This window comes from Orbicella faveolata, unplaced genomic scaffold (assembly GCF_042242905.1).
Source record: "Orbicella faveolata isolate gen_17 unplaced genomic scaffold, um_ofav_v1 contig_48, whole genome shotgun sequence".
NCBI lineage: Eukaryota > Metazoa > Cnidaria > Anthozoa > Scleractinia > Merulinidae > Orbicella > Orbicella faveolata.
In genome coordinates, this window is record NW_028301578.1 from 2,621,153 (window position 1) to 2,683,271 (window position 62,119).

The window sequence follows — 62,119 nt, forward strand, 5'->3', positions numbered from 1 at the left end:
CAATCGTTGACGTTTTCAAGCCTGCAGCTTACCTCGTCTCGACACTGTTTCTGGCACATTTGGCAATACCATCGCAACTTTTGCAATCCTTTGGCTTTAATCCTGTTTGCTATGGCTTTGGGAGTTAATGGACCAGCCTTTTCTTTCCCCATGTTGTAAATATGAAGCTACAATGTCTCAGTTCTTCAAAATACCTCTATCATTTGTCCGCCATGTTAACACCAGCATGCAATGCGTGCTATACCCAGTTCCAGTTTCTTCGCGTGATCCGACATTTTGCTTCTTTAGTGGCTGATGGGAAGGGTTGTGGCGGAAACGAAGACTTAAAGCCCTGGTTAGACGGACTCGCAAGTACATGTAGACCCAACTTGAAAACTTGGGTCTACTTGCGACTCCGTTTAGCCAAGCGTTGCGTGCACTTGCGTTGACTTGCGGTCTTGCGTTGACCTGCACTCTACGCAAGTTTTTCACCGTTTGGCCACCCAACCCAAGTCAACGCAAGTCGAGTGACGTCCATTAACCTATTATCAGCCAATGAAATACATGATATGCCTGTCTTGAAATGGGTGTTTTGAAACTTGCGTGTACGTGCGAGTCCGTTTGGCCATCCAACTCAAGTTTCTACGCAAGGTCAACCTGCAGGTCGCACTCGAAGACCCGAAATCAAAGACCCGAAAACGAAGACCCTTTTATTTTCTTTATTTTACATGATCTTATTATGTTTTTTTTTTTTTTGCCGGAAATATCCATTTCTGGTTTTAATCTTTCTAATAGCGACAGAGCATGCAATCAAACACCGGTTTTACATGTATTTCTTTAATTTCTCTCAATTGTTCCCATCGAACTACTATGCCAGTGAGAACCGTGGAAGAACTGTTGGATTCTTGTTCTTGTTGATTCTCAAACGGCCTTCATCTTTGAGTGTGGTACTATAATGGGAATTTTCCCAGCAGAACCAGTGTGAAATTAAAACTGGGAGCTACTAGAGGAAAAGACATCGCTAGCACGGCAGAGATCAAAGTAAAGATCGACTGAATTATGGCCTGGCTTCACTCCTGGTAAATATTGATCGACGGTGTTTGTGCAAAATTCCATACAAGCCTCAAAAGAGTTTAAACATAACTTTTTTTGTTTTTACGAAAACTAAGACGTGGCCCAAAATAATTAAAATAAAGGGGTCTGCGTTTTCTGGTCTTCGCTTTCGGGTCTTCGTTTTCGGATCTTCGGTCTTAGGTCTTAGGTCTTACTAGGGTCTTTGCTTTCGGGGGTCTTCGTTTTCGCGACAACTTCATGGGAAGTCTCACCAAACACAAGCGTATGCAATCTTAAAATTTTTGTTAATTCTCAAAATTTGACGGTTAACAGGAAAAAAAAAATAACATAAAAAGAAAAAAAATACACGCCAATGCCATTAATTAAAGATCACTGAAGAGGGATACAGTGAAACCCAGGCTCTCGCGCGTCCTTGACAATGTCTCGTTCACTACTGACCTCTCTATTCTCAGTCCCCAGTTCATTAAACCAGTAGAGTAAAATTTAGTTAGTTTTAGTTCACATTTTTCCTATTAACAGAGATTCAACCTTGTTTGTGAATCGTCAATTTAAGCTGCTTCATGATATTTCTTTTGCTCCAGTGTTGTAACAGTATTTTCTTTCTACATGTACAGTTACACTTATTGACCAATCACACGCGAGATTTTTTTGTTTTCAATTAAAAATTAAGCCAGCTATCACAACACAGCTTTGTCATGATAAATATTTGATAGAAAACAAACTTTCTTTTTATTTTCTTTATTAAAAAAACTTTCCTCGGCCATGTTAAAATTAAATCTAGCTTTTGCACTTCTTGACGAAAAGTTAGTTTCCAGTTTCTGCGGAAAAGCACCAGCGGTTAGGTACATAACTGAACGTCACCTTCGTGGCGTGTTAAGGTTATTTCGTGAGATCACGAATCACACGTAGCTTCTTTTTACGATGCTTCGCGAATAGTCTGTTGAAATTAATGGAACGCTAACACATTCCTGCCACGGAAAACGACTTGAGTTCTAATAATCACGAAATCAGCGCACGAGTCACGTAAAACGTTTAACGCATTGCGCAATCATTTTTCTGGGTCAGTGAATATCGCCAGAAAATACAAAAAAAAAAAAAATACAAATAAATAAAATACAAATAAAAGTGATCCTGGTTATTATCAAGTTAATTATATCCATGCAAAGATTTCATGAAGCTGATTGGCTGAGAGCACGTCAATTAATTCCAAACAGTGCAAAAAGTTGAAATTGCGGATTAAAGAAAGTTGATCAAATTACACGTATGCTATCTACAAGTAATCAAATAATTTTCTCGTGCAATGAGGAATAGACAAGGACTCGTAAATTTTTGAAAGACTACAAATTTCACTCGGCCTACGGGCTCATGCATTTTTTTTTTAAACTTTGAAAAATTTAATTTACTTGTGTTTACTTCTTGAAACTGCACAGGCTCTAAACAATTATTGGATGAGGTGTTTTTGATATCCAGACTAACCAAGGTCGAGGTAGGGTTTATCAGCCTCAGCCTTCGGCTTCGGCTGATAACCCTTACCGAGACCTTGATTACTCTGGATATCACAAAAACCGAATCTAATAATTGTTTTATTATACATTGAACGAAAAACAAAAACAAAAAAAAATGGAAGTCAAGTTTTTGCTTCTTCACTGACGGCAAGCAACACAAAGCGCGTGAACTTGACATGATAACCCCTAGAAATCATGCACCGCGGTCATACATGACATGATTACCAGTGACCTTGAGTGTCCTTGACATGATTATTGCATAATCTGCACCTAGATGACGTCACAGGCGCAGCGAATTTCGAAAATTCACTTTACACTTTCGGCTAATCAGAAAAGAGATAGTGAGTTCAATGTATAATATTTCACAGTATCTTGACCAACCTCGTTCTCAGAGTCTCTCTTTTTCCCGCGCGGGAAGAAGAAAGACCCTGGAAACAAGGTTGCATCTAGACGGTCTCCCTTTCTCGTTTTACATGTTATTATTCTTTTTCGATCCACTTGTCATTTACAGTATCTTGGCATTGACCCTTTTTCGATTGACATTTTATTTACAATATTTCGACAAACTCCCCTAATAAGGTATATTTCACAGGTTCACATTAAACCATTATGAATTTTTAAGCTGTTTGCAGTATCTACAGGAACAATTGGCATGTCATTTATATGATCTTAGCTCACTGCTCTGAAAATTTAGTGCTTTGTCCATCATTCACATGTTTCACTTAAAATATTTACATGGTGTTTAACCCTCGCACGTACAAGGGGGTGTGGATGTCAAACCCCCCCCCCCCCATACGGTTTTTTCAAATTTTTGAAAAGGCGATTTACTCTAAGAGGCTGAAACTTTCAGTAGCTATTCATTCATCTCACGCAGAAGTTTTGCAATGTCAATTGTGTGTCCTCATTTTTCGCGTTGCGAAAACGGTTGCCATAACCGTCAATTTCATGTAGGTTTAGCCAAAAATCAGGTTTTTTTGAGATAATTCTGTAGTTTTTTCCAGTTTTCATCAAATTGCAGAAACCCAGTTATTTGTACATTTTATAAGCATTCTGGCTTAATTTTGTATTAATTTCCGTTATTTCTCGACTTTTCAAGAAGATAGTAAAATCAAAGATAGCGGATCCAAGATGGCGGTTAAGTGACGTCATTTGACGTCAGATAACGGCATAACTAACAAAAATGGTATCAACTTGTAGAGCAAGCCCAGGGCTATCTAATCAATGTAAATTTATTACTCTGTGCCTTAACGGAGCGAAAACCCAAGAGGGGCGGGGGCTCCATCAACCGCCTGCCCCACTTGTACCACGGTGGGATTATGACCTAGCTTGTACTTCCGAGGGTTAAGATGGAAGTTCAAATACATGTTAAAGGGAAAAAAGACATTGACGTTATTCTTTAAAGCCTGTTTTTGATGACTTAAATATTAAATACATGTTGTCTAAATACTATCTAAATTTTGAATTATTCCAGATCCAGTATATAAAAATGCTCTCCTAAAGAAACAATATACATAAAGGACAAGACCCAAACTGTCTGTACTCATTACTGTCAACCGAATCCACTCAAGCGCAAACTGGGGGCGTCCGGGGGGCATGCTCCCCCGGAAAAGTTTTGAATTTTGGGTCTTCAAAAATGGCGTTTCCGTGATTCTGAGCACAAATTTCAAATAATTTCAGCGCCAAACGTAGCTAGCATTTCTAAGAGGAGATTGTAAATCTCGCTTCGTTTAACATATTACATACTCAGTCATCAAATGCTGCAGACTTGTGATTTACCGTTTACTCAGCTAGGATATCAGAAAGAAGGAGGCGCCGTGGATGCTTCTATGCAAAAATGTCGATTGTTGCACGATGTAAATTTGCCTACCATAATGGATGTTCATTAGCGCAAGTCCAGACTCTCGCTCACTGGTCATGGTCGCCCTCAGATAAGTTTTCAGTCGCCGCAATGCGCTGAACAATCGCTCACTTTCTGCAGAAGTAATTGGCAACGTACATAAGATACGCAGCAACTTATGTACGATTGGAAAGAATTCATGGTTGCATTCTTCTGACGCCTGAACTGCACTGCTGGGTAGGTCTTGATCCACGTTTAGCCACTTGCCCAGCCAACGGAAAAGTTCCACATCAAAAACCTGGAGTAATGGTAGGCCATCTGCCTAGTACTGCAAAGCGGCTAGTACAGGTTTTCCTTCTCGAGAAACTAGCAAGGCTGGAAGTAGGCAGGGAGGCTTGTATGATCCGTCCAATTCATGCAGCCTTATAATATTGTAACCTGCGATATAGCATGTGATGCCTTTTTAAATTGATTTTCTTTTGTTCTTATTCAAAAACGAAAATCTCGTCTCGCGGAATTTCGAAAGGGGGTTCCGATACTTTTTTCCTCTTGAAATAAAATCCATTTTCATAACCCAAAAGGGGGGTTCCAGAACCCCTGGAACCCTCCCCTGGCTACGCCCCTGATCTCTGTATTTTCTGTTCTATTGAACAAACTCTAAATGAACGGACTCTGTGCTCGTCATAACCAAAGTTTACGAAGCCATTTTTCACCGAATCCACTTTACTACACCCCAAAATCTAGGCTGATTTACAGCAGTTCAATTGTTTGATCGTATCCTTGGCTACTTGTCGTACACTTCTGATCTTCCAGCAGTAAAGAATCGGGTTTAGAGACGAATTCAGATAGACAGAAGTTACTGAAACGCGGCTAGCAATTTCAATTTGGCTTTTAGGTATTATGCCATACGCGTACGTCGTGAGCATTACCACAACTGCCAACGGAACATAACAAGCAAGTAATGCCACCTGCACCCATTTTGCGCTGGAAACTGAGTTCTTGTATCGTGCAATATTCAGTGGAAGTTCTCTGCCTTTAGGTTGTCCTTGTGTTAATGAACACATTTGAAGCTGATGTCGTCGAAGCTTGACATAAATCGCCGAGTAGCAGAAGGCAGAGGTTGTTACAGAACACGCTGTAAGCGAAATACCTGCAGTAATAGCAATACTAACACTCCAAAAGGTTATCGATTCAACTAAAATACCAATCAACCAAAAGCAAGCGATAACTGCACGAACTCGTTGTAATGTTACAACTTGTCTGTATCTCAGTCCAGATAACAGGGCTAGGAGCCTGTCTACGCTTATTGCACTGGATGTGTAAATCGATATTTGACCCAAAACAAAACCTGAAGCGTTAAATAACTTATCGATGTAGTAAATAACTTGCCTGCTCATTCCAGTTGTTAGCGAAGGGAAAAGGGTAACGGCGTAGAATGGTTGCGTAATAACTCCAACACAAAGATCAGTGATCGCCAGACATCGGAACAAAAGTTTGGTTGACGGATGAAGGGAAGTCACTTTATGAAGAGCAACAAGCGTCAAAGTATTGCCAAGTGATGCAGTGATGGACAGCAAAATATTCAAGGTTGAAAGAAATATGGCTATCCCTGCTGGTATTGACGATTTGCTTGCTTCGTTCAGCTGGATTGTGGTGTTTTCGTCGGTTACGGTGAAGTTCGCCATACTCGTTCACTGGCTCTTGCTTATTATAAGCGTGTTGATTCTCAAATAACTTTTATAATGTGTTGTACGCTAGCAGGTGACACATTTCCTATATACGGATATATTGATTCAGAGTTTTCGAGTGAACAACATTAAGATGACAGCCATGAACAAACAGTAGTCGGAAGAACTTTTGCCCTCAATTAAACCTATTTTTTCAAACCTCTTTTTTAAATCCGTGTTGTTGAATTGACTTTAAGCAGCACTACAGGATGCTTTCCTTCAAACTATGCAATATCACTTTATAAAGTTCAATTGCCATTGTAATATACTGATTCCTTTTGTATTCAGTCCGGAATGACTTAAGGAGCAATTCAGTCCGAGATTTTGTTAAAAGTTATGTTTTAGGCCTTCTCTTGGAAATTTTGAAAATATAAAATTTCAATACCGCCCAATGTGAGAGAAAATGGGTGAGACGTGTTTATAAGTTAGTATCTCTTTTTGCACTAAACTGGACCTTGAAATTTCCCTCGGTAAAAGCAGATTTTTGTCCATTTCACCACCTCAAGATGTTGTCAGAGTAAACAATGTGAGTACAAAGGCTACAGTAAGGGCACTTCAAGCGATGTACCAGTCAAACAAAATCGTTGTCCTTTTCTTGCCCTATATTTTGTAAAGGAAAAACCTTAAATGAAAACTTAATGAACAGGTGGAAAAGGGAAGGAAAAGAATTTTAATTTTTTCTTTTGCCTTACACGTGTCATCTAGACAGAATTATTTTCGTTTTCAAGCGTTCGAAAAAAAAAGAAAAAAGCGAGCTCTTACACTCACGTTCGAGTGAAAAATATTCTTTTTCTTATGATTAATGAATAAGCTTGCCCATACTGGGCGCTTTAAGGGTTGCCTAGTGAACAAGAAAGTGTTATCCGATTATGAATTACAATTATTTATTCATCCGCACGAGTCAACATCTGATCTTTTCTGGGATGCTTTCAGGTTCAAGATTATTGGAGAAGGTTAAAAACTACGAGTTAAGCATCTTTAAAACTTCAAATTATAAAAGACTTCATTTCATAACATGCATTGAAGAGATTAGTTTTTTTTTTTTAACTTATATTAAAAAGATCGATGGCTATACGTTAATTAAAGTTATAGCTTTATTTTTGACTCAAGTCATTAATTTTAGCTTGATTTGTACTCAGACGTATTTATAGAAAAACAAAACTGTGTCATTGTCCTTCAATATTGTCCTACTTCTATGAATATCGAATTGAGGAAACTAGAACTGCATCACTGAGCCCAGTATAATTTTAACCATCTAGACAACCATTTTTTTTAAATGATGTAAAGTCGCACATTTTCATTTTCTTACTCTGCCATCTTTAATCTGTATATTGTATTTTTCATGTTTTTATAGCTTTTTATAGCTTTTTCTCACCGCTTTTTACCCATTTTTTTGTATTGCAGGGCCTTTCTGGAAACCTCTGTTGTGATGAACGCACCCCGCTTAAAGATATATCATTAGTACATATTTCAAATGAAATACAGTGAGAGTAAACTAGTCTTAAAATTAAGTTTATTACATAATTTGCATATTCACAAAATAATTTTAATGCTTTAAGATGGAAACAAGATGGAATATCAACCACAGTTTGGAAAAGTCTAACAGACAGGAGTTATACGCGAGTAACTCTGTTTGTTGCCATAGTTCAAAGAGCGATGTATTTCCTTTTTGGTTTGTTTCCAAGCAGTTAATTTGAAGTAAAAGCTCTAAATATTGTCTACATTCTAATATATGCTCCACTAAAGAAAATCCCTGAGACACAGGAACTTTTGGTATGATTTGATCATAACTGCCGGTCAAAGTTATCGAAGCCTTGAATGAATGAATGACAACTTTATTTAAGTCTCAGTCTTAATAGCTGAGCACAAGTGCTCTACTAGTTGGGGAGACTGAAATATAAAGTAAAATGCATTCACCCAAGATTTAGTAAAATTAAGAAAATATTAATATATTAAAATTGAATAAAAAAAAAAAGAACTAATTTGTTGATAAATACTATCATAATATTATCACCTAATAGTTATTTGACAATTAACTACATAGATGAACAGTAAGAACAACGCATACATCCCTCGTCCAGCAGAGAGCTACGTCAAACTTTCTAATAGTGTTTTTAAAGTTGTTCAAAGTTTTTGCAGATCTAATATTTTTAGGCAGTTTTGCCCATATTTTGGTCCAAGGTAGCGCGGAGAATGTTGACCATATGTTACTGTATTATATCCAGGAATGCTGAAATCAGTTTGTCTTAAGGAATAAGAAGTGCTATGAGTATTAAAAATGTTGCTAATGTAGGCTGCACGTAATTTGTGTTTGACTTTAAACATAAGGGTGCATACATTACGTTTCCTCATCGGTAGTAACTAGACTGATTTACAGCAGTTCAATTGTTTGATCGTGTCCTTAGCTGTACTTCTAGCTGATCTTCCAGCAGTAGATAATGAGATTTAGAGACAAACGTAGGAAAAAAATAGTTGCTATAACGTACAAAGCTATTTCCAATTTGTTTATAGACATTCGGCCATATGTCCTGAACATGACCCGCGCAAAGATAAATGGGATAAAGCAGGTAACTTATGCCAACATAGTAGACGACAGAGGTTATTAGGGAAAATATTATGAAGGGGAAGGCTACAGTTAAGGCAATACTTACGAGAAGACAGAGGCTGCCACAGTAGTGCTATCTACTAATTAACGAAATACAGTCTGACTTAAAAACACTTTTTTATGTTTCTCATCTTAGAAGAAAGCCTACTAATAAAATGCAAATAAGAAGCTCTGATTTACGATTTTGAGCGATATTATCGATCCGTGTGACTAGACAATCGGTATTTTCCAATTGCATTGAGTGTGTGGATTCTTAATTCATGTTTGATCAGGTTTAGCTTAAAATACGTAGATTATATTACAACAAAACTTAACGAAAAATAGCCTGTAAAAATATCTAGTTGTTTTTACACCTCGTATCTAACTGACAAGTATAAATTGATTAAATTTTTGTTATTACATGTATTTTGAACCCAAGTTGTCAATTGTGGCTCGATCTCCACTCTGACTTGCCTACTGAGTAACAAAATTGTTTGATTGTGTCTTCCAATATTTAGCTCTTATTAGCCGTCAGTGAAGAAGCAAAAACATGACTTCCATATATTGTTTTTTTTCGTTCAATGTATAATAAAACAATTTTTAGATTCGGTTTTTGTGATATCTAGAATAATCAATTCGACCTCGGCTGATAACCCTTACCTCGACCTTGATTATTCTGGATATCACAAAAACCCCATCCAATAATTGTTAAAACAAATTAAGCCACAGCTGCGGACAGAAAGGTAAAAAAAATCTAAAAGCTTTAACGTGCAGAGTCTGAACCTTAACTAATCAGTGAACGCAGCTGTTAGCTTAGTTTCCCTTTTAGTGTATTCAGCTTTTGTCTCTTTTGACAACTACGTAAACAAAGCTCGCTGTAATCGCTGAAATATACCTTTAATTAACGTTTTACAATCATTGCCCCTTACTGCAACGTGTGCAAATTGACAAGCGCGCAGGTCAGCCTTGAGAGAATGACCAACCTAATTATCTTGATCCTCTCTTTAACTTGGCAGCAAACTTCTCTTACAAGAAGGTTAGAACTTGATGAATTTTTCATTCAGTTGTAAACTTGATTTATTTCCTCGGGAGCTGTAGGTGGGATGAGAGATTTAAATTTAGAATTTGATACCTTAACACATACTTATGTTTTGGTAGGCAAAGTGAAACCTTGATATTCATCAAAAAATCCTTCGACATACACACACACCAGGTTATTATTTCTCAACCTCGTGAAATTTTGTAAGCCCCCTGATCAAAAAACCTCTTCAGATTAAGCCGCTAAAATGACTCCCTTCCAGAATCAGCCTAAATGGCTTCATTCTTTGAGGGCCTGCCAGCAATTTGTTTGAACGAGCAAAACACTGAACCAAAGGAAGAAAATCATCAGGGAATCTTCTAGGTTTTGAAATTCGCCAAGGCCTGTAGGGAGGTCTAAATTTCACCGGGAAGGGGCGAAAAAAAAACTTCACTTAGGCTTCATAAAGTTTGTTACACGAGACGTTCAAACAGTAAATCAAATCTTAACAAATTTAACCCGTTTTTTTTCAACATTTTCCTTCGTAACAGTTTCGCCCTACTAATTTTCTCAATTGTAGGATTTATTTTTTATTTTTATCTCTTGTGTTTATCTACCTCAGTTACGTTTTTGCGTTCGTTTTACTTGAAATTCATTGCGCGGGTTCAAAAATTTCTTTCAACTAACGATTCGGTTTCCGGCAGTCATTTCCTTTTTCTCAACTACTCTCAACCTCCAGGAAAATCTTGGATATGCTTATAGCTAAGAGAGAAGTTTTTGAGTTGTCCTTTATTCTATTTTCCAGCGAGAAAGTTGCTCGAAGTGTTTCAGGATGGTACAGTCAATACCACGATCTTACTGGGGTAAACTTCTGAATACAGTCTTTATAATTGAACATTCAATTTCCAGCAGGAATCCGTTTGAAACCTCATTTGAGATCCTTCCAACTCGCACTGTAAGGCGACTTGTAGCATTTATTCTGAGCTTGCAGGACCGATAAAATTACAGAGCTTCAAAAAAGTATCATTTAAGCACTGTTCTTACATGTAAACTGTAGGTATCATGTATCATGTAAAGCGTCGTTTTTAGCTAATTTTATTTCAATTTCCCTCCCTTCTTGTAACATTTCAACTTGTTATGTAGCACTGAGATCGGGTTACTTTGTTTTCCTCAAACTCTGCCGAGATTCTCGAGAAACAAAATTAATCGTTATATATAGCTGGAGTTTTGTTCAATCTAACGTGCGCTTTTATTCATTGATTTATGGTAACGTAGTAATGGCTAAATCCTAATGTCGCCCAGCGGAAGCAATTGTTGCCTGCTCTCCCTCTAACCTGTGGTCATTTTGACCTCTTCTTGCTTTATTACTTTACACTAAACTTCAGCTATGTAGCAAAAAAAACAAACAAACAAACAAACAAACAAACAAAAAAAGAACACTTAATTACAACAAAACAACAACAACAAAAAAAACACTTAATTACAAGTCCCTTTGAAAAACAGTTAATTAGTTTTGTTTTCCCTCTGGGCCAGTGTACACTATTAAGTTAAGTGTTTAATGTGGACATGTTTTATTTTACCTGTTTCACAGATCATTCAAAAGCTAAATGAACTCAACAGCACATTCGACAACGCGTTTCTCTTTTCTATTGGAAAAACCAGCGAGGGCAGAGACATGATGGCATTAAAAGTAAGTTTTATAACTCTTCTTTTTTTTTAGTGTACTAGTATCAAGATAAATGCCGGTAAAGAACCCAATTGAAGACTCAAGTTTTTCCCAGCTTTTATTTTTCTCCAATTCTCCTGGCGTTGCTAAATGGATCATAAGCAATTAGGGACAGATCATGGAATATATCAGCTTCCTTTAGACCCTCGAGGTGAATTGTGTGTCTACATGCATTTAATAGTAAGATGATTCAGTAAAGGAAGCTCGTTAGAGACGAAGCGCCGTAAAACATTTAAATGGATACTTTTTTCACGGAGAAAAGTTGGTCCTAGATTGCCTCGACCATGCGCTTACATGTACCTTTTGAAAGACGTACTGACCAATCCCAGAGTACAAAAGAACTTTCATGTACGATTACTTTTGAATAACCAACTCGGAAGTATTACTAGTATAATTTCATTAATTTTATTTCGATCATAATGGATGGCGCAAATTCAAGGACAGGATCATTAAATATTGTTTCTCTTATATAAAAGAATGACATAATTTTTTATTCTCCAAGATAACAGGAGCGAAGAAAGTAAACAAGCCATTGTTTTACACCCAATGTTTAATTCACCCCAGAGAGTGGGTGTCAGGCTCGATGTGTCTTTACATGGCCGATGAAGTACGTAAGTTTAAAACTATGAAGCCAAATTTGAAATCGAAAAAAAGTTTTAAGATGCACTCCAGGGTCGGGTCCAGGATTTTCCTCAGATAGGAGGGGTGCGCCACTGTTTTACTTCATCACCAGTAAACCACATAGTTTTTTTTTTTTCGCAGAATACCAGTTATGTTAAAAAGCGCATGATATCTCAGGGAGGGGGTGCGCACCCCCTGCATCCTCCCCCTAGATCCGCCTCTGTACTCCACTATCAATATACATAGACAATTTTAGTATTCACGTAGGGTTTATAATACAGGCCCAGATGGGGAAGGGCTGAAGGTTGGAAATTGGGCAATATAAATATACCAAAACGTTTTAACAATGTTTGCATAAGTACAACATGTTTTCTGGTAAAAAAAAAGGCGACTTATACGACTTGACCAAACCTCAACAAGCCAAAGTCACAATGATGTTCCGATTGCAAGAAGTATTACATGTTCACAGTGTCGTTTTGTACTTTATAAGTAAGGAAGTACGTAAGCCGTACAAACAAATGTGAAAGTTATAATGAATTGTTTGTGTTTTCCGCAAACTTTTGTTTGTGCTTCTGCAACGATAAAAGGAGTCAAAAAAGCAACAAGGGTGGTTTGTCTTGTTATAAGGTAAATGTGGTATTTCATATTATTACATTTTACGTGCTTGCCACGTGCTAGACAAGTACTGGACACGTGCTTAGACACCTCATTTGCCGCGAGTAACGCTACAAATACAATGATCGAGCAGTAACTTATACCAAATACTTCTTTTATAGCTGACTAAAAACTATGGAGTGGATTATAAAATCACTGCCTTGCTTGATAAAATGGACTTCGTTATTCTGCCAGTCGCCAACCCTGATGGTTATGCTTATAGCTGGTATATGGGAGGCAAAAATGACGTAAGGTTTCTTTGAATAGTGTTATAGGAATGTAGGCTACAAGTAATAAATCAAGTTTGACCACGTTCAGACCTAAACACCGAGAAGAGAGTTGAAAATACGACGCGCAACGGAGTATTTTTGACAAACTTTAGCTAACTTTAATTCGAGGTGTTTGGAAATGTTGTAAAATACCGTCTTGAATGTATATCTTCTCAATCGAAAATAAAACTAAGGAGAAAACGGAGAAATAAAATCATAAAAAATCTGCGCTAATTAAGATCAGATATCCAAACACCATCACGGTCATGTTTTCCTTTGTTTGAACTTGATGAATTATTAATGAGTTTGAGAAAACAAGTTAAGGTGGCTCGATCGGATTTTTGAGTAACGATATCATTCAACTGTGAGCGACTAGGGCACCACCATAATCAATCTGACAGAAAATCAAACGTTACCGGTGTACTAAACAAAGATGAAAGTTTCAAATAGGGTACATTTCACCAGGATCTGAGTTAACATAGCAACGAAATGACGCCATACCTCGTTTTACATAACACCGAATAACTTGCCATCGGGAAAACTTTTCGATCTCGGACTTGACATAGTTATCTTAATGATGGCAACTTTTTAAAAAAAAAAATCTATAAGAGCGTTTTGGAGAAAATTGCGAGTGAAGTTTCAAGCTGTCAAAATACAATAGAAATGAAGTTGTTTTAAAATGTTATTGCACACTATGTCCACGAGGCTTGACTAAATGGTATTCTAGTCTTAAATGATTGATAATGGTGGTGCTCTAGTCGCTCAAAATTGAAAGGTATCGTTATTCAAAAATCCGGTCGAGCCACCTTAAGTATAGTAAACTGTTGTCATTACAGTGGCACGTAGCCGATAGAGCTGTTCCACTGCAGGTTCATTGTAGATCATCTTCTGTTGTATGTACTTTGATAAGTTTCTACTCACGAGGTTTTAAAATGGTGCCTAGATAAACAAGCCCCAGCCCAGAAACTGAACTTCCTTACAAAAATATAATGTATTTGTTCAATATTTCGGCCCAGATCATGGCTATTTTTTAAGGAAAAGAAAAATAATAAACACAACATTGCGAAAGTGGTCACATGACCTTGTGCCATACGTCAATATAGGTTGCCAGGTAACAATTTTATCGATAGGGATGTGTGTTCTTCCAGGTTAAAGTATCCGATCATCAAAAGCTGCAACTGACGAACGCGGAAACTTGCAAAGTCGCCAATTAGCACTCGGCCCTCGGCACTCGGAACTCTCACCTTAACTTATCTCTAGTAAATTTATAACAGGTAAAATGCTATTTTTTTTTGCAGTACACTCGTTTGTGGGTCAAAAATCGTCGTCGTGTGTCAAGGAGATGCCATGGTGTGGATCTAAATCGAAACTTTGGTTACGCATTTGGACGTAAGCAAATATCTTTAAAAAAAATCGTTGAGAAATTAAAACACCCTGCAAGATAGCGCGCTATAAGAAGCACTCCTCAGTTTAACAATAGACCTCACCACGGTTATTTGGAAGCCATCTTGACCGGTTGACAACAACGTTTGCAATTGCAGTGTTTATATCAAAATCAGATGGCAAATATATTCAAATGAATTCTGAACAATCTGTGAATAGTAAAGTAAAGATACTAGACAAGGTAAAGGTCGAGTCTGTACACGAGCCACGTGGCCCATCAGGCCGGAGCGTATCCCGGTTTTTGTAGCATGAGGCGACTAGAAGTACTTCTACTCCCCCCTGGATGGGATGCTAGTCCATCGCAGGGTTACCCTCAGCATTAAGTTCGCCGGCACCCATTTATACACCTGGGTGGAGAGAGGCACTGCAGGAGTGCGGGGTTCGAACCCGGACCACTCGATCCGGAGACGAGCGCACTAACCATGAGACAAGGGATTGCATTAATTAACCACATTTGAGTGATGTAGCTGTGAGTGATGTACATTTTTCTATGATCTTTTTTATCCGCGAAATGGTAAGCCCCGGCACTTCGCAAAAACAAAAATCAAATATCACTTCACAGAAATCTAGAGCAAACCACAGAACTAGCACGAGCTGTTGACGTAATGATATGACGCAAGCAAAAAAAAAAAAAACCAAACCAAAACAAAACAAAACCTTTTGGTTAATCAAAATGACCAAGTGACTGTACCTTGTTTTCTGGCGGTATCACCTGAAAGAAATACAGTACTCAGTCGTTCTCCCAGATGCCCACTCGTGTTTCTGTTAAAACAATTAGATAACGAGCTTTACATTTCCATGAAGTGATAGTTTATGTGGCCAAAAGAAACAGAGGAAATGCATTATAAATCTATCAGCGTTCAATCTGATCACGAATGCCGTTCTCTTATTGGTTACGCTACTCACTATCTATTTTGTTGTAAGTAGTGAGCAGTCTAGAAGTTAGCGGTTGTTAACAAAATGATGCACGGTTCATTTATGAAGTGTCTGTGAAGAGGATTTAAATAAAGTTTTGAGCGACTAGTAGATTTATACTAAAACAATTTGATTATTCGCTCGCGATTTCTATGCGTGGTAGTTGATTCGGGTTGCTGCCCCCTTGTCAACGATAGACCTCAAGCTTGCGAGACATAACTTATTTGTTAGATAGATATAAATTTTTCTTTGAATTGCATAAATAGACAAGATTGATGACGAATCAAGGAGGCACCCTTGCAGCAAAACATACATTGGTCCCTATCCTTTTTCCGAGCTAGAGACAAGGAACATCCGGGACTATCTGACGAGTCTTGGCGGGAACTTGAAGGGCTTCATCGACTTCCGCGCTAAAGGCCGCAGCTGGTACTACCCCTGGAAATATACATATGAAGATTCCGCAGATACGAAAGAACAGGTGTGAGATGTAAATATTTAGAGGAGCTCAGTCACGGTATTTTGAGTTATTTTGGCCACATACAAAATTACCTTTATATGGTAAGAAACCTGAAAATAACAGTTTAATAAGATAGAAGAACATCAAAGAGATAATGATAAACTATAAAGGAACAAGGATGGCTAAGGATGGAGAAGATTGACACGGATTACAAACGACGAATTTGAAAAATTGGGGCTAAACTTTTCAATATGCGCAAACCGCGACTGAGTTCCTTTAACAATTCTTGGGGAGGGAAAGGGGAGTTTTCTCCCTTACAAAAGCTAAATAGGTACGTGTGATGCTTACGAAAGGTTTTGGACAAGGACTCGGCTTAAAACAGAGGCCCAAGGTATCTCGGAAATGGCTTGTTCCATGGGAAGAAAGTAACACTTGGCAATGCTGCGTGACAAAACGTATTGCGTCACATAGGATACTGACTTTTCTATTTTTTTATTTCTGTAATATTTTTTGTATTTTTTTTTTGGTTTTGTAGGAGCGGGTTGCCGTGGCGGCGGTCAGAGCAATATATTTTAACGGTGGATACTACTCAAGTTATATGAGTCATTCAGCAGGCTTAGGGAGTACGGGAATTTTTATTATTTCTATAGTAAATGTAAAGAGAATAACCTGAGTAACGTAATAAAGAATATAACACAAACAGCGGTGATAAACGTTGTATTCCAACACATTTTAATGTAGAACTTGACGTTTCGTATGCTAGTCTACATACATTTTCAAAAGTGACCGTTACAATTTTTTGAAAACTATATATCGTAAATATTAGGGGTCTGCGCCTCAAGTGGGGAAACTAATCTAAAGCAGTACGTTAACTTGTCTAGAGATCATTAAGAGTAACAGCTAATAAAGCAACAACTTCTCACTACTGACATTGACATTAAGGGAAGGCTTTAGCTCTTTAATGAACAGTGTCTCTTTAATTTCGCAATGAAAGTCAGTTTTGCCGGGTGCTAGGATGCCAAAATGATCCCAGTTTATGCTGTGACCAGTGGTTTTCACATGATCAGCAATGGCTGATAAATGGTCAATTTTAGCGAGGGCCTTGAAATGCTCTGTTTGGGAGTTTTCGTTTTGCTTTGCCAGCGTAAAATTCCGTCCGTCTCCCGTCGGTCGACAAAAAATCTTCACTTGCAATTGTCGGCTAGTGTGTAGTGAATATAGATCAGTCTCCGACAAGATCGGAGCTTGTCGGGCGACATCTGACTGTGCTAGATCTCAAAACGTCTTGCCGGGCCTTGTCGCGCTCCTCAACCAATTAGGAAATGTCATGAAAGTCACGTCAGTGTAAAAGACGCCGTCTTGATTTTGGATGACTCGGCCCCAGGCCTCAACGCGGCTAGTCTCGACAAAAAATCGCCCAGTGTGCGGCAAGCTGATGGCTCGACAAATTTTAACCCAATTTGACCCGATAAAAAAAATCTGCAGTTCTACGACAAAAAAATCGGTTAGTGTGCGGCAGCCTTAATTTCCCGATCGGTCGTGTCAAAATTGTCTTGCCATTTATTTTCTGACCGAAATCTCCGTAATTTTGGGGTAAATTGTAAACAGCCCCTATTTTCATTTCGCACTATCTTTCTTTCTCCCCGTTGCTTTGAGCATTACTAGAAAAATCCCCCACTGTTGACCCTTATTAAACAAACAATAATGAAAGTAACTCTTACTATTTTTCAGTTCAAGCCGGAGGAACCTGTATGGACTGGGTATACGGTCAGTTGGACGTGAAATATTCGTTCACAGTTAAGCTGCAGAATCGTTATGGTGGTAACGATGGGTATAAGCTTCGGCCGGCGTTCATTCCTGCTACAGTGAAGGAAGCATTCCTTGGAGTTAAGACGCTTGTTAGTGCTATGAACGTGTAATCAAGTTTTAGCTCGCGCTATTATGTAGTACATGTATAAAGTTTATATATTGCGTCACAATAAACATGCTACTAGAATGCCAAATGTTGACTTTTTATTCTCGAAAATTTGAAATAATGTATGAATTAAAAATATTATGAGAAAAACCATTCAAGTACAGTGAAATCTTCGTGAACCGACACAAGTTACAATCTCATCACTATAAATAATGGTGTAACAAAAGGGATATTCATATGACGAAATGAAATCTAAAATGCATAGCGACATCAGAGAAATGATTGAAATTTGTTAAAGATTTCCTCGTGAACACTCAAATAAGTCTCCCTACGTTTAATAAAGTTTTTCTTTGACTTAACTTATTTCCATCAAAGAAAAAACAAACAATCTTCTTTAACATACCTTTAAATAAACTGACCCCGACAAAAGAGCTTCAATGAAAAGTGCATAGAAAAACAATGTGGAGCCTTTCTCTTATAATATTACACTGTGATTGCTAAGTCTCCCAAAGATATTGAAAATAATTAAAGCTTCAATCGCGAGGCCGAGAAAAAAAGGTTAGGCCGGAGTTGGTCAGTTTCTGGTTTAATATTATTGCAAATTTTTAATAATACAAGTGTCGTCTGAAACTCCTTCAACTCAAATGTCTGTTGTTATTAAGAAAATACATTTTTTCCTGTTTCTGGCCACAGCCACAGCTCTCAATTGGCTGTCAACGTTTTATTATCCCGGAAAAAAATGAAGTTAATTTATGACGAGATAAGATGAGACATATATGGAGCAAAATTAATTTGACAATTGTATTACTGATTGGTTTGCCACAGAAATAACTTTTTTTAAATTTAAAATTCTAGTTTTCTCAAACATAATTTTAAAAAAAATTATGTGGTGAATGGGTTCTATTAATTGATTTACCAACAGACGAAAACGAATAGAACAAACATTTGAGAATTAAAAGTTCCACTTTTCGAGAATGTAAACTATAATACATTATTAAAAACGCGTTACTTAGTTTTGAAACCGTGATGATTTACAAAATCAACGGAAGAGTGGTTTCTCAATAAATTAAATCCAGTTGAGTTTTAATTAATCAGTCGATACTGCTAGCAGATGACTGGAATAAATTGAGCCTTCAAGGAAAATTCCCGCCTTCTTCAGAAAGGTATGAGAAATATTGTGCAAACCAAATAGATTAAATTTAAAAAGGTTCTTATTTTTCATCGGGCCTCGCTCTAGCTGTAAGCCAATTAGGAAACACTGGGGATAGAAGCAGCGACAAGGCAAGACATATAAAAATTTGTTTCGCGAAATTTGAGTCATTTTTGAGTACGCGATGATTAAAAAACAGCATGGAAACTAAAATGTTGTTAATTGATAATAACTTCGTGTGGAGATCTTAAAGTTTCTGTATGAATTTAAGGAACGAAGAGGCATTTTAATTTTTATTTAAATCTACTTATTCCAACGCGTGTGAAGCAAACATCTGGCCAATTTCTAATCACTATGTTGTGAAAGAAGCCGACTTCTAAAATATGACTAAAATACCACTTCTGTTAATTCTGTTCCGCCAAGCAGATATCATTTAAACATATCCAAAAAAAATGCATTTTGAATTTTCATTAACGTGATTTCATTAATTCTTTTGAGTATGTCTACAACATTAAAAGATCCTCAAAACTGCAACCGAAAACCTGATTGGTCTGTTTTCGTTGGCTTGGCGATAGAAACGACCGATACTAACTGTGACTTAATAACTTGTGCGAAGCAAATGCTCTCTTCGTAAAAAGACTAGGTTTTTAACAATATACTGTACAAAGACTTACGATAGGCGCTGTGAGTAGTAGTGTTGTTGTTTTTAAATTCAGAATTAGCTTTGATAGCATGCAGAGAGAGTGTTCTATCTTATCTGTAGAGTCACCCGTTTAATTATCTTGTCACAGATTCAAACGTATTCAAAAAAAGCCCTCAAAAGGTGACTACTCATTACTCCCAGACAATTATACTCGAGTGGCCCCTCTCCTTTTTCAAGTCATTAATTCATTTGCAGTGACAAGTATTCTTTATTTCTGGGTTAAAATTTAAGAGTTTCAAAATTTCGAGCTACCGCAGCCAGGACAAGTCAGAATTAAGTGCACAATATACCGCTTGAATCCAAAGAGGGGAAGAAATAAAAACAAGCGTCTCACTTGTAAAGGGAAAAAGGGTAAAGCTGATATGATCTTTTAGGTAAGTGCTTGGCTTTGAGACTTAGAGTTAATTAATCAAACTAAGCTAGCCAATAGACATAATAATTCAAGACTCGGCAAAGACTTCACAAACAGATCGTTTGAATCGAAAAAGTTAACTGGTGAGAAGAAATACGCGAGGCAAGTTAACATCTGCGAGGAAACTATGGTTGTGAATGTAAATACCAAACACAAAACAAAAACTTCGCAGACCTGTATTTTGACTTTATTAATTTTTGTTTTGTTTAAGAAAGAAGCTGTGCTTTCTAGACTTATATCAACGCAAAGGACCTTACGAATGTTTTTTTTAGATACTGGTTCAGGAAATACAGAAATGTTCTTGGAAACTCAATGGTTCGGAAATTTTTCAGAAATTATTTTGGGAGTTTCTGAAGTACCTTCGTCAGCACTATTGTTTTCTGTGTCTGAAGGTTACGCCAAAAAAATTGCCAAACCATTTCCAATATTTCTAGCTTAGTGCTTTTAAGTCGATAACGTAAATAGAAAGTTAAAGTTAGACAGACTTAGCAAATGTTTTATTTGTGGTACATGGAAAGCGGAAACTTCAATTTTTTAAGTGAAAATAAATTCCGCGTCGGGCTATTATCACTGAACACAAATTTATGTTCATCCGGCTGTTATTGCCCTTGTAGAACAAATAATTATCGCACGCGTGGGTGTTGCGTGATTGCTATCGACTAATGACGTCGCAATTTAAAAACATGGCGTGAACCGCTGGTCAAAGGTAACGTAGGCTCTGGCTCGTTGATAGGACTCGATGAAGATTTCTTGGTAGGTAAATGTTAGTTATTTTCTCATTTTTAGCCAATTATGTTTAGAAATTTCACTGTTATGTTTATTGTTATGTTTATATAACAAATCCTGAGGGAGAGCCTGTCGTTTCTGGACCATGGAAATCAACATAATCGTGGCCTGTTTCGTTGGGATGTAAGATGACGAGCATTTTTAATATAACTTGGACAATTAGATTTGATTCCACTTACGGATGTGACTTTAAAACACTTTGAGCCTTGGGATGTTAACCGGCTGTGAGGACAGCTAAATTTTATTGGCATCTTGATTTAATTTGATTACGAAACTATCTGGAGTTGACGGAAACGTCCTGGCCCTGAAGTCAGAGTAAGCCTTCACCTAGAAAACAATGATGCAAATATTGTCTAGTTCTATTCACTAGCAAAAAAACTCTAAACCGAGTGTTAAAGAGATCAAAGCCGATTCGAATCGGAGCTTGTTCACTGAACGCTATATGTATAAAAAGTATACTTTTACAAATTATATTTTTTGTTAAACATTGCAATTTAAAGTGCGAAAAATACCTAGCACGAAGGTTGACGGCAAATATGAATGTTTTAATTTTCTTTTAATCCTGTGAGACTATAAAAACTGGCTCTGTCACGAAGAATATCAATACCACTTTAAACAAATTGTTATTTATAGAGGACACCTCCACTTGTTAACCAAAAAACAAGGAAATCACATCCACAGGGAAATATTGGGCTTCATCATTATCTAATATTTGTTCAGAAATTTTTTTTGATATTTAGTCCATGGTGTTATGAATAAAAACACACAGCTTAGGCCCCGTTCACATTTCGGCGGGGGAATTGGAAAATGCAACAATCACTGGTCATTTTGGATTTATGTCTGAGAAAAACTCAGTCAGGGAGATCACATGATTATTTCGACGCCATCACTTTCGAAAAACACCGTTTTCAAAATGTTTTCCGCCCATACGAAAACGAAAAGACGGCGTTTGTAAATTCTTCCGGTTTGAAGAGCGTTTTCGGAAAGCTCCGTTTCCGTGACAGATTAGTGTGGACGTTGTATTCAAGAGCGCCCCAAGTTTATTAGTTGTGTAACTATTAGGTGTTTACTCTCTACAAGTAAAGATTGATTGATTGATTGATTGATTCCTAACAGGAGAAATAAACCTGCGTTTTCAAATTTCTCCAGTATAGTGTGTAGGGGGCCTTAGCAATATACAGGGGTCAAATGTCTGTTAATTAAATTATTCAAACTGATTGGGGGCGCCCTAAAGTCGAACGTATTCAGTAATTTTGATTATCATCTTTTTTTAGCACTACTGGAGGGGGTTTAAGTTTTTTTTTTGGCAAGGAGTCAAGCTACACGCATGATTATTTCAGTTACTCAAAAATAATCTAGTTAAAGATTTTCTGTTTAGAAAAACGCAGCAACTTTACACAAGAACATTTCGAACCGGAGTCCTTCCTTGTTCGTAATGCTGCGCAATTTGTAGCGAAAAAAATCCAAAAACATCAGATTACGTTGACTAATTTAAATAATCATTTTGACAAAACTTACATTAAAAAGCTTTGTTCAAAATTGACATATTTTCTAAAATTTTCGAAGAAATTTTGATTGCTTTTAACATTCTTTGTTTTCTCCTTGTGTGCACCTGTTAAAACGTATGTAGTGGTTATTATTCTAGTTCAAATGTTTTCACGGTGAAACAGATAGATAGATAGATAGATAGATAGATAGATAAACTTTATTTAAACACGATAATAATTAAAGCTAAAAGCTTGTGGGGTCGTGTATTTAAATTTAACTTTGCTAAAAATTTAAGTTACGATTAAAATGTTTAGATTACAATTCCTAGATTTACAATAAAATTAATTATTTAATTAATTGCTAACTAGAAATATTACCAAGTTAATCTACTATATGATTACAATAAACTAACTAAAACTAATTGTATATAAAGTCACTATGTCTGTGGCGGGTTGTCGAAGCCGACAGGGCGTTAAAGTTAAAATCTTGAAAATAGGCTCTATTTACAACCTGCTTTCTAAGGTCGAAAAAGCTTGAAAAACTTTTATGTTGTTCATGGTATAAAACTACGTTCCAAAGGACAGATCACTTATATCTAAGTGAGTCTTTCATAAATCGCGAGTTAAATCGTGGTATAGAAGAAAGTACTTTCCCTCGGAGCGAATAGCCGTGGCTGGAGTTTTCAAGTATCGATTTCATCAGGGGCTTGGGCAGGCTGTCGTTGTTTGCCTTACAAAATAGTCTTAGGATGTCGAGCTTATAATACAGGGAAAAGGTATACCACTGATCATATTTGAGCACGTAATTTGTCGACATGTCCTTGGGCAAGTTGAACAGCAATCGGATCTCTGTCACAAACCGACATTGTCATAGCTTTTAGGTTTAAAAGTTTGAATTTTGATGTAAAGTGTTCTCTTCATGAAAATTAAGTTGAATTATCACAATCACATTGCGGTATAAATTTCCATTGTAATCATTGCTGTGTAACATTAATTGTTCCACGTATAACATAACACTTTATTCTTATTATTGCGCATTTCCTTTGAAAGAAATGAGTGTTTTCTAGTTCTGTTTAAAAGCCGTTTTTACGGTTAATGTTTCTCGTTTGTACTACAATTTAATCCAACTTGTATGTGGGGCAATTCTGACAATTCAATTTCGTAGTTTCAACCCGAAATTGGATCGCATCCACGTTAGATTACATTGTAATGCAGATAAGAAAAGTTATCTGTGAAAAGGGCTATAGATTTATATCCAAAGAGAACAGCGTCTTTTGGTCGAGTCCACGATCTTCTTCATCTATTTAATGTAAATAATTATCATTAATTTGTCATTTATTCCACTAATAACCACAGTCTCTCACAGTTTAACGGTCTTTCAGCCGTTTACATGGCATATCGAAAGATGGCATGTCGAAATGTGGTCGAAAGATGTCGTCTATGCACGTAACACTGATAGCGGGTGTAATTTATGGCAGTAACTGAGGTTTCAAGACCGAGTAAGAAGACGTGTGAAAGCTAAGCTATGAGAAGTCACTGTGTTTATTTGGCTTTTGGAAGTGTTCTACTAGTGACACGCCTAGCAAAAGAGATTGACACGAAGCAGTTCTACTTTGGGTAAGTTGGAATAGACCACTTTAAATATATGAAAATTCAGCTTGGCAGCTAGGCCTAAAGGACACAAACAAAGGAAATCGAATGACCATGCATATATGTTTATTCATTTCTTTTGCTTGTGTCCTCTAGGCCTCTCTATCAGACTGAATTTTAATATATCGAAAGTTGCCTCTTGAATAACATCATCGTTCCCAGACTGTTCTCTTCTCCTCTTGCCCCGAAAAGAGGAGAGACCCTGAAAATGAGGTTTGTCCCAATTCGCCAGTTTTTGACAGTTAATTCTCATTAAAATATTAAAGGTATGAGAGAGTGTAGCAACTTAAACGCTGCGAAAATAAGGTCTGGAAAAAAATTCAGGCTTGAACTGGATTCGAAGCCTTAATCCCCATTGCAATTCCTACATGGTGAAATGTTTCAAATACTTTCGAAATTCTCCACTTTGAAGAACTTTTTCCAAAGCTTCTTTATTGATGAAAACTGACGTAAACGCAACGTATACACAAGGAGACATGAAAAGATTTCCCCTCCCCTGCTCAACTCGAGCAAGCTCTTTGGCAATTATCCACGAATAACATGTTTATAATTATCTACAAATACAACCTCAGGAACAATAAAAATCATCTATAGTAGCTTAACATAGCACTTTTTAATTTACTTAGAACAAGTGCAACTCTACCGAAGCTGTTACAATTTGGTAATGTATCTTTTAAATCTTTTTTTGTCACCAACAGCCATAAAGTTATACGAGTGTTCCCTGCGACACAAGCACACCTCAACGTGTTAGTCACACTACAAAATCAATTCAACAATGAAGCTGTAAGTTAAAGCTGTCTTTGTTTCACAACTTATTGCGTCTGAAAACTGATTTCAATTGGCCGACTGATTGTTTGATGATTGATTGATTGACTGATTGACCTTTGGACATTTGTTGTGTTTCTTTTAATCCTGCGTTCTCTAATGTTAGCTCGACTTTTGGACACAAACGCCGCTTGAGGGAGCACCTGTTGATATTCGTCTGTCTCCCGTAAACAGTTATGAAAACATCACTGCATTGCTGACAAGTTATGGCATCGAGTTCAGAGTTCAGATACCAAACTTACAATCCGTCATTGACCAACAAAACGGGAACCAACGAGGGAAGCGTGAAACTTCATCATGGTTTGACCGATATCATAGTTTGGACGAGGTAGGCGCTACAGAAAACACGCCTGACTTGAAAATGATAAAAATAATCTCATATTTACGCCAGTTGTTATAAGAATCTTCCTAATTGCACCATCTATCTTGCCAAAGGGCGTTGTAAGTACTACAGAAAACATGTCTGACATTAAAATAACAAAAGTAGTTTCATATGGTTATAGGGGGTCCACCTATTTTCGGAGCACTTGCGAGTTCTCGCGCTATTTCGGATTGGATGGTATGATCTGAATCTCTTGGACTGGATCAGTGAAAAGTTACCACACAAAAGTCTCGAAACTGCATATTGTTGTCACCGCATTGTATACTAAATACTGTTTTAAAAATGCTACACACATTAAGCTGAAAGTCACTCTAAGTATCCGGATAATCGTCTGCTCTTGTTCATCGCATTTTGGTCTATTTTGCTTAAGATTTCCTCTCAGCTTAGAGAAACCGCCGCCTTGTATAAGGAAAGAGTTCGGATATTCACGTTCGGAAAGTCTTATGAGGGAAGACAGCTGTTCGGTGTTGAGGTAAATATGACCATGAAATTAATCTCCGTGGTAAAAATTATAGGCTGATATTTTGTGTATATTACCAAGTAGTATCTCTGTAGCTTATATCGACCTCACACTCGGGCAATAACTTTGGTATTTTTGTAGTAAGGTACGCCTCAAACATTTGTGGCATGGCATAGTTAAGTTATCTAATAGTTCATTAGAAAATAGTTAGTAGGTTATTAATTATATTAAGTGTCCCCAATTAGCAGAGGTGTTTTTTCCCCCATCGGCTAGATGTTAAGACACATTAATAAAGTTCATGCTATGTTATGTTATGTTATGTTATGTTATGTTATGTTATGTTACGTTATATTATGTTATGTTAACTGCTCCAGAAAGAAGGATTAAAAACCATTACTTTGTTTTACTAAGAAGTAGTGTTCTTTGAAGTCTGAACTAATCCGTGCCACTTGGCTGTTTAGATCCAGACAACCCCACAAGACGCTAAGCCATTGGTATTCATAAACTGTGGAATCCATGCCAGAGAATGGGTCACACCAGCTACATGCATGTATCTTATACATCAGGTCAGTATCAAGAGCTAGTTTGTTTGTTTACATCACATGACTGTGACAAAAAACAAACAACAACAAAGCAAAACTAAACAAAACCGAACAGAAAGCAAACCGAACCTAACCAAAGCAAATGAAACCAATAAACCAAATATAGAACTAATTCAAAATCAATAGGCCTTATCACGGTTTTCGACGCCATCTTGACGGCTACGGTAGGCAAAGCGGTCAGAAATTACGGTGTTTGTATGGCAATCCGATGGCAAGTAACGTTTTCAAAAATTGGATTTTACACAATTTGTGAATCGCAACGTTAACATACTTGGTAGAAGATTGTATTCACCAAGTTTGAAGGATGTAGCTTGGCTAGAAGACGCTCAGTTAATTTTTCTAATTTTCCATGCATTTGTCTGTAAATTTGGCTGGGTAGACGCGTTTGACGGGAAAAAAATATAGACAAATGTATAGGACATTAAAAATTAACTGAGCGTCTTTTAACCCAGCTATGTCCTTCAAATTTGGTGATACAATCTGCTACATAGTATGTTGTAAGTTGCAATTCCTAAGTTGTGCAAAATCAATATCAAAAACTAAAAATTGTTTGCTATCCGATTCCCAAACAAACTCTGTAACTGTTACTGTAACTTTTGACTGCTTTGCCTTTTATCGTTTTACTATTGTGCGAAGCGCTTTTTAGATAGGTTTTAATCATGTTATTACTATCAATTGCAACATTTGAGTTGCTAGGTCAATACAGCAGGACCTCAGTTTGACATTTTCCCGTAGACCTGGCTTGCGAACGCAAACGTATTTGCGGCTGTGGCTTGTCTCCGCCGAAAATAACATCTGCGAACCCGAGCCGGGAAACGATTTCTGTGACGTAGGAATTTTAAGCCAATCACAGTTTAGCTCAAGTAGCCCCAGAACTACTGCGCGAGGTATTCGCTGCGAGGGGCACTCGAGTTTCATTCTATCATGGTATCTGATTGGCCAAGGAGAAACAAAAGTCATCAGGTCACAGAAATCGTTTCCTGGCTCGGGTTCGCAGACGTTATTTTCGGCGGAGACTAGCGACAGCCGGAAGTACGTCTGCGTTCGTAGGCTAGCAAAGAACTCACTTTAGTTTAATAATTCGTTTTTTTTTTTTATTTTAATCCTCTAGTTAACCTCTCAATATCAAGATGACGTCACTGTGCAGGAGGTGTTGAACAGAGTGGATGTTGTTATAATGCCTGTTTTTAACGTGGACGGTTACGTATACACTTGGAAAAAGGTAGGAAAAGAGCTACCCTCTACAAAAAGAAAAGTCATTTGGCTGTATTGATAGAGTCGTGAAAAAAAGTAAGCTTTGTCGAAATGGGGACAAACTGAGAAACCGCGAGTTACGATAACGGTATGAGCAATGTACGAGCTAGGTACAAGCCTACACTAGGGAGATACTAGCAAATAATGAGCAAGAGAATTGTGTTGCTAAAGGTATGGGAACAGTTCGATCGAGAAATGAATGAAGCTCGGGAACGGTATGAAAAAGGTATCTGTAACAGCTCGATTCAAGAAAAACAAAAAAGGTTCCAGCGAAGCAGCGTAACGTGTAATCTACGAGAAGATTTCCAGCGATTGCGACCAAAAATCGAGGCGGGTTCGAAATACAAAGGGGGTTGGATCTTTAGCGCCGATCTAGAGTGCCTTTCCAAACCAGAGAGATAACTGGAACCTTTAAGCTAAAACATATATATCAAACTCGTGGAGAGATGGGCACGAGACTAACATTAAATCATGCATAATGACGTCAGCGTTTAAAAATGTATACATTTATGTTCCCTACACGAAGACGCACGTTTAAGAACTTATCCATTCTGGCGAAAGTATACGAATAGATCCATATACGTATAAGAATATATATGGGTTATTGAGTAAGCGTGAGGTCAAGGTGGCTGGATATTGGCCAAGTTCTTTTTTTTGCGTGTTTATGGACTGACAGAGCCATACTGACCGAACAAGTTTGATAAAAAAAAAAAGATTTATTATATGGAAAAAGTACACTATTATCTTACGGGACACAGCGGGTAATCCCGAGCGAACAAAATAGCGCCATCTTGCACGCTCGGGAAGCCAATCACAGCCCAGTATTTGATTCATTTTTCCCGTTACCGGAGCTAGGTAGGTAGCCATATAGTAAATACATTTACACGTTGAGTCCTGCGAGAAGAAACATAGCGTGCGGTTTCCACATAACGGCTCATCGAGGAAACCCCTAAAGTTCATGTAAATACTACAAAAATAATCCAGTTTCTATTGTGTATAGGATCGTATGTGGAGAAAGAACAGAAGCTTGAACCCAGGCTCCAAATGCGTCGGGACAGACCTCAACCGGAACTGGGGATTCGGCTGGGGTGGTACGTAATAGAATTCTCTTCCATTCAGGATAAAAATACTTATGAAATGTAATTTCTGACGATTGAAGAACGAGTTTGTCAGAAATTATTATTCTGACGGCGCGACGAAGAGGCTCGCGGAGTGTCAAGGGACGTTTAGGGACTATTAGGCATTTGGCGGGAAATTTAGGTCATTCTAGGTCGGTCAGTCTTCTTCCACGGTTTTTTATTAAGCTTTTATTTTAACAGCTTGTATGTATAATTGTAAAAATGTTCTAGCTTATTGATTGTGTACCCTTTCGTCGGTTTTTTTTAGTGGTTTTTCGTACCTGGCGTAGGACAGGTTCTAATTGTTGGAACCATTAGTTGTAATTTGCAAGGATACAGATTAACTTATTAGACGGAATACATCTGCATCTGATGCATCCTCAATAAACTATTCACATTGAATGTCTCGTGTTAATGTGGTCAGCATTGCTTTCACTCAATGGATCAAAACAGCTTTACACTTTGTTATCATAGTGGGAATACTCAAAATTTCGTGGTAGAAATATTCCCAATTTTGTTTTGGTGTGGTTATTGTTTGTTGCCAATTGATCTTTTGTTTTACGGCATTTGTGATGCTTCTTGTGACGGATTCTGATGATTTCGTTTTATATTCACTTCAATTTTGGCCAGAGACCGGAGCAAGCGGCCATCCCTGCAGTGAAATCTACCATGGACGTGCTGCCATGTCCGAACGTGAAATTCAAAGTGTTGCTAACTTCCTTCAGTCCCAAGGACACCGACTGGTAGGGTATCTCGATATTCATTCCTACAGCCAAATTTTGATGTTTCCGTGGGGATATACAAAGAGACGGAACAGGGACTACGAAGAACTGGTACATTACAAGATTAGACTATTTATATATTCGAACAAATTTGCTTAGAGCTGTATGCAATGCTGATACGAATGTCCGCAAAGTGGGAAAACAGATAGTGTAAAAACGTTGAAACTCTTGCGCAAGCCCACTGTTAGAGACAATAGTCAAAGGTTGAATCTGTTGTATGCAATGTCGCAGGTAGACGAAAAAGCTTTAAAATGTTGTGTTCAATGTTTCAGGGAGTAAAACAAAAGTTAAAAATGTTGAGCGCAATGTTACAGATAGTACACAAACGTTGAAACAGCTGTGCACAATGTTATAGATAGTTGAGAAACGTTTAGTTTGTTGTGCGCAATGTTACACATAGTTGGCAAACGTTGAGACTGTTGCGCGCAATACTGCTGATAGTAGACAAACTTGGAAACTTTTTTTTTGGAATTTGTTCTGCACAATGTTACAAATAGCGTAAAAACGTTGAAACTATTGTGGGCAATGTTGTAGATAGCAGACAAACGTTGAAACTGTTGCGCTTCATGTTGTAGGAAGCGGACAATTGCTGAAAATGTTAGGCATGTTTCTAAAACTGAGCGCTTAGGAAAAAGAACTCCCATTTTTATGTACCGTCTGATTTTTTTTATCTATATGCTCACAGTTTTACCTCCATATAAAACTCTTTTTAGGCAGGCTAGCTACTGTAAATTACTTGGCTTAAAAGATATCCGGCAAGTTTTTGTTTGGGTTTACTCTGTACGAAAATACTAATTCCTGTTTCAGATGCGGGTTGGTCAGGCTGCAGTGGATGCGATCAAAACTCGCGGAGGTGACAACACCAGTTACACTTTAGGACAAGCATCCGATATCATGTGTACGTATATAGTCTGATGGAGTTTACACTTTGGCTCAGTTTGCAAGCATGTCGTCATGTTCTAACTTTTTACTTTCAGCTTTTGGTTTGGCACTCGTCGAACATGCTGAGAAAGAGACCCCGTTATTGTCATGAGTACCGTAGTTAGAAATTTAGCGATTCTTAATTCAAAGCCAAAAAACACCATAAGAATTAATGCTTGACCACATTCGATTTATTGTCCACACACTTTTAGACTAGAACCATCTTGTGGGGCATAATAAACGGTACCACATGAGCGTACTGTTTTGTAGCTTGTATTTGAATGGTTACGCACCGGGTTTTTTCTTCAGACTTAAAAGGTAGAACCACCTTGTACAGCAAAGTACGTAAATAGTACCACATGAAAGTACTGCAGAATGGTCACACACTAGGGCTTGATCCACAGATTCAGAAGTTAGAACCAACTTGTACAGGGCAATAAACTGTACAAAAATGCTCAATATCTTTCGCTGGAAGGTTAAGACCCTTGCCCCTTCGCTAGATTTTTTTTCAAGGGGTGGGGGATAGTGGCAGTAGAGTAACAGTTTTACTCATTACTGACTTTGGACTAATTCGTATTTATTTTTGTTTTGTTTCTCATAGATCTCGAGTCCGGAACAACAAAGGACTACATTTATGGCCATTTGAACGTGCGATACGCGTTCTCTATGGAGCTAAGAGACACTGGAAAATACGGATTCCTTCTTCCCAGCCATCTGATAGAACCAACAGCTAGGGAAGCGTTTGAAGGAATCAAAGCCATAATTCTGAATATGAAATTAAATGATTAACAAACCAATGTCATTATTTTCTATTTTGTGATTCAAATACTTACAGAAAACGAAATAGATAAGGCTTTGGCGTGTTTTGCCTCAGCAAATGTCATAGAGTAACCCCAAACATTTTAAATTCCATATTTCCTGTTTCAATATTATCTAAATGAAAAAGTGAATGGGTTCAACATTGAGAAAAGGAAAGAGATATTAAAAGATGAACATTATTGAAATCATTTTCCAAAACATTGTCCTTGTGTTTAATTACTGTAGCAATGTTGAGGGAATAAACAAGGATGGCTTCGAAAAAATGTGAGAGAGGGCTGAATTTCCACAAAAACCCGTTATTTCAGTTGCAACGAAGATGATATTTTGCCTTGAAACAGAAATGGAGAGAGTTCAGACTATAAATAGCTTTAGACATGAACTGTAAGTGAGCAATCCCTCGCCTACTTTACGCGCATTTTAACTTTATCTGTTTATGAGCTGAACACTAATGTCATTGTCGTGTTATAATCTTGCTTTACTATACTACACGCCAAAAGAACGTGGTGAAAGGAAACACAAAACATAACAACAACAACAAGAAAAACAAACAATTAAAAAGAGGGGGTGATATTGAATCCTGACAAGTTATTGACAAACGTATTGATTTTCCCTCTTTAAAGTTTAAAAAATTTATAAATCCCTTCAGCAGTAAAATAGGTAGGAAACTCAATTGTCGAGACGATAAAGTCTATGGATGGCTATCCAGAGAACTGAAGGGCATAGAGTTTCCAGTGTGGTGACTTTTTCGAAGGAAAACATGGAAAACCGAGTAATGTTTATACTAATACCCCCTTTTTTCATACGGTTACGATCATGCATAGCTGTACTGATTCTTGTTGTTAACCGAAAAGAAGACGGAGAAAAAAAAAAAAAAAATCGCATCAAACATTATATTAACAACCGCACACTGCTAGGCTACTCTCTGTCTACAACAGAGTAGATAATCAATAGCGTAGCCAATCAGAGAACGGCATTCGTGATAGAACGCAAGCAGATTTATATTAACTAGCGCTAAAAAGTCACGACGTTTCGACCTCTCCGAGGTCATTTTCAAGTGAGTAAAATTTTCTAAATTAGCATAAATATGTTAAAAACAAGTTATAATAGGTAAAGATGTGGCGAACGCTAAAATGTGATAAAATATGTGAAAAAGTGTTAAAAACATACAATGGAAAAATAAAATAATCTTAGCAAGAATTGCTCTAAACAAATAATTTGGCGCGAATTGAATCAAAGAACTGAAACCAACGCCAACTAAACAGTGCGATTCAATTCGCGCCAAATTATTTGTTTAGAACAATTCTTTCTAAAATTATTTATTTTTCCATTGTATATTTTTAACACTTTTTCACATACTTTATCACATTTTAGCGCTACTTATTAAGATTTATATTAATCAGCAATATTTCACATGGCTTGCATACGAGCCAAGTGGCCCATCAGTAAACGTAGGGAGTGGTTGCCCAATCTCCCGATTCAGGGGTCCATGAAAAAAAAAAACGCACGACTATTTACAATAACATTACTACTTACAATTAATATATTCGCTAAGATGAATTCTAGTCCATCTAGTTGCTCGTCCATCGAATGTTTACCCCCATCATTACACTTGCCGGTACCCATTTGTACAACTGGGTGGAGAGAGGCACTGTAAGAGTAAAATGTATCGCTTAAGAATACGACACAATGTGCCCGGCCAGGGCTCCCAACCCGGACGGCTCGATCGGTAGTCGAGCGCACTAACCGTGAAGCCACTGCGCCCCCACAATATTTCACATGCATTGGACTGAAATGACACTGTTTTTTGTTGATAGGTTTTAATAAAGTATCGTGTTTCTGTTAACTTTACAAAGGATTGTCTCGGGGAAGTGCATATCCAGGTCCATCACTCCCACAGGTGTCCGATCCTGGGGTACAGAAGCAGGCAAATGAAGGACGTCCGCCAATCATGAAAGTGTAGCACGTTTTACCCTCACCACAGTTTGCTCTTTGTGCCAAACGGGCGTTGCACTCTAAGAAATAAATGAATGTGATAAAAGTCAGTGTGTCCCGACTGACATCAGTGGAACCTCGCCTTATACGGCCACCCCGTTAATGCAGTCACCTGGTTACCACGGGCACTTTATTCTGGCCCGAACAAAAGCTCAGTCAATCATTTTCGTTTTAAAGAACCCCTTAAACGAGGCTGCCCCGTTACTACCGAAAGATTTTTGTAGCCCGTTAGTGACCAGATTAATGGGGATCTACTGTATAGCTAAGAACGTGTTATAATCTTACTTTACTATACTACACCCCAAAAGGACGTGGTGAAAGGAAACACAAAACACAGCAACAACAACAACAAACAATTAAAAAGAGGGGATGATATTGAATCCTGAAAGGTTAGGGTACGATTTGTGACTGAGAGGCGTGGGTGGTGTACACGTTATTCCTGAAAAAGTGAAAACGAAAGTTTATATCATGGTTGAAACAAGCTAACCTCGGAGAATTCAAATCATTCTGACCTAAAGTACATTTTAAGCTATAGCACATGCACTCCCTATCACATTGTGGAAGCATATAAGCTAGCAAGTTGTGTATATAACTGCGATGGTCAATTGTATCTTCCTACAAGCTAGCTTCAAGTATTTAGATGACTTCCTGGTATATTGCCGTTTAAAAGAAATGTTAAATGAGCATTTTTGCTCTTCACGCGCGCAATAAGTGTATAAGAGCATCGACAGTATCTTTCCTAAGCAGTACCTCTCGTACTGTAGCTGTGTTACTGCTCACCTGTTTGTTAGATAAAATGAATTAAGGCTTTAACAGTTGGCAATTTCTCCACGCAACAAGTGTGGAGGGCGACTGCAGAAGGACTTGCAAGACAGAGTTGACTTGAGAGATTGGATTTGGAATAATCAACGGGAAATTATCAAAAGGAAATACCGGTACTCACCTGTAAATATTTTGTCCCTTTGTTTTGCACCTAAAGAAAAAAAGACGTTATGACATAGCCAGCAAAGCCGTATTCGTGGTGTGAACAAAGTGAATTTCGCTTGGCTATTTCCACTGTCAATGTTCTAAAGCAAATGATTATTTCTTTTTTTACTGTGCATATTTGACTTATGATGCACTTGAGAAGTTTGTAAAGCACTCAAGAAACTAGATTTCCTGTACTCCAAACTGCCCGCGTACATCGTAACCTCGGGGGGGGGGGGTACCCCCGTATATGGGCTCTATAGGTACGTGCAGCTCCAAAGATTATGGTTTTTTGAGCCGTTTTGGCCATAAATAAAGGTGACGATTGTAGCTGATTTTGGCCATTTTGGTCATAAATAGGGTATGGTTTTTGCACTCTAGGATTGATGTGGGTATGTTTTAAAGAAGAAGCCACTTTTTCATCATTATCGAAAAGAAAATCAACAAAAGCCCTTCACAAATTATGTTTACGGTAATTTAACATTGGTCTAAACTAGGCTAATAATCATAACGCAGGTCTGAAACAGGGTTTTGATTTAAGGTTCAGGTCATAAATAGGGTTTCGAACTTTTTGGTCAGGTCATAAATAGGGTAGGAATAGCGCCGATTTTTAGTCATAAAGAGGGTAAGGGTTTTGGGAAGCGGGCCGCACACCCCCAATCAATTTTTCTGGTGGTAACCCCCGGGATTATAACCCAGTGAATTTTTCTATAGTTAGTAATGGTAATAGGACTGAGTAGAATCCAAATCGGTCTGTAATCATACGACTGATAACAAAATCGGACGACCGTGCAGCGGGAGTGCGATTTGTTTATCACGAGTATGATTACATGTCGAATTGGACGACACGAAGTCTTACTACTAATTAATCATAAAAATTACAATTTCCGAGAAAAGCATAATAGCCAAGTTAAGAAAGAAAGGAAAAATTTGCATCAAAAGTACACTGTTTCTATGGTGATTGAAACCAAGGTTGTGATTGGTTGATTTAACTCTACAACTTTGAATGTGATTGACTTATTGAACTGTCCGATAACAAACTGTCCGATAACAACTTGGCAAATGAATAAGTGGAAAATAGGAATTTTTTGAAACCAATCACAATCGAGGAAATTGCAATTTTTATGATTATTTTAAAAATATTTATTTAATACAGAAATATCAGTTACAGAATTGACCTAGATATTATAAGACTCAAATATAACGTTATGGTTTTCACACAAATAGTGTTCAGCCTCAATGGAGTCACCGCGAATGACGCATCTTGTTATGATTTTCAAGGCGCTTACGGTATACTTATATAGACGCAGTTTTCAACGATTTTGTATGATCCCTGGTCGAGGTCTGTTTATAACTTAAAAGTTGATAGAGTACTATTGAACAGAGTTTCTGTCCCTGGATAGCTAGTCAAGAGTTGTTCAGCCTTTCTGATCCTTTCTAGAAAATGTAACAGAGTGTTAAATAGAGAGGTACAGTGGAATACGGATTATTCGAAACTCCAAGAAAACAAAATAGGTTCGAGTTATCTAAAGTTCAAGAAAACAATAAATGGGGGTGGGGGGAAGGTAAGATTGCAGTGTTCCAGTAAAGGAAATCGGCCATGAGCATGGCGTTCGGTTTCTCGCGGTCGTATCTGAAATAAGCCCAAAAAACACTCAGGGGCCTCGAAGGAGCGTTCTGAAAAGCGGGGAAAGAAGAAAGAGAAGGAGGAGGAAGAGGAGGAGGAGGAGGAGGAGGAAGAGGAAGAGGAAGGTGGAGGGGGATTGATTGTAAAACCCATTTCCCTGCCCAAAACCATCCCCTTTCCCATTTTTGTTTGTCTGTGATTCAAAGTCCCAGTGACCCAAATCCCATTTTCTTAGTGAGAAAAATGGACAGATTGAACTTTCAGGCTCCTTTCGAAGGATACGTTGATTCCTGTTAACGGTGCATTGCTTGACCAACTGAGCCATGCACAATCATTGGGAGTGGACCATTAATTTTTGCGATTCCATATGTTTCCGCGAAGGAATGGAGTAACAGATGATGTTGTTAAAACTTATCTTTACTCTCGAGTGTTGCATCGGCGACATGTTTGGAGGTATGTATAAAACCAAACGTAAATTATAAACAGCTATCGATTTAAGATGCCGCAGTGTTTATACAAGAGGAATTGTCTTCGCACAAGAATTCAAGGTCAAAGCAAGTAGCATTGAAGAATTATGAAAAACATATTTCCAACAACTAGCCTACCGCATTATAAGTGCAATGAAGCCACAAACATTGGGAGTTGGCCATATTGTGGGTTAATTTGTTCAGATAAAAGGAACGTAGTGATCAGTGATGCTAGAGGGAATCTCCCCTAAAAAATAAATGCAGGGGTATCCGTCGGAAATTTTAAAAAGAAATCCCTGAATGAGAATAGCTCAAGTTCATTTTCAACCCTGAAGAACTTGAAGAGGAAACAGTTTAGCTGCTTTTGTGATTTGAAAAAGTGGCTTTGACTACATTTTACATAAATTCCACAAACTCATTAATAATTCATCGAGTTTAAATAAAAGGAATCAGTCACTTGGTGAGGATTTTACGATTTTATTTCTCCGTTTTCTCTTTAGTTTTTGTTACGATTGTGAAAAAATATCAAACACGACAAGACAGTGTTTGACAACATTTCCAAACACCTCGAAGCTAGTCAAAAATACTCCCCTACAACCCTCTTCTCGGTGTTTGGAAATGTGGTCAAACATGGTCTTTTGTGTTTCTTAAACTCATTAATAATTCATCAAGTTTAGACAAAGGAAATCATGACCGTTATAGTGTTTGGCTATCTGATCTGAATTAGCATAGATTTTTACGATTTTATTTCTCCGTTTTCTCCTTTAGTTTAGCTTAGATTAAGAAGATATATCAAACACTCAAGACAGTATTTGACCACATTTCCAAACACCTCGAACTTCGTCAAAAATACTCCGCCGTGCGTCGTATTTTCAACTCTGTTCTCGGTGTTTGGAAATGTGGTCAAACACGGTCTTTCGTATTTGATATATTACGTCACAACCTCATTAATAATTCATCAAGTTTAACTAAAAGGAATCAGTTACTTAGTTAAGATTTTACGAGTTTATTTCTCCATTTTCTCTTAAGTTTTTGTTACGATTGAGAAAAAATATCAAACACGACAAGACAGTGTTTGACTACATTTCCAAACACCCCAAAGTTGGTCAAAAATACGCCGCTAAGCGTCGCGTTTTCAACCTTCTTCTCGGTGTTTGGAAATGCGGTCAAACATGGTCTTTTGTGTTTGATATATTACGCTAACTTTGAAGCAAATAAGAAATCAGTTGACTAACACGTGATTCCTGAGTTACACTATAAGCGATAAATTAGGTACAATGGACTCCCGCTAACTTCCCTAAATTCCCGTCATCTTTGTACTGTGATCTCAGCCTCGGTAACTCGATCGAGCACTCGATAACGGAAACCTCCCGCTAGTTTCAAGCTATTTTCTATATAATTTTATGCTCGATAACTCGAATACGTTATCCAAACATTGAAACTATTTTCTCGAACAAGAAAATCGCTTGGACTCTGTAACGATAGCCCGACCTTGCTCTCTTTGAAACCTGGAAAGTTCGCAGCACCTGGACTTCTCTCGCTGCTTTGCTTTGTTTTGTTTCACGTTATGTTATCTTCTGATTTATGCAGTGATTTAGAAATGTATTGTTTCATTTTCTCTCCACTTCTATGTGATTAAATTTGATTGAAAAAGCACAATTAAACAAAGAAGAGCTTCCAAGTGACGACTTTTTGCTACCAAGCAAAAACTTGTCTTTGTACAGAAATGCAACTTCAAAGCATCTTCTCGTGCGGGAGTCTCGTACCTTATCGTCATTTATAAATGTGAGAAGCTTTTCAGAACATAACACCAAATCAAAGCGATAGCTTACCTCCAGCATCACTACGCTCATGTCCACCATTGGCAGCACAAATCATCAAAGTAATAAGGCAAAAGATAACAGAAACCTTCATTGTTCTTCGCTTGTGAAAATTTTCTTCCCTTACAAACTCGTGTTCCCCTGTCGGAAACTTGGCAGATGCTTCTGTGTTTAATCATGTTTTTGCGGGAATTTATTGGCCCGCCTGAAACATCTCAGACATATCCACCGTGTTAGATAACGGATTTTTGCTTGTGTTCTATTCATTTGTGGAGTGGTACAAGCCAAAAAGATGGCCCTTCGCGCTGTATATTGGGTGGAACCACGGGGGGGGGGGGGGGGGGGGGTGGGGGACTTCCATTTGAAAAGGTCAGCATGCCAATCTTCTGGCTTTTAAATTAAGGATGTTGGTCTCACTAAAGGTCTCCAGGTCGAAAAGCAAACCAATCAGATTTCCGTGTTTCACCTTGTCACTAAGTGGGACACTCCATTATTTAGAACCAAATTTAAAATAATTTGAAGTAAAAACTGACGATAAAAGCGCGTGACGTTTCGACCAAACCTAAGCCATTATCAAGCTTAAAAGTGAAGACAAAATTATGCAGAGTATAAATGTATAACAAAGAAGTAAAAGTATGTAAAGTATGAAAATGAAGAAATGTAAGAAAAGGGTGTTAAAGACAATAAAAAACACGCAAGAATAACATCATTAAGAGTGATTAAAGACTTTCGCACGAAGTGAGTCTGACGGTACATTGAGACAGTCAAACTTGTTCTTGCACTTTTTTAAGATGGTAAAATTCTTGTTACATGTAAGATCCTTGGGCACATAAGAATGTTTCACACGAAAATGTTTTACAATGGAGGAAGACGCATTAATTTCTTGTGCAGCCGCGTATAACCAACATAACCTGCATCACACAGGTCACATTTAAATTGGTAAACAAGGGATTGTTGGTTGACAACAGACGGCTTGACTTCGTGCAGTTTCAGATGTGGGCGCGCTGGACGGTCACTTGATCATGAATTTTCGGGCTCAGATCTTTAAGTTGGGTTCGTACAATATCGGCTGAAGTCTGGTGTTTAGATAGCAGAACAACGTGAACAGATTCTAATTCATTGTGAACAGCTGGTAACTCGGGAACAGGTTGATCAGAAATATCTAATATGGGCCGGCTGGGAGGTCCGTATAGTGGAAAATTGTGACCGAGGTCTTGAAAAATGCTGCCCTCGGCTTGCGGCCTCGGGCAGCACTTTCAAGCCTTAGATCACAGTTTTTCACTCTAAGGACCGACCCTAAGGCGGACAATAACATGTTTATTATTTTTTTTAAGGTTACTGGCTTACAAGTGGGATTGTTTACGCAACTTTGTCATTGAATTGGCATACGCGCCGTCTACAAACCATTCGTAAAAAAGTCAAACGAGGGAACGAGCAAGTAACTCAGATACCAGACAAAGACAGATATATTAAAGAACAGATTTATTTCGAACTACTTTATGTTAGTTGCATTTAGTTCACCGGTTAAGTTCTCCAAAAGTGTTTTTCCGGTGCGAAATTTCGCGCAAAGTTTGAAGTTATACTACAAAAACAATTTCTGTCAGTCGTTACGAATCACTCGAAATCAGACTTTTTTTTTTTTACCGTAAATTGAGTAGCAGATAGCGAGGAAATTCTTTAAGTGTATTCCACAGAACTTCTCTCAAATACAGCAACAATCAGAGAGGTAAACTCGACTGAAATTGATTCATTTTTTACTTACAATTGAACAGACGGAGACACAGGATTACGCGCCTTTACAGCGCCGAGCTACAAACAGCCAAACAAACTCTCAAAACTTCAAAAACCCAATTGGATTTACTCACAATGACTTTCCTTGCCATTTAAAGGTGAATAGAGATTAACTTGCGTTGATTAATCGTCTACGGAAGTGTAAAAAGGGCGAAAGATTGACGATTACCGCTTATTCGTTCACGAAAATAGATCAACTCGACGGATTCCGGCCGCTGTGGCGGTCGGGATGAGAAAGTTCCGTCCGCTGCAGGAACCAATCAGGTTGCAGGATTTGTTGAATTCCACCCGCACACGAGCTGAGGAAAAGATAAAATATCTTATTTTAAAAAGTTACAAGTGAGTGATATTAAGACTCCAACACCGGGACGAACCTGCAGTTTTTGAAACTAGGTTGCTAAGCAACTGTTTGCACCACGATGCCGTGACAACTGTCTCACACTTTCGCGCCTTGTTTTGATTGCAAGATAAAGACGGGAACGTTACAAGGATTCGACCACGATTTGCTTTAACATAAAAAAAACATTTCATCCCACGGCTGCTTTCTTTTGTTTAAATTTAATAAGTAGAGACAAACTAGCGAGAGAGACTAGGGAGACTAAACAGTCACGCAACGTCAAAGGGCCCCTTTTTCTCGACGTTGCATGACAGAGAGAGGGCCAGAAATGGAGTAATACTAAACATGTGCGTGTGCTTTTATTTGACTGCTGCTGTATATAAACTTTGTTTTGCAAGTTTCGTAATTACTACGATTATCAGTTGAGTAAGGCGGGACGAAAGTTTGGTCACCAAGTTTTAACGTAAAATCGTATTGTTGTCACGGGCAACTTACCTCGTTTCCGTTGGTAACAATATCAACAGCCGTTGGTCGCCTGTCGCGTCGCCTACAATTTCGCGCGCTTTGCTGTCAATTGACGTCAAAGGCCGACAAGTTGCCAATGGATACGGAGCCAGTTGCTCGTGACAACAACACGATTTTTACGTTAAAACTTGGTGACCAAACTTTCGTCCGCCTTACTCAACTGATAATCGTACTATATTGTAAATAAACTTTCAACTTGCCATAAAATATATACCATTTCAATGATACCCAAGACTCCCTAGTATCAATAAATCATAGAAATTTGATGTATAGATAAACAATGAACAATGAATGATGAAATCCAAATTATCTCCTGATCCAACTAAAAAAATTGTATAAAGTCATTGTTCATGGAAATTGTTGTTCCCATGGTAACAGTTTTTTTTTTTGAGCTTTGAAATTTGAATTTGGGAAATGCTATAATTCCACTAGGTTTCACTGTTCATAGCTCTAATATTCTAAGAGTTACGTGGTGTGGGCTTCAAAGGCATCCCCATCCTCACCCCATTCTCCGGTTTCAAATGCAAAATTTAGGGCGGGGGCTCTATCTGAATTTAAGGTTACTTCAAACATATCCAAAAATCACCAAAAATTTTACAAAACAGCCCGAAACGTCAACCTCGTCCCCAGCCCCAGGGCCTTCTCCACTTTTCAAAATGGCGGGAAGGGAGATATACCCTGAGCGATGCTGAACTAACACCCTTGCTGATTAGCCCATTGATACGAACAGGCTGATTGGTCTACAATCATCCTGAAAAAATATGGCGCTCGTCGGCAGGTATATTTTGCAGGTTGCAGGTTGCAGGTTAAAATTTAATTATAACTGGAAAACTGCTGGCACTAAAAATAATCAATAACCTCTATACTCGTCAGGGGTCCTTACATAAATTAGTTCGCCTCTTTCACTAAGTGAAAACACGATCGATCCGCGAAAAGTACTTATTGATCGACACGCTGAGACCAGTGAAATCTCTTCAAAGCCATCTGGATGGCCGCTCCACAGATATTTCCATCGATTCCAGATTTGGCTCGGGTCTTCCCTCAACAACAGAAGATTGCCATCACAAATGAAGCAAATAAATAAAGAAAGATAAAAATTTTAACCGACCGCATACAGTGACTAGCACAAGCTCAGTGTGCTTTCATTTTGGTACTCACAGGGAAGAAACTAAATTCAGCAGATATTTCAGATGATATTTCAGATGTTTCTTCAAAAACAATAATTCATTGCAGGCTTAAAATCATAGGAATATACTCTCCTCCCAACGCTTCGGCCGGTTTGGCATTTAAGTGGAAGCCACCTTTATGAGCGATTGTAAACAGCGTCATGTAACAGTCACGGTAAGTCTACCACCTGTACGTTTCTTTTAAGTGCCAGCGGTTTTCCAGTTATAATTAAATTTAAACCTGCAACCAGCTGCAACCTGCAACCTGCAAAATATACATGCCGCTTGGCGAGTGTCTACACGAAATAGGAGGTCGTGTTGCAGTTCACTGTTCAGTTCATGCGATGTTGAATCAGGCTGCCGTTAAATCTTTTCCGTCAGATTTTAACTTACAAGATGTAACCGATACCATAGAAGTAGAAATAAGCCCGGGAAAATGAAAATAACGAGCATTTTAAAGCTTTTATTGAAGTACGGATCTGCCGACAGCTAGCGAGCTGCAGCTCGTCTCAAGCGGCCTTAAGTGCTGCTTTTTCTGTTCTATATTCATGCGCTATTAGATTTTCTGATAACCGAAACGAAGTAGTAATATTGTTTTCCCGGCCGAGGCTGAATATTTTTATTTTTCTGCCAGTTTTAGATTAAAAATATCCCTGTGAATATTCTTAGATTATAGCGTACGAAATTTCGAGTTTGCCTTTGAATTCTAAAGGTCTCTGAAGAGTCTCTTGGCCGAGACGAAACGCCGCGTCAGACTAGCCACGAACATTTCACAAGTATTTGACAATTGTTTGCTTTTGTATAAATTTAACTCGTGAACGTACGGTTGGGAATCCTTCTGCGATAGAGGGCCAGACTGTCAACATCAAGAATTTGCGAACGGGACTTTGGGCGTGATGCTCAACGAGTTTGCCTTTGAATTCTAAAGGTCTCTGAAGAGTCTCTTGGCCGAGACGAAACGCCGCGTCAGACTAGCCACGAACATTTCACAAGTATTTGACAACTGTTTGCTTTTGTAGAAATTTCTGTTGTCAAATGTATTTGGTGTCTGGATGGTGTTAATTTTAGAGCGAGCCTACAGGAATTAAAGACTTATCGATACAATGCACATACCTTCTTGCAGAAATGTTGTTAGCATCAAACATTCAGCTAATGCTGTTTTTGTTGCTTTTTGGCTAGCTTTGCTGTTTAATTTAATACGGTTTAGGTTAGGGTTAGAAACATAACTGTATTGTAATTACGAATTTTTAACACACAAAATTATGTTCTTTTCAAAATCTCAGCCTCAGCCTCAGGTTTATTCTTTAAGTATTCTTAAAATTTTGCAAATTTCAACCTCACTGTTCTTAAAGGTGAAGGAGATCAGTTATATCTATTTTGTGTTCAGTAAGAACAAATTTACAAATAAATGCAGAGGAAGGGATTTGAATTTATTGCTTTTTTCCTGTCTGGCCCCTCTCCGGGGTCTCCTAAACTCCCCATTAGAGAAGTGAGATCTGAGGATGATATAAGTTTCTCTGGATGGATGTTAATTAAAGTGCTGTGGCTAAATTGCCTTTTATTACCATCTTGGCACTGGAAAGGGCCAATAAAAAGTGTTATGAAAAAAGGTTATGTGTGTTAACAAATTTAAAAGAGAATCTTACTTACCACAGAAAGACAATAGCAATAGATATCTAAATATGTACTGCTTGTGCTACTCTACAAAAATTTATCTCTTTTCCTTAAATACATATACTATTTGTTTCCACAAAATTCTTTGTGTACAGAATTATAACCGGATGGTGATTTTTCTTTGCAATTAATTCATGAGTTTGTCACTTATTTGATTTTTCTACCAGTCAAGGAAGCAATGAATCTTGCCAGTGTCAACAGTAAATAAACGGAATGACCTTGAGAAAAAAGTTGTGAAACCTGTATTGCCTGATGTCGTTTTTCTACTCATTACTTTGACTTCTATTTCGTGATCATAACAAACATGACAACAATTCAACACTTTTTCAAACACTGAGAAGAGAGTCCATATTATAGCACAGCATAGCCCTCTATTTTTGATGCAGTTTATGGTGTTTGGTACGTGATGAAACACTCTCCCAAGTGTTTGATATATATTAGCTGATTTTATGCTAGAGGACGCATTATTCATCCAGACGGCTGATGCATAACAACAAACTGCAGCGTAAATATCTGCCAGCAAAGACGATACAGTTCGTAGTGACAGAAGCACCTTACTAAGTAAGTGTGGCAGTCATCCAAGCGATTGAAATTTACAGGATTTACTTGTCTACTCAGTTTCACCAACATGGGCTTCGCTCACCAGCTGCTCGCTCCTGTGGCAATAGAAATCAAGCCTATCAACCATGTTGAACATATCCATTTTGTGCTATTAATTTTCCGTCCCCGGCTCGAGAAGCTAAATGCAAACAAACGAAAATTGAATATTATGATGGGAATTATGGAACCGGTCTAGAAAAAGATTATTCCCTAACTCCTCCTCCACCCCTCCCTGGAATTTCCTGGGCCTTTGACCCCCCCCCCCCACCCCTTTGGAATTTCCAATCCCTTTCGTGGGGGGGGGGGGGGGGGGGAATGGATATTTTCTGGAACCACACATGGTAAACATATGTGCTATATAATTAACATTCTACATCCAGACAACTGTTATCAGTGTGTTATAGCTATGATTTCCTCTGTTTTAAACAAATTCATGAATTATTGGGTTTGGAAGGGGATCATAGATATTTCAAGGCTCCCAACATTTAGGGATGAATTTGTGAGAACCTCAGAAGCAAGCATCCTTTTGTATCATAAGGCAATCATTGGACTTGAATTGGTTGCTACAAAAAAAAAGCAATTCTAAGAGTCTTAAATATCACTAATCGGTAAAGGATAATTGATATGATATTTTCCCAACATGACTAGAACACAATATTCTTTTTCATTACACAAAATCACTAGAATGGTAATCTCAGTCTTTATCTTCCCATAAAAATTATTGAAAAGTAACAAAAGAAATACTCAGTCAAGGTCAAGCACAGATTCCAATAGGGCCTGTTAGTTTATAAAAAGTCAAGTCTATTGTTTACTAAATGCTAATGGATCTCTGAGACCTTTTCCTAAGATAAAGGTTATATCATTTCCACAGTTCTCTTATTTTCATCCATAACAAGGGAGAGGCTGCTCTTCTCGATCCTGGCTGGAGAAACACAAACACAGAGACTACTGCATGGGGTAACAAATTTTGTTTATTTTAGAATGTTTCTTCTGGTAGTTGGCGCTAATAGCTTCATTCTGAAAATGTACACCCAATGCAAATCCAAAACAGTTCTTAGAGCTGATCACTTTTATTGCATAAAGGGGAAATTAACTCAGCAGAAATGAAAAGCAAAATGATGTGTTGTGACGGGTCAATATAAAGTTGGAACAATCGCGTACTTTCATGTGCTTCTAAGGTACATACACTACGTCTTTTGATTCTATGCCAGTGAACAATAATTAACAATTTTTAATAATTTCTTGAGATCAACTCATTCTCGATTACAGGCAGTCAGCCACTTATATGCATATACTTCATTTGGAAAGGAAAACCATACAACACATAGTTCAGGCAAAAATATTTACCAGGGTAGGTTTGATTTCAGGTTAACTTTACTCAAAAAAGAGTTAATTAATCAACAGGATTGAAAACATTACGCAACAAAAATGGCCACTCAGATAGACACAAGTTAAATCAATGGCTTAAATGCAATTGTAGAAAATTAAAGTCAATGCAGCTAGGTCGCTCGTGTTTAAGTAAAAAGAAAAAAAATGCACTCATTACTCATTTTGAGTCCCTCCTATCTTTTAAGTTCAATCGGAATTGAGAGTTACATAAAAAATAAAAGCACTGTAGGAAAAATAACTATAAACTTCGTTATTTCAAATAGTTAGTCTTTCATGTAAAGTACAAACCGTAGCGCTCCAGATTCTTTAACAAAGCGACCTGCTTCCAAAAACCCGGCGTGTCATGTTCCCAGGAAGCCATCACTGCCTCGTGCATAACGATTCCGCGTTCTAATGTAAAGGCTGCCATTTTCTTTTGGTCTTCTCAAAATGTCACGTGATAAAAATCTCCAAGATTTTTGGAGCCTTTGTACCACGTGACCCAGCCTTTGACAGGGTCTTCTCCCGACGAGCCGCTATTTTGAAAATCGTCGAGGAGAAGGTCCTGGGGACGAGGTTGCCCAAAACGTAGATATGTGAGATGAGCTAAGAGATTTTTGACTACTTGAGACGTGAACCGAGATATTTGCGTTGAAACCATAATACCCAGCCAAAATACGGCCTTCATGTTAACGCCCGCCTTAAGCCTGGTCTGAATACGTATAAGGGCTGAATATTATAACATTGCTCAGCTGTAAAAGGAAAGGAGCTAATATGACGTTCAAAAGCCAAATGAAAGCAAAATGTACGCTAACGTCTTTTATTTTGCATTTCAAAGATCGAGTTAGCAAAGGTTTCCTGCTAAGGTAACTACATTACCATTGCCTTGACCAAGGCTTTCAACCCCTCAAATGTCTCCTCCCCCGTGGGGATGATTTGATCGGGTGGCAGTAAGAAACCGTAACGACCCGTGTCACGCAACTCCACCGAGAATGAATATTTCACACCAAGCTCGCCGTATGTCCAGTCCTCTGATCCTCCAGCTGCAGGATCTGGTGGAGAGAAGCATGGTATTGAAATGAGCGCCATAATGTTGCCACACAACAAATTGAATGACTTAACATTAACCAAGCTATTATTTGAGAGCGTTTCCGTTAATGAAGCGGTATTCCCTGTTACATGAAAAGTAGCAGATTTTAAGCTTATAGAATCATAAGTAGAAAAAAAGTTGGGGAAAGTGTCATCTCAAGTGTGGAAAGATCATTTCTAACGGACAAACCCAACTCAATTTAAGCACTGTGTCTCTACATGTGAAAGGAATACTATTTTTAATGAAATGAATAAATACATATAAAAGGGTACCGCTTCTAGTCAAAAATGTTATACAAAATTTTAAAATTTTGAACCACTGGGTGCAGCCTCTCCGTATAAAGCTTCGTTATGTAAATCCCCCTCCTCCTAAATGTTAGTAACTCAGGATAGATAAAAGTTAGGAAGCTTCTTTGAAGCTTTTCATTCTCGACCCCAGAGCTCTTCTCTTTTGAGCATGACTGACGGCAGCCTGTCAAGAAAGCGAACGATCTGGGGTCGAAAATGTGAAGCTTTTGTGCTGCTTGGCATTGGCAAACTATGGAAGCCACAAAAAGAAAAAAAGAAAAATACGTGAAGTAAATGGAGAAATCTTAATTCTTACAAAGAAGAGCTGCCGACGATCCATACTGGAATTTTGTTCCATGTTTCCTCTCGATAGCCATTGCGGCCTCCTTAGCTACTCTCATCTAGTAGTAAGAACGAGAAAAAGTTATCATTTACTATCAATCAATTGCAATTTGACTTACTGAGTTTCAATTCTAGTTTGAAACCCAATACAGCTGTCATAAACACGGAAGACTCAGTGATCAGTCGATCCTTCAACTTTCGCGCTGTTACGATCGACCTGTCAGTTAGCCAGCCAGTCGCAAGTTCCCTAGCCGGTCGGTCGATCAGCGGGTGGGTGGGTCAGATAGGCAGTGAGTCAGTTAGTCAATCAGTCAATCAGTCAGTCAGTCAGTCAGTCAGTCAATCAGTCAGTCAATCAGTCAATCAGTCAGCCAGTGAGTCAGTCACGCCGCCGCTCGAGCAGTCAGTACTCATGCAGTCTGGCGAACAGTGAGAAAGTCAACAAGCCTGGCAGTGAGATATAAAGTCGTATAAGCATACAGACTTACAGATGCTCACACAGTCGATCAAATGTGATAAAACAATAACAGGAATCAACTACATATAATAAAACAAACAACAACAACACAACAGCAACAACAAAAACATGACAATAACATCGAAAATTGAAAACCTGTTCATTATAGTCATTGGTTCGACGACTCGTGTATCCCCAAGGAATGAACCACATTTGACTGTAGGCGTGGAAATCAATAAAACCTTGCAACTTCCCTTCACTGTTAAGATCGCTCAGAAAATTACGGACGTTAACAGTTTCCACTTCAGAAAATTTTGTCGAGCCCCTGTATGTGGTATCACAAGGATATGTGCTAGCCCCAGCACCTGTGGTGTTCAATATTTGAATTAAAAAGCTGCGGTCGTTTACAAACTTCACACAAGTACAGAAAAATAAACAAACCTTACAAAACCCCTATCATTCCCACCCTACATTCCCTTAAAAAAGCTTAACTGTAATAGTTTTAAATCAAGAGAAGATCAAGGTAAGAGAGTGAATCCCCATATAGGCCTTATACCCAAGGTAATCCGTCCTAAGTCATTTTTGGACATGGTTCCCAGTTCTTCCGCGAATGTTAATCGCGCGATGCGTGAATAGCCCAAGCAACTTTCTCGTAACTACCCGAGCTGAAATGACGAAAATGCGATGAAAAGTCTACTATAAATTTGATTCATTATAAATCGATTTCAGTCAAGACAAAAGTCCATAAGTTGTAATTATTAACTAGCTGGATAAAAACCTTACCTCCCCAGCCATAGCCCCAGTTTCGATTCAAATCCACGCCATGACAGCCATATCTGTCATGCTTTCGACGGTTCTTCCTCCACAGTCGATATTTACTCCATCTCTGAAATATTATAAAATTACTGAACACAAAACTCCCTATCTAAGAAGTGTCTCCTAGGACCTAGGTTTCCTTTTCCTTATTCTTGTAGTTAAACGCCCGGGTAGGGGAAGGGGGGGGGGGTACTCCCATGTCAAAAGGGCGGGGTGCTCGTCGGAATTTTGAAAAGAACCCCTATTAGTCGCAAAGATCCTGTTTTTCTTTCCGGATCAATACCCTAAGAGGTACCGCGAAGGCTTCCGCTGTGGACCTAAGGTAAGGTAAGGTAAATTTATTTTGAGTCGTAAACGTAGGGAGTGGTTGCCCAATCCCCCAAGCCAGGGGCTCATGACAAAAACGCACGGCTATTTACAACAACATTACTACTTACAATTAACATATTCGCTAAGATAAATTCAGAATTAAAATATAAAATATTCCTAAGAGCATGACTATTTATTATAACATTACTACTTACAATACTATATTCGCTAGGATAAATTCAAAATTAAATATAAAATATTCCTAAGAGTACGACTAGTTGCAATAACAAATCATTACTTACAATTACTATATTCGCTAAGATAAAATCAGAATTAAAATATAAAATATTCCTAAGAGCACCTAGTCCTAATGGCTGAATACCCTAAGAGGTATCTAAACAGCTTTTTGAACTCCTAAAAGGTACGATGAGAACCCCCGTCCTTTTTAATGGAAGTCACCCCCCGGTTAAAAACACTTGTGGGATTTGAGATGACTAGGGACTCGTGCCGGTCCGTACGAAGAGATAAGTCACTGGAAAATTTCTGAGGACGAATTATTTGTATAGTTTACTCTGAAGATTTAATTTGTTCCAGCGACATATAGTGCGCTTTCCATACAACCGCCAAATTCCGGGACTTTCAAAACCAGAGCAAATGACATGAAAATTTCTTGGGAAATTTTCTAGAAAATCTGAGAATTATTAAATTTCTCAAATGTGAACCATTTAACAGAAAATGTCAAGAAATACTAGAGCAAAATTAAATGAAACGCGAGTTCCCGGTAACAAATTTTCGTAAAGTAGATTATGCATCGAGGGGTCACTGCATTTGCCAAGAGAAATTTCCGGAAATTGAAAACCGAAATTTTTGGTCGAATCTTAGGGCCTGAAAAATAACGGAGATACAATAACTTGTTGCAGTAAAAGCGGTCTTCATTGTGACTGTTGGTTTTTCAGTTTTCACTGTACCGCACTGGGCCTTGTCACACAAACAGCTGACACTAAACGGGACGATATCACATTTTAACTTAATGTGGCCTCGTGAATATTTCCCGTATGGTTTCACTGCGACTAGTCCCTTCGTGTATTCGAGTTAGAAAGAGTTTTGACCAAGAAGTAAATTCTGCATCGGCCCATGTGGTGCACTTTGTCGAAGCCTGTCTCGGTTTCTGGGCGACTAGGAGTATCTCCCGTTTCTCTACCCTCCCGTAATTTGAATGTTACAGTCCAACGCAGTGTTATCCTCCTCCCCACCCCACCCTGCATTAAATTGGTCGACACCATTTATCTGGGTGTATATAAAGAGCTAGAGGCAACGTAAGCCAGAGTAGAGGACACGACATAATGTCTTCAGCTCTCCAACGAGATGAACGTTACCTTAGAATACTCGGTCTAGAGTCCGGCACACTAACCATCGGGCCGCCGCCCCTTCGACTCCAACGAGAAATTATTAAAAAAAAAAGAAAAATCTACACGGGAAAGATGGCGGATTTTTGAACTACGCTGCCGTGACCTACCGGATCTATCCATGTGTAGGCATATCCATCAACGTTTAAAACAGGCAATATTATGAAATCCATCTTATCCAAAAGAGCTGTCACTGAAGAGTCTTTGCCGTACTTCTGCGTCATCTTAAGATAAAAATAAATTAAGAATAAACTTAATTGCTATATTTATTTTATTAATTTAAACATATTTGTTTTTCATTTTTTTAATTGACGGTTTCCCACTACCCAATTAGAATAAAAAACACCAGCAATTAATTATTTCTGAGGTCCTTAGGTTCAGTTAATTACAACCAGATGTTAAGTTTTAGTAGGCATCGAGTTGTCGGCCCCGTTTGTTGGCCACGGTAAATCCGATAGCCAATAGTTCTTGTTAATGGCGATTCGATACCAGTGTTTGCGACTTTAATTAGGCGGGACGGCCGATTCGGTTTTTTCTTAAATCAATGAAAGCCCTTTCTGCTCCTGTACCAAAAGTAATACATGTACGTTTTTATTTCACTGAAACCTAAGTCGTTCTTTATTATTTGGGAGAAAAATCCATTACCTCGTCAATGATGAACATACACGTGGCTGGAGACACCCATTCCCGGGCGTGAATTCCGCATTCAATGAAAAATACTGGTTTGTTGTAACTGCTCTTTCCTCGGATCTTAAAGCAAGGAGTGTAAAAGTGTTACAAGTCAATCAATGAATCAATGAATGAATCAATCAATCAATCAATCAATCAATCAATCAATCAATGAATCAATCAATCAATCAGTCAATCAATCAATGAACCAATGAATCAATCAATGAATCAATGAATGAATGAATGAATGAATCAATCAATCAAGCAAGCAAGCAAGCAAGGGATAAATAATCAACAATTCAAACCTGAACTAATCGTTGTAAAACCTACTTGTTCTTATTGGAGACGCAGACTAATAATAAACCAAATAAAATTCAAACAGTCAGTCAGTGGGTCAGTGGGTCAGTCGGCCAGTCGTTCCTTTCGTCCGTCCGTCCGTCAGTCCGTCAGTCCGTCAGTCAGTCAGTCAGTCGGTCGGTCGGTCGGTCTGATCAGTACAGTCAGTCAGTCAGTCAGTCAGTCAGTCAGATTTTCAGTCAATTAATCAATCAGCACGATAGAAGAACTGCATGTATGTATTCAAATCAAAACATCTAAAACCTAATGCTGGGTCCGTTTGCACCTTTCTTCTTCCCAATATAATATAATATGATATGATATAATATAATATAATATAATATAATATAATATAACATAATGTAATGTGATGTGATGTGATGTGATGTGATGTGCTGTGCTGTGCTGTGATGTGATGTGATGTGATGTGATGTGATGTAATATAAGACAATATAATAAATAGATCTAACCAAGCCTAAAAGCGGAGCTCCTGGGTTGGGTTGTTCAAATCTCGGTTAAGATGGCTTACTACAGTTTTTCTGAGACTCAGTAGCGCGCGCTTCCATTGCCTGCCAGACGTCAGTATTACTCGCGCGTGCAAAAATGACGCTAGTAACCCTAAGAAGAAACGAAAACCTCTTCTGCGCTTGAAAGGCGTTAAATCCCTTCGGTATGCGTAGCAATAGTTTCAAAATCCATTCAAACACGTGTTTAAACCTAGGGCCGAAACAATATGACAAAAAAGCTCGATAAACGTCGGTAAAAGAGCACTAATTTACTCTTGCTTTCTCGCACGCGATACATGACGTCACGTGAGCGTGCGCTTAAATAAAGGGCATGCGCAATTTAATTCTCGTCCAAGGTTGTAAAGGCCAGTCTTTGGTCGAGGATTGTTCGAAAACCAACCTACAACCCAAGATGAAATTTTTACAGTTAATTTGTAGGGGTGAATCACGTTTACAGCCAAAATTTTTAAAAAATCTGCAAGACAGAATTTGAGCTCTTTTTGATTTCACATTTTCTTAGTTTGCGAAGAATTTGTCTTACAGATTTTTAATTTACTTTGCATGAATGTTAAATCGAGGCCAATTTCTTTTTCCTGAATTTTTGAGGTGGGGTCATACGGGTAGATTTTGAGAAAAACATGATTTAACGTACTAGTGCCCAGTCTCTCCTTAGGTACTCGGTAGTTCATTTTGGCCACTTGTTAACGTTTAATTGTTCAAGTTTCACATAGAATGGTGAAAGACTTAAGCAAAAAGTAAATAGAGAAATGAAAAACATCTTAGAACATTTTTCAAAAGAGTTGGAAGTTGGGCCGCTCTAATCCATTAAAACTGTAGTAAGCCACCTTAGGATAACCCAGGTTAAGCAAGAATTTTGATTTCAGTTTTGTAACTTTGCAGTGAGGTTTTCCGTGTATTGTTTGCCCTTGTATACAATAAATATTTATATCTCTGTTAACTTTTAATCCTGAGTTAGCGAACAACCTCCCGAACAACCTGGTCCCGTTTACAACGTAACATGAGCTCGTGATCCAATAGAAAACCAGTTGTTAGTCAGTGGGCAACGTAAAAAAAACGTTACCTCGATGAGCTCAAAACTTGAGCCCGCGATATAGTCACGTGATACTGGTCAGCGGATACCTTGTTTTTACAGGTGTCAATTGACCATCACATGGATGTCCAATATCAAAGATGGAGGCTATAAATCAAGGCTGCATGTCACTGTTAACCTTTTAGCTGGAGTATGGCCGCCATCTTGCGCGACTTCGTCGTCGTCGTCGTCGTCGTTCGTACGCACCCACGAGCAATACCGCTAGCCATGATAACCATGAGAAAATCAATTCATGGGTTTCCTTTTCTTTCCTATATGAGTATGGGGTTCCGCTTGTTGACCCCTCGGGCCGCCGGAGCTCCGCTATTACTTTATCATGGCACTGCATCTTAAACCGGCTTTGTTCGAAGTCTGTTATATATCACGCTAAACACTTGGAATATCTCATAATTTGTCTTTTCACACAAAACATGATAAGCTGTAGAGTGAAGTTTGATGAGTGTTGGACATAGGAAGAAGCTCTGACGAAAATATTTGATAATTTAATTGGCGGGACACTTACCTTAATGGCTGTCATTTCTCTATTCTCGTGAGACCTGCCAAGGGTTATGGTCTCAGTCATGTGTTCATAGGAGGATTGAACCTGGATCAGTTTTAAGCGAATCTGTAAAAAACGCTGAATTAGATAGGTAGGCAGACGGACAGAGGGAGCGAAAAACAGACGGACCACGTTGGGTCAGCTTTCACCAAAAAGGGAACTATGCTTTATGTTTTTAAACCGACTGAGATTTAAAAACTTTGTTACATGATAGACAATTCTCAAATCCAAATAACTATGCGTTTTTTGTTGTTTGATTTTAACAAATTTTGAAAAAATGACGTCATCAAACTAACAGCAAAATTGAATTTTCACTTTGTCACTAAACTGCCGCATGATTTCGAAAGAGTATGTTGAGGTGAATTCAAAAAAGAAAAACGTGATTTAAAAAGGCGTCAACAGCATAGAGGAATAAATTCGTGTACGATTTGTGATTCGAACACAAAGGTTTTACGTCATCATTACTGGTATCTCTTATCTACCAATCATATCACTCCTTATAATCATACCTCATCAAGGTCGTGATACTGATTATGCCAACTTTGACTGAATCCTCTCGCTCCGACAGTTTGCAGTTCCCCCTCGATCAGTTTCTGCACGTCATTAATTTGGACTTTGTACTCGATACCATCAGCTTCCAGAAGGGATGACAGATTAATGAAATCTTCTTCCGAAACCCCAATGTCTACTGCTTGGAAAAGATGACTAGGTTCTTTCCAAAAGTCAATCTTTAAGGTTGCGAAACGAGAAGCATTTAGAAACACATTACCTGCTGAAATTCAGATTAAGGCCGGGATAAAGGCTACTTCGAGTAATTGCATTGTGGCTATTACGAAGATATCAGGGACGTCAGCTTTTGTTGCTAGTTGAACTATTTCTATCCTTTCTACCCATATAAGCAGTTCGTGGCAGCATTACATTTGAGTATGAGCGCGAAATCGAGCACAAGGACAACTTTTGGATTCTAGTTTTTCAGGCTTGACATTATCACGTCACATACCCATCTCAGCCCATGAGCTACCCTCTCTACCTTACGGCAACTTGTAGAGCGAGGGCTCTGGAAACGTCACTGGTGTGAAATTTGAAAATCGTACTCATCCTCAGTCTTGTACTCGTAGACCAATCAAAAGGGTTTTTTTATTGGTTACTGATGACAATTGGAATCTCCTACAGCACAGAGAAGCTTATCATGCACATCAAACTTTCCTCGCCATTTCTGAACAATGCCTTAAACACCAGCTGAAAATTATGGCTTTTCACTAAAAAACCCGTTTTTTTTTTCATGTGTAAATCCGCGCTCTTTCCATGTCATTTTAGTCGAAGATGGAAAAGAATGCCGATATGGAAACATAACCACAGAAAGTTTCTTGTATCTTGTCGTCCATATATTAGGCGCCTCGATTAACCTTTATTCTTTACGTTTAGAAACAGTCAAGGAAAAGTCTTTTAATTAATCAGCGGTTTAGCGCCGCTATTAGCTACCTAGTCTGTGTTCACCTTGATGTCGCTACGTTTTTCCAGTCCTCGCAAAAATGCAAGATGAGCCTCCACTTCAGGAGTCATACGGATAACCTTATCACTGGGAATTAAAATGATCAATAGAAATTGTATAAAATAACTAAGAAATTTTAACGAAAGAGTATTCTCGAAGATCATTAGTAATTTTAGAATTTGAAACGTTTTGATGACTGCAATGGTTCGATTAGGTACGCCTGCATTTCAATAATCTCCCCTCTTGACTGTGTCAAGACCGTTTTGTGTAAATTGTTTACGATTTACGAATTTCACAATCGCAATACGCTATAGGAAATTTAAACTTGATATAGTTTGGATTTCTTCTTCCACGACCAAATTGTCTCGAAAGAACTCGGCGTTGGGTCAGTGCAATTAGTTTTAATGGTGTACTTTCCACTTTCAGTTAATATAATTTCTTTAATAATTCATTTTTCAACAGTTTCAAACAACTCCGTTTGAGGATAAGAGCAGTGCAAAAATCACTGAATTCTCTCCAAAAAAATCCCTACCTGGATTTTAGGCCAAAGTGTGGTTCAATTTCATTAATACTCATGTTAAAAAGCATTAACACAAGCACAAAAAAGCATTTTAAAACGATAATTTTAAAACCTATTCTGCTAAAAATGGCTCGAAAATTCGTCAAAATGATATTAGGTTTTACTCACCTTTGCACAAGCAGAGCTTGCAGCAGAGTTAAGATGAGTAAAGGTAAGCCCCAGTTCATGATCACGACGTGAGTCGACGGGACGATTGAGCGACAAATTTTCTCTCTTTCAGTTTTCAAAGAAAGTTGATAAAAGTTAAGCGTTTAAGAATGACACGCATCTGTCTCAAGATAAATGACCCTAAAGTGTAAGAAAATATTATTATTGCGGTATGTAAACAATTTTAATGAAACATATTAAACCACCACAGCTAAATCAACGAATGTAACGTCTCTTTTTACACTGCATTTAAACAGAGGTACATTTAAGAGGTCACATGCCATTCCGAGTCACTGACAAGCGTTTATTGAGAATATTGCAAAGTCAGAATCTGGTTCATTTTAAAAATGGCAATAACTACAACGAATATACCGCGAATGTACTGTTGAAGCTGTGTAAACTGTACCTTGGTTTGTATTTAATGTTTGTCTGCTTTTTGTCTTCGGTGTCTCATTATTACGCAAGGCCAGGGGTCCGTTTCTCGAAAGACACGGGAACATTTTAGGCCCACAAAGCCATTATTAGTCGATCTTTTTCTAAAACCAGAGAACCTCAGCTCAGATTAAGAATATGTGAATAAAACGGCTCTGAAATTATAAGGTTTGAAAGTTGGCTAATGCTTTTCGAGTGCTAGAACGTTTCAGTTAGCTTACGACCTTCGGGAAACGGGTCACAGAGCCTTTAAGCATCGATGTTGCACATCCGTAAAATTTTAATTATCCTGTTTCAAGCTGCTTGAGAACGAAATTTGCTTTCGTGAAGGTAGACCCATTTATTTTGATTTATTTTTTGTGCCATGTAGAATCATTTGTCGAGGGTGGTTTATGTCACGTGAGATTGAATGTTATTTTTTATGGCTTGAAGATGAAAATTAACCTTTGGTATTATGTTCTTATACGATGTTTTTTGAGGCGGCAGAGAAATCACATTGTTACATTAACAGAGGTAGTTAGATGTTCATTCAAGCATTTTGCACTCGGTTGAACAGAAATATCTCAAATGTTAGATCTGGTTGCTCCTCTTGTAGTATAAACAAGTACATAATCTGAGCTGTTGTGTATAATCGATGCTAAATCGAGAACAGAGAACGTCTTCTTTAGGACGAAATTATTGATATACTGTACTTTGGATTTCACATTATTGCTATTTTCCAAAGTCGAATTACAATTGAAGTCCCCTCTTTTGGAGGGTCGTTACTCTCAGGGAGTCGATAATCTCGGAAATATAAATGGAAGGAGCCGTTTACGTTTTACGCCACACTGAATATAAATCTGGTGGGCAAAAAACTCAGTTCTATCACAACTTGAATTCAATGAGAGTCCCAAGGAGTAAAATGGAAACTGGGATTTGTCTATCTTTTTTTGTTGGAAAAATTAGATTCAGGGCGCTGGGACTGGTAATCACAAAAAGATGGGAATAAGCTGGGATTTGGGCGAGAAAAAAATGGCTGGAACATGGGATTTGGGCAAAAGTTTAGGGCCAAGAAATAAGACTTGACCCACTCCTTATCCTCAGGACCCCTCGCGGATGACTTTAATTATGACTGATCATAAGTATAGTTGATAGAGGGGGATGGTTATGAAGCGCAGCAAGAATCACAGAAGTAAATAAAAATTCTAAGATTTATCTTGGAAGGTAAATGTCCGTGCACAATCTTTTGTTTTGCGTTTAATTATACACTAGGCATGAATTATGTTTCATGTGACGTCATTATTTTCAAAAATTACAATTACTAATCCTTCTGAAGTTTTAGTTTCATCAAATGTATGACACTCCAAGAACTTCACGTTTTACAACTTTTAAGCTCCCCAGAGTTCTTCGTTCTGTATTAGAAGCCGTTTGGACTTCCAAGAATGCTCTCGCGTAGGTTAAAAGATGAGTTATAGCCAACGTTTTCGCTAACGGAAATGTTTTCCACCAGTAGAAGTATTAGTTTTAATGTGTTGGGGCTCATAGCTTTTTGCGGTTCAATAGTAAAGATCTGATAGATTTTTCTTTACGGCCGCCATGCTGGCGCCCATCCGGATGGGCAACAACATGGCGTCTCCATACAAAGTTCTAATATATAGATTTAGGCCAGCCTAAAAGCGTAGCTCCTACATGGGCCGGATTGTTTAGAGCCCGACTAAGCTAACCTAGGAAAAGGTAGAATTTTGATTCGAGTTTTGTAACTTTGGGGTGAGGATTTCTGTATATTATTTGGCCTTCTGTTTTGAGTTTCAATAATCACCATATACACAAAACAAAGAAGCAAAAAACATTTGTATAGAAGAAAAAGTTATAACTTGGTTAACTATTAATCCTGGGTTAGCGTTAACCGGCTCTTGAACTTCAACAAGTTAAATATAACTTGACATGAGCCCGCGATCCAATTGAAAACCAGCACTTGGTCAGCGGTTCACTTCAAAAAACACGTGACATCGATGAGCCGCAAACTTGAGTCCGCGATATAGTCACGTGATACTGGTAAGCGGATACTTTGTTTTGACAGGTGTCAATTGATGATAACATGGATGTACGATATCAAAGAAGTACACATTAAAGCAAGTCTGCTTGTCTCTGTCAACCTATTATTTGGAGTATGGCCGCCATGCTGCGGGACTCCGTCGTCGCCGCCGTCGCCGTCCTGCGTGCGCGCCCACGAGCAATACCGCTAGTCATGATAACCAGGAGAAAATCAACTCATGGGTTTCCTTTTCCTTCCTATATGAGTATGGGGCTCCGCTAATAACCATGGGAAAATCAACTCATGGGTTTCCTTTTCTTTCCTATACGAATATTGGGCTCCGCATGGCGGCCGGACGGAGCTCCGCTATAAATCTGGGTGAAACGCGCGAATAAAAAACCGCACAGGCCTAAATCCTGATGAGGTTGACTAGATATCAATGACCTGTCCTAGATTCTTGACTGATTTGCGAATTGTTGCGATTTTTATTTTTGATGGCGTGACAGTGAAAATACCCCCTTTTTGCTCATGGATGACGTAAGTCATTCCATGAGCTTAGAAGGCAGTCGAATTAGTCGAATGGCACTCACTCACTCACTCGATTCTGATTAATTTATTCATTAAAGTTGGATTAAACCTTTTTTTCTTTTACCTCCCCCTGTAAGTATTGTTTTTGTCCCAAACACTTCTTGGCAAATGTTTGGCTTCTTTTATGGGGGTACTAGAGAGGCGTAAATTTTTGTCCAACAAGATGGCGTAACGCGGCACGGAGGTCGAAGATGATTTTTCGTTCGATCTGTAAACAGGGATTCCTCCGTGGGTTGAAAAAAGGGGAGTTATTACGCTAAGGAACACTAGCTGCGAGATATATACATCGAAATCCTAAAAGCGACGATACTTGCATCGAAATCTTAAAAGCTACGATGTCTATCGACCATGGTCCGCGGACGAATTGATGGAATCGTTTAAGCTTAAAAATATTTTGCCACCCGGAGGAGGAATGAAATGACGGGAATGCCGTGTCATCTGGAAGCTAAGGTAAGCCTCCTTGTTTTTTCTTTAAAGACTATGCCTATGAGAGCACTTTTGAGTACTAGTAAATATCCGGCGTAGACAAAACCTGGATCGGACCGGACCGGATCACAGATCGGATCACGGACCGGATCACGGATCGGATCACGGATCGGATCACGGATCGGATCACGGATCGGATCACGGATCGGATCACGGATCGGATCACGGATCGGATCACGGACCGGATCACGGACTGGATCAAGGAAAAAAATTCAAAATTTTGTTGAGCAAATTGCACTAGAGTGACTACTGTGAGCAGAAAGTTTTCTTTAATTCAGGTGTGATATTCCTTTATTCTTTTATAATATCAAGCCAACTGGGAGCTGGTCACAGATTAATTTTTTTCAGGCTGTTGGGTTTTGATTGCGATGATCAATCATGTCTTCATATCTTTCTCCGCAGTTCAGATAAATGATATTTCGTGTATTCACTTGCATCAAAGGTAAACTGTCATAAAACGAGTCAGTATGGTAATAATAGGACGAACGTATGAATAGAAACACAAAAACTAAAAACACTAAAAAATTAAACACCTGATGATTTCAAACAATTTCCGTTTTTGAGACAAGTCTATACTTTTACAAGATGTGAGTTTGGAATACGATATTTCGCACAGGAATAAAACGAAACAAACCATTTGTATTTCAAGGAAATATAGCTGTTTTACAAAAAATTCTAGGAATGACATCGATAGTGTGAACGATAACGCAACCCGAGAATAAACAACATTTTAGGAGTTACGTCACGATTTTTAGAGTTATTTTTAGGATCGTAAAGAGTTGCCTTTAAATAGAATAAAACCTTAAAATGATCGTGTTCCAGGATAGAAAACACTTAAGAGGCAAGAACAGATCAAAACGGAATGAGGACCGTTAAGGATGGCAAAGATTAACGGGGATAGCAAATGACAAACTTGAAAAACTAGGCTAGTTTTTTCAAGATGTGCAAATCGTGACGTAGCTCCTTCAAAGCAAGTCATGTCCTTAAGCTTTCGTACGTAAGTCTTCTTATTAACCGTAACGCCAACTGTAACGCTCACATCTGACACGAAAATGTAGCCGAGAATTAGCCACTGATAACAATTTCAAAAACGAGAATGGGAGGTTCACGCAAGCTTCGATCCAACTAACGTTCAAATATAACTACATCTGCCTGTTCATTACAATTTAAATTCGTCGTAAATTAGGCGCTTATGTGGCTTTTTAAATGACCTCTTGTCATTCTCTGTGATTAACATGTCATTGCGTCAAATTCGGGATTCTTATTTTCATTTAACATGTTTTACATATACAGGCAAAAACTAACGATAGATAAATCCGACGTTTCGGCGACATCTTGGCGTCATTGTCAAGGGAAACTAATTAAATATGCGATTTCAAGAGTAACTAAGAGTTCAGAGTTTCTAATTTGCATAAGTTAGACAAAGACTTTAGCGCGAACTGAGTCTGATTGTACATTTAAACACGGTCGTAATTGTTTAATGAGTAACATCTCATTAATGAGACAATCAAACTTGTTGTGGCATTTTTTCAACACGCTAAAACAATTGCGAAGGTCATCCGGAATCCTGCCTGCGTGTCTATTATCATAGTGATTGCGTACTGACGAGGTCTTGCTTCTATGTCCATCAACGCGTACGAACAGATGGCCACGGGTGTAACCGACATAACCAGCATCGCACTGGTCACACTTGAAGTTATACACAACGCATTGTTGATCAATGAGCTGAGGCTTAGGTTCGCTTGTCGGGAACTCCTGAGCAATCTTGCGGCTCGTAAACACCGGTTGAACACTAGTCTGCAGCTTCACACTGAGATCTTTCAACTGTGTCTTCACGATATTAGCAGACTCCTGGTCTTTAAAGGGTATGACAACCCGAGTAGTGTTTTCTGTCGTAGATCTGGACCGTAATGAGGGCTGGTCAGCGACCTTTAAATTTAGGAAGGTTTTGACAGTGGAGTCAACAAGGTGCTTGGGATATTTCAGTTTAGAGAAAACAGACTTCAGTCGTTCGCACTCCTCAGTGAAGTAGGACCATGACGAAGACAGGCGATGTGCGCGATCGAGCATAGTTGTCAATAGTCCGCGCTTGTACCTATTATCGACATGACTGTGGTAATGGAGAAGCAGACCACTGTTTGTTGGCTTCACAAACACTTTAGTTTCAATACGAGGCGCTCTGTTTAGGAGTTGAGTACCGAGAAAGGGAAGCATTCCATCATTTTCGACCTCCATAGTGAAGTTGATGGCGGGGTACAAGCGCGGACTATTGACAACTATGCTCGATCGCGCACATCGCCTGTCTTCGTCATGGTCCTACTTCACTGAGGAGTGCGAACGACTGAAGTCTGTTTTCTCTAAACTGAAATATCCCAAGCACCTTGTTGACTCCACTGTCAAAACCTTCCTAAATTTAAAGGTCGCTGACCAGCCCTCATTACGGTCCAGATCTACGACAGAAAACACTACTCGGGTTGTCATACCCTTTAAAGACCAGGAGTCTGCTGATATCGTGAAGACACAGTTGAAAGATCTCAGTGTGAAGCTGCAGACTAGTGTTCAACCGGTGTTTACGAGCCGCAAGATTGCTCAGGAGTTCCCGACAAGCGAACCTAAACCTCAGCTCATTGATCAACAATGCTTTGTGTATAACTTCAAGTGTGACCAGTGCGATGCTGGTTATGTCGGTTACACCCGTGGCCATCTGTTCGTACGCGTTGATGGACATAGAAGCAAGACCTCGTCAGTACGCAATCACTATGATAATAGACACGCAGGCAGGATTCCGGATGACCTTCGCAATTGTTTTAGCGTGTTGAAAAAATGCCACAACAAGTTTGATTGTCTCATTAATGAGATGTTACTCATTAAACAATTACGACCGTGTTTAAATGTACAATCAGACTCAGTTCGCGCTAAAGTCTTTGTCTAACTTATGCAAATTAGAAACTCTGAACTCTTAGTTACTCTTGAAATCGCATATTTAATTAGTTTCCCTTGACAATGACGCCAAGATGTCGCCGAAACGTCGGATTTATCTATCGTTAGTTTTTGCCTGTATATGTTTATCTATAACATGTTTTAGTTTTCCACTTTTATTTTTTA

The 62,119-nt window shown here is 38.4% G+C and overlaps 5 protein-coding genes across 10 annotated transcripts in view; 2 read left to right on the forward strand and 3 right to left on the reverse strand.

Moving 5' to 3' along the window:
* The window catches only part of LOC110053445 (DNA/RNA-binding protein KIN17-like), a 15,630-nt gene extending 15,393 nt beyond the window's left edge, over nucleotides 1-237 (reverse strand). The window contains exon 1 of the mRNA XM_089281122.1: nucleotides 33-237. Coding sequence (XP_089137248.1) covers nucleotides 33-152 — 120 coding nt within the window. The 5' untranslated portion in view covers nucleotides 153-237. The remainder of the gene's footprint in view (nucleotides 1-32) is intronic.
* Nucleotides 238-4,853: 4,616 nt separating this feature from the next.
* Nucleotides 4,854-6,080, reverse strand: LOC149095956 (adenosine receptor A3-like). The gene has a single exon (XM_089281017.1). The coding sequence runs from the start codon at nucleotides 6,078-6,080 to the stop codon at nucleotides 5,136-5,138; it is 945 nt and encodes a 314-aa protein (XP_089137143.1). The 3' UTR covers nucleotides 4,854-5,135.
* A 3,597-nt stretch (nucleotides 6,081-9,677) lies between these two features.
* On the forward strand, nucleotides 9,678-17,835 carry LOC149095957 (carboxypeptidase B-like). Of its 2 annotated transcripts, XM_089281263.1 has the most exons (9): nucleotides 9,678-9,742; nucleotides 10,530-10,587; nucleotides 11,316-11,414; nucleotides 11,953-12,057; nucleotides 12,848-12,973; nucleotides 14,293-14,383; nucleotides 15,619-15,830; nucleotides 16,345-16,432; nucleotides 17,541-17,835. In XM_089281263.1, exons 1-9 carry the CDS (start codon nucleotides 9,681-9,683, stop codon nucleotides 17,726-17,728), a joined length of 1,029 nt encoding a protein of 342 aa, XP_089137389.1. In that variant the 5' UTR covers nucleotides 9,678-9,680; the 3' UTR covers nucleotides 17,729-17,835. The 2 variants fall into 2 exon arrangements, 1 of the variants encoding a protein (XP_089137389.1); XR_016204589.1 differs by lacking the exons at nucleotides 9,678-9,742; nucleotides 10,530-10,587; nucleotides 11,316-11,414; ... (3 more) ...; nucleotides 15,619-15,830; nucleotides 16,345-16,432 and adding an exon at nucleotides 16,818-17,313 and having other exon boundaries at nucleotides 17,541-17,596.
* A 1,907-nt stretch (nucleotides 17,836-19,742) lies between these two features.
* LOC110053441 (carboxypeptidase A4-like) lies at nucleotides 19,743-31,053 on the forward strand. Of its 2 annotated transcripts, XM_089281581.1 has the most exons (11): nucleotides 19,743-19,951; nucleotides 23,741-23,879; nucleotides 24,611-24,695; nucleotides 24,844-25,065; nucleotides 25,490-25,591; nucleotides 26,041-26,145; nucleotides 27,293-27,403; nucleotides 28,436-28,526; nucleotides 29,184-29,386; nucleotides 30,143-30,233; nucleotides 30,858-31,053. In XM_089281581.1, exons 2-11 carry the CDS (start codon nucleotides 23,788-23,790, stop codon nucleotides 31,043-31,045), a joined length of 1,290 nt encoding a protein of 429 aa, XP_089137707.1. In that variant the 5' UTR covers nucleotides 19,743-19,951; nucleotides 23,741-23,787; the 3' UTR covers nucleotides 31,046-31,053. The 2 variants fall into 2 exon arrangements, with proteins under 2 accessions (XP_089137707.1, XP_020615323.2); XM_020759664.2 differs by lacking the exon at nucleotides 19,743-19,951 and having other exon boundaries at nucleotides 23,605-23,879.
* Nucleotides 31,054-33,006: 1,953 nt separating this feature from the next.
* LOC110053461 (carboxypeptidase B-like) lies at nucleotides 33,007-55,572 on the reverse strand. Of its 4 annotated transcripts, XM_089281278.1 has the most exons (12): nucleotides 55,456-55,572; nucleotides 54,773-54,854; nucleotides 53,785-54,003; nucleotides 53,240-53,341; nucleotides 50,761-50,865; nucleotides 50,226-50,339; nucleotides 48,368-48,470; nucleotides 47,741-47,949; nucleotides 47,102-47,186; nucleotides 46,288-46,460; nucleotides 34,011-34,040; nucleotides 33,007-33,087 (listed from the first exon to the last, which is right to left on the reverse strand). In XM_089281278.1, the coding sequence occupies exons 1-12, from the start codon at nucleotides 55,512-55,514 to the stop codon at nucleotides 33,022-33,024; spliced, it is 1,347 nt and encodes a 448-aa protein (XP_089137404.1). In that variant the 5' UTR covers nucleotides 55,515-55,572; the 3' UTR covers nucleotides 33,007-33,021. The 4 variants fall into 4 exon arrangements, with proteins under 4 accessions (XP_089137404.1, XP_020615344.2, XP_089137406.1 ...); XM_020759685.2 differs by lacking the exons at nucleotides 33,007-33,087; nucleotides 34,011-34,040 and adding an exon at nucleotides 43,176-44,096; XM_089281280.1 differs by lacking the exons at nucleotides 33,007-33,087; nucleotides 34,011-34,040 and adding an exon at nucleotides 44,138-44,179.
* Nucleotides 55,573-62,119: the final 6,547 nt, after the last annotated feature.

Excerpts from the sequence above, each read along its gene's own strand:
- LOC110053441 (XM_089281581.1), top strand. The coding sequence starts at position 23,788 with ATGAGAAGTCACTGTGTTTATTTGGCTTTTGGAAGTGTTCTACTAGTG. Across the intron at positions 25,066-25,489 it reads GATATCATAGTTTGGACGAG|ATTTCCTCTCAGCTTAGAGA; the intron begins GTAGGCGCTACA and ends ATTTTGCTTAAG. Across the intron at positions 25,592-26,040 it reads GACAGCTGTTCGGTGTTGAG|ATCCAGACAACCCCACAAGA; the intron begins GTAAATATGACC and ends TTGGCTGTTTAG.
- LOC149095956 (XM_089281017.1), bottom strand. The coding sequence starts at position 6,080 with ATGGCGAACTTCACCGTAACCGACGAAAACACCACAATCCAGCTGAAC.
- LOC110053461 (XM_089281278.1), bottom strand. The coding sequence starts at position 55,514 with ATGAACTGGGGCTTACCTTTACTCATCTTAACTCTGCTGCAAGCTCTG. Across the intron at positions 50,866-53,239 it reads GAGAAATGACAGCCATTAAG|ATCCGAGGAAAGAGCAGTTA; the intron begins GTAAGTGTCCCG and ends CCTTGCTTTAAG. Across the intron at positions 34,041-46,287 it reads AAGCCTTGGTCAAGGCAATG|GTGCAAAACAAAGGGACAAA; the intron begins GTAATGTAGTTA and ends TTTTTTCTTTAG.
- LOC149095957 (XM_089281263.1), top strand. The coding sequence starts at position 9,681 with ATGACCAACCTAATTATCTTGATCCTCTCTTTAACTTGGCAGCAAACT. Across the intron at positions 14,384-15,618 it reads CTTTGGTTACGCATTTGGAC|ACAAGATTGATGACGAATCA; the intron begins GTAAGCAAATAT and ends TTGCATAAATAG. Across the intron at positions 15,831-16,344 it reads CCGCAGATACGAAAGAACAG|GAGCGGGTTGCCGTGGCGGC; the intron begins GTGTGAGATGTA and ends TTGGTTTTGTAG.